The sequence below is a fragment of the Mustela erminea genome, chromosome 9, assembly GCF_009829155.1.
Source record: "Mustela erminea isolate mMusErm1 chromosome 9, mMusErm1.Pri, whole genome shotgun sequence".
In the NCBI taxonomy this organism is placed as follows: domain Eukaryota; kingdom Metazoa; phylum Chordata; class Mammalia; order Carnivora; family Mustelidae; genus Mustela; species Mustela erminea.
The window spans coordinates 99,525,562-99,597,650 of record NC_045622.1 but is presented as its reverse complement, the minus strand read 5'-3'; the positions used below and the strand labels follow the sequence as shown (position 1 = coordinate 99,597,650).

At 36.9% G+C, this 72,089-nt stretch overlaps 4 protein-coding genes across 4 annotated transcripts; 2 read left to right on the top strand and 2 right to left on the bottom strand.

Moving 5' to 3' along the window:
- Window positions 1-17,548: 17,548 nt before the first annotated feature.
- On the bottom strand, window positions 17,549-18,478 carry LOC116599106 (olfactory receptor 4C46-like). Its single transcript, XM_032358789.1, has one exon. The coding sequence runs from the start codon at window positions 18,476-18,478 to the stop codon at window positions 17,549-17,551; it is 930 nt and encodes a 309-aa protein (XP_032214680.1).
- A 13,873-nt stretch (window positions 18,479-32,351) lies between these two features.
- LOC116599164 (olfactory receptor 4C46-like) lies at window positions 32,352-33,281 on the bottom strand. Its single transcript, XM_032358878.1, has one exon. The coding sequence runs from the start codon at window positions 33,279-33,281 to the stop codon at window positions 32,352-32,354; it is 930 nt and encodes a 309-aa protein (XP_032214769.1).
- A 16,706-nt stretch (window positions 33,282-49,987) lies between these two features.
- LOC116599659 (olfactory receptor 4C46-like) lies at window positions 49,988-50,917 on the top strand. The gene has a single exon (XM_032359629.1). The coding sequence runs from the start codon at window positions 49,988-49,990 to the stop codon at window positions 50,915-50,917; it is 930 nt and encodes a 309-aa protein (XP_032215520.1).
- Window positions 50,918-53,484: 2,567 nt separating this feature from the next.
- LOC116599905 (olfactory receptor 4P4-like) lies at window positions 53,485-71,548 on the top strand. Its single transcript, XM_032359845.1, has 3 exons — window positions 53,485-53,508; window positions 67,224-67,279; window positions 70,572-71,548. Exon 3 carries the CDS (start codon window positions 70,586-70,588, stop codon window positions 71,546-71,548), a length of 963 nt encoding a protein of 320 aa, XP_032215736.1. The 5' UTR covers window positions 53,485-53,508; window positions 67,224-67,279; window positions 70,572-70,585.
- Window positions 71,549-72,089: the final 541 nt, after the last annotated feature.

Below are 72,089 nucleotides of genomic sequence, written 5' to 3'. Positions count from 1 at the left end.
TGGTTCCATTCACGAGATTGGGAAAATTTTAATGAAGGACTTGTTCCTCTATATCTTCTAGACTTCTTTCTTTCTCCTCCCCTTCAGGGATTCCAATAATTCTGACATTGGAACGCTTCATGGCATCATTTATTTCCCTGATTCTGTTTTCATGGTTTCTAAGCTGTTTGTTCCAGGCTTCCTCCTGATCCTTTCTCTCTATCTGTTTGTCTTCCAGATCACTAATTCTATCATCTGTCTCAGTTACCCTAGCTTTGAGAGAGTTTAGATTAGATTGGAACTCATTGAGAGCATTGTGAACCTCCTCCCTGGTAGCTTTAATCTCCGCCCTAACATTGTGAACATCCTGTCTGGTGGCTTTCAGTTCAGCCCTGATCAATCCCGTTTGGTCATCCATGGCTTTCTCCAACTTAGCTATTGCCTGGATAATTGTTAGCCTGAATTATCTTTCCGACATATTGTCTATGTTGATAGCCGTTAGCTCTGTTGCAGAAGGTCCATCCTCTGTATTTTTCTTCTGTTGGGCATTCCTCCTCCTAGTCATTTTGGTGGGAGATGACTGAACAGATGTAGCTGGATGTATCAACTGTGGTGCAGTCAAGGTGCACCTTGGAACACTTCTGAGCAATCAGAAAGAGAGACAAAATAAAAGAAAAAGAAAAGAAAAGAAAAAGAAGAGAGAGAGAGACAAGAAAGAAAGGGAAGATTAAAGAGAAGATTCAGCCCAGATGGGCCCCAAGGTAAGATTTATGAAGTAGGCAAACAAAAAGAGACAAAAAGACTGATACAAGTATATGACAAGAGAAAAAAAAAAAAAAATATATATATATATATATGCAAATAAAGGAAGAACCTCATCAAAAAGAACCCCAATTGTAAGATTTATATGCTATCAGGACAAACACAAAAACACAGAAACACTGGTGGAAGAAGATGGGAGAGTTCTTATAAATTCTCAGTGTGTGCGAGGAAGGTTGTTTTGATTCTTCCTGGATGTATCTTGATATCTTTGTTAAAGGACTCAACTTTCCTAAGATAAAGGGGATTAAAAATTGGTTTACCTACAGGGGTAGTATTGATTGGGGAAATGGGATTACTTTGAAGTTTAACTCTATATGAATATTAGAGTATAAAAATAAAAAGGAATAAACTAGACTAAACTAAACTAAAATTAAAAAAAAGGAATTCAAAAAATAAAAATACAAAAGAAAAACATAGGTGTATGTATCAAAAAGTTCAGGTTAGAAGGGTATTATGGAATTTGATGTACTGTACAGCTCACTGTGTTGGTAAATAGGTTAAAAAAATTACCTATGTGTTAAAAAAAAAAAATGTTCCAGAATAGTGGAATGAGTCAACAATACAAGTTTTCCTATGAAGTAGTGGTGGTTCTCTTGTTTTCTCTTTTTTTTTCCTTTCTTGGTTTGTTTTCTGGGGGAGGGGCCTGCCACGTGGGTTGTCAGTCAATGATATTTCCTGAGTTAAGTCCTCCCACCCCCCTCAAGGGGGTGGGCTCTGAGGAAACTGTTTTTTTTCAGGCTTTTGTTCTCTGGCGGTTTTTATGTTTGTTCACTTTTTTTTTTCCTCTCACCTTGACCGCCTTTGATGGTTTTTGTAGTTTTAGAGGAAAACAAACCGCACCCTGATCTCCCTCTCAGAGAGAAGCCTCAGTCTGGGTGCAGAGCCTAAATAAGTTTCCCCTTGGCTGCTGGCAGAGCAGGTTCCAAGTTGCAGACCCTGGGGGCGCAGGATCTTTTGCTTGTACCCAAAGCCAAGGCAGTGGCGGCTGTCTGGGAGCTTCTGACTGCCAAAGAGGTTCCAAGCAGCAATCACACACTGAGATTTTTCCTGATGGCCCGGGCTGGGAGTGCCTGCTCTTGCTGGGTCTAATAGTGCCCAGCTTGCGCGCCCCTCTTTCAAGGGCGGCTACGGGTTGCCTGCGCATCTCAGGCACTGAGAACAGGGCGCAGGTCCCAGAGCACCAGGCTGGGCTTTTGCGCACCTCTGTCAGGGGAGAGTTTGGGGCGCGGGGCTTAGGCTTTGAAACAATGGCACGGGTCAAAGAGCGCCGGCCCGGCCTTTGTAACTCTCTCAGGGGAGCATGAGGGGCATGCGCGCGTATCTCAGCCTTTGTAGCTGGGCTCGCGTGTTCTGCCCACCAGCTTGGCTCCCATCCCCTCACAGGAGCTAGAACCCACGCATTCTTGGGCGCGCTGGTGGCTTAGGAACCAAGACCTGCCTGGTTTCTCTGCCGCACTCTCTCTGCCTCAGTGCCAGGGAGGCTGTCCTGGGACCAGGGACTTAAGCCCCTGTCCCTAGCCGCCCCGATTCCCACAATTTCCCCCCGCAATCCTTTGCTCTTTTGGAGTGTTTTCAACCAGTCTCAAGTTAATGCTGGTCCCCAGACGCAGGGCACTCTCGCTCCTATTGGGGCATTACTTTCCAACTGGTCACCTCTGGTGGCTCCCTCCCCTTTTTGTTTATCTTCTGATATCAGTCCGCTGTTCCCACTCCGCTTTACCTGCCCACTGGCATCTTCTGCCCCTGTAGAGATCCAGACGTGTATAATTCTGATCTCAGGCTGATTTCATGGGCGAATGGAGTTCTTTGGTAGGTAATCAGCTCACTTTGGGGTACCGGCTAAAATGGTGCCTCCTCCTACTCCCCCGCCATCTTGTCCCAACCAAATTCTTTCTTTTTTAATGTTGTGGGACCTAATTTAGGGCCCTCATATTTCCATATGAGTTTTAAGGCAGTTTGGAAAAGTTTTGAATATGTTCCTGTAATTATGCTTGAGAAAGTGTGAATCTAGAAATGCCTTTGGGGAGAAGTCACCTCTTAATAATATTGAGACATCTGTCCACAAACAGTATTTCTTCTACTTATTAAGGTGTTTATATCCTCTTAACAAATGTCTCACTCTCAGAGTACATGTTTTCCTTACATCTTGCTATGTTTATTCTTAATTATTTTATAATTTTAAGACATTACAAATGGATATTTTTAAATCCAATTTCTATTTGTTAGTGAATAGTACAAACTATGAGATTGAATTATGTATATATTGATCTTATATCTTGAAATTATGCTAAACTCTCATTACAAAGTAGGAGAACTTAAATTGTCTGTATTCACAGCCAAATGATGTGTGTATGTGTGTGTTTTGTGTGTGTGTATGCATGTCAGCTACTGTATAAGTGTTATATACATTTGCCTCCAAGGTAGTATTAGGTAGTATTAAAGCAATTATAATTATTATGTTTATAAAAAAAGATTATTAGCTCAGTGATGTTATGTATAGCAATATAGGGCATGGATAAGAATTGGGGAAAATCATTAGCTATTATAATCTGAAATAATCTTGGTTCTGCCCTTAATTAGCATCTTGATCTTGTCAGGATCCTTAACATCTCTATGTTTTCGTTACATTATGTATAAAATAAGTATAAATCAATAGCAGGAATTATCTTACAGGTTTGTTGTGAGGATTAACTCAATAAATGTCTACAGAAACATTCAGAGTCACTAAATATTCAATATAATAAATATAGTTATTATTATTATTACCATTAACCTAAGTCTCTGTCACTGTTTCCTTGTCTCAAAAATTGATGGAATAATACCAACCACACAGGATGTTATCAGTATCCAATGGGATCTTGTGTACAGAACACTTGCTACTATGCCATAAATATAGCTATCAGTTATTGAAGTGTATATATATATATATGTATATATATATATATATTATATTGTTCTATATGGTATTACACATATGTATTTTATATATATACACACACACATATATAATTATAAACATTCAAATACTATTTTTATGGACCCTATAGAAAGTATGAGTCATAAGAGAATATTTTGAACAACTCTATGCTAAATTTAAAAAGATTGACAATGCCAGTTTTTGGTGATATTGTAGGGAAACAAACTCTCACACATTGCTGGAGGAAATATAACATAGCACTACCACTTTGAAAACACTTGACAATTTCTTAATAGGTCAAATTGCACTTAACATGGGGCTCATATATGGCTCAGTTGGTTAAGCCTCTGCCTTCAGCTCAGGTCTCACTCCTGGGATCGAGCCCACCTCAGGCTCCCAGCTCTGCAGGAAGCCTGCTTCTCCCTCTCCCACTCTCCCTGCTTGTGTTCTCTCTCTTGCTCTGTCTCTCTTTGTCAAATAAATAAATAAAATATTTTAAAAAAGTAAAATAAAATACACAACTGGCATAAAAACAGACACATAGACCAGTGGAACAGAATAGAGAGTCCAGATATGGACTCTCAACTCTATGGTCAAATAATCTTCTACAAAGCAGGGAAAAATATACAGTGGAAAAAAGACAGTCTCTTCAATAAATGGTGCTGGGAAAATTGGACAGCTATATGTAGAAGAATGAAACTTGACCATTCTCTTACACCACACACAAAGATAAACTCGAAATAGATAAAAGACCTCAATGTGAGACAGGAATCCATCAGAATCCTAGAGGAGAACATAGGCAGTAACCTCTTCAATATCAGCCACAGCAACTTCTTTCAAGATATGTCTCCAAAGGCAAAGGAAACAAAAGCAAAAATGAATTTTGCTGACTTCATCAAGATCAAAAGCTTCTGTACAGAAAGGAAATAGTCAACAAAACAAAGAGGCAGACCACTGAATGGGAGAAGATATTTACAAATGACAGTATAGACAAAAGGTTGATCTCCAGGATCTATAAAGAACTTCTCAAACTCAACACAGACAAAACAGATAATCATATCAAAAAATGGGCAGAAGTTATGAATAGACACTTCTTCAATGAACACATACAAATGGGTATCAGACACATGAAAAAATGTTCATCATCCCAAGACATCAGAGAGATTCAAATTAAAACCACATTGAGATATCACCTTACACCAGTTAGAAAGGCCAAAATTAGCAAGACAGGAAACAACATGTGTTGGAGAGGATGTGGAGAAAGGGGAACCCTCTTCCACTGTTGGTGGGAATGCAAGTTGGTGTAGCTAATTTGGAGAACAGTGTGGATATTCCTTAATAAATTAAAAATAGAGCTTCCCTATGACCCTGCAATTGCATTACTGGGTATTTATTCCAAAGATACAGATGTAGTGAAAAGAAAGGTCATCTGTACCCAATGTTTATAGCAGCAATGGCTACGGTTGCCAAACTGTGGAAAGTACCAAGATGCCCTTCAACGGACGAATGGATAAGGAAGATGTGGTCCATGTACACTATAAAGTATTATGCCTCCATCAGAAAGGATGAATATCCAACTTTTGTAGCAACACGGAAGGGACTGGAAGAGATTATGCTGAGTGAAATAAGTCAAGCAGAGAGAGTCAATTATCATATGGTTTCACTTATTTGTAGAGCATAACAAAAAACATGGAGGACATGGGGAGATGGAGAGGAGAAGGGAATTGAGGGAAATTGGAAGGGGAGATAAACCTTGAGAGACTGTGGACTCTGAAAAACAATCTGAGGGTTTTGGAGTGGTGGGGAGTGGGAGGTTGGGGGAGACTTGTGGTGGGTATTAAGGAGGGCACATGTTACATGTAGCACTATGTGTGGTGCAAAAACAATGAATTGTGTTACACTGAAAAGAAATAAAAAAAAATAAAATACACAACATGTAAGTCAGCAGTTCCACTCTTAGGTATCAATCTAAGAGAAATGATAATCTATGTCCTCAAGAAGGCTTAAACATTTATGTTCACATTTCATCATTCACTAGGGCCATTAACTGGAGAAAATTCCAATGCTATTGGCTAGAATAAGTATATAAAATATGGTAGAGCCATACAATGGCACACTATTCTTACTAAAGAGGAAGAAACTGCCAATAGTACAATGTGATAAACTTCTAAGCAGTATGGTAAAAGACAAATATAATATTTTCTTTTGGAAATTGTGAAGTATGTGACTTCACAATTGAATCAAGAGATAAACTGAGTTGTCCTTGAAATTCCATAATCTCTGACCAAAGCTCTGTGGATTCATTATGTACCATCAGTAGTGGTCAATGTGCATAAAACTTGGATAATCAGTTCTGCCCTGTACTCAGGAGTGACAATTCTCACAGTAAATGTAGTTGTTACCACTCACCTCAACTGGGTTCATACCCCATTTTTATTTATTTTTTTTTAAAAAATTAATTTTTTCAATTTCATTTCAGCATTCCAGAATTCATTTTTTATGCACCACACCCAGTGCTCCATGTAACAGGTGCCCTCCATAATATCCACCACCAAGCTCACCCAACTTCCCACTACCACCCCTCTAAAACCATCAGATTCTTTTTCAGAGTCCACAATCTCTCAAGGTTCATCTCCCCCTCCAATTTCCCCCAACTCCCTTATCCTCTCCATCTCTTCATGTCATCCATGTTATTTCTTATGCCCCACAAGTAAGAAAAACCATATTTCACTCAGCATAATCTCTTCTGGTCTCATCCATGTTGATTCAAAAGTTGGGTATTCATCCTTTCTAATGGAGGCATAATAATCCATAGTGTATATGGACCACATTTTCCTTATGCATTCCATTGAAGGGCATCTTGGTTCTTTTCACAGTTTGGCAACTGTGGTCAATGTTGCCATGAACATTGGGGTTCAGAAGGCCCTTCTTTTCGCTAAATCTGTATCTTTGGGGTAAATACCCAGTAGTGCAATTGCAGGGTCTTAGGGAAGCTCTATTTTTAATTTCATAAGGAATCTTCACAAGGAATCTGTTTTCCAAAGTGGCTGCACCAACTTGCATTCCCATCAACAGTATAAGAGGGTTCCCCCTTCGCCACATCCTGTCCAACACACGTTGTTTCCTGTCTTGTTAATTTGGCCATTCTTTTTTTTTTTTAATTTATTTTTTAAAATAAAAATATAACATATTTTTATCCCTAGGGGTACAGGTCTGTGTATCACCAGGTTTACACATTTCACAGCACTCATCATAGCACATACCCTCCCCAATGTCCATATCCCCACCACTCTCTCCCGTCGTCTCTCCCCCCAGCAACCCTCAATCTGTTTTTTGAGATTGAGTCTTTTATGGTTTGTCTCCCTCCCAATCCCATCTTGTTTAATTTTTTCCTTTTCCTTCCCCCTAACCCCCCAACATTGCATCTCCACTTCCTCATATCAGGGAGATCATATGATAGTTGTCTCTCTCTGATTGGCTTATTTCGCTAAGCATGATACCCTCTAGTTCCATCCACATCATCGCAAATGGCAAGATTTCATTTCTTTTGATGGCTGCATAGTATTCCATTGTGTATATATACCACATCTTCTTTATCCATTCATCTGTTGATGAACATCTAGGTTCTTTCCATAGTTTGGCTATTGTGGACATTGCAACTATAAACATTCGGGTGCACATGCCCCTTCAAAGCACCACGTTTCTATCTTTAGGATATATACCCAGTAGTGTAATTGCTGGGTCATAGGGTAGCTCTATTTTCAGGGTTTTTTTTTTTTAATTTATCTTTTAATTTAATTTCGGCATAACAGTATTCATTATTTTTTCATCACACCCAGTGCTCCAAGCAATCCATGCCCTCTATAATACCCACCACCTGGTACCCCAATCTCCCACCGACCCGCCAATTCAAACCCTTCAGATTGTTTTTCAGAGTCCATAGTCTCATGGTTCACCTCCCCTTCCAATTTCCCCCAACACCCTTCTCCTCTCTAACTCCACATGTCCTCCATGCTATTTGTTATGCTCCACAAATAAGTGAAACCATATGATAATTGACTCTCTCTGCTTGACTTATTTCACTCAGCATAATCTCTTCCAGTCCTGTCCATGTTGCTACAAAAGTTGGGTATTCAACTTTCTGATGGAGGCATAATACTCCATAGTGTATATGGACCACATCTTCCTTATCCATTCGTCCATTGAAGGACATCTTGGTTCTTTCCACAGTTTGGCGACCATGGCCATTGCTGTTATAAACATTGGGGTACAGATGGCCCTTCTTTTCACTACATCTGTATCTTTGAGGTAAATACCCAGTAGTGCAATGGCAGGGTCATAGGGAAGTTCTATTTTTAATTTCTTGAGAAATCTCCACACTGTTCTCCAAATTAGCTACACCAACTTGCATTCCCCCCAACAGTGTAAGAGGGGTCCCCTTTCTCCACATCCCCTCCAACACATGTTGTTTCCTGTCTTGCTAATTTTGGCCATTCTAAATGGTGTAAAGTGATATCTCAATGTGATTTTAATTTGAATCTCCCTGATGGCTAGTGATGATGAACATTTTTTCATGTGTCTGATACCCATTTGTATATCTTCATTAGAGAAGTCTCTGTTCATATCTTCTGCCCATTTTTTTATATGCTTGTCTGTTTTGTGTGTTGAGTTTGAGGAGTTCATTATAGATCCTGGATATCAACCTTTTGTCTGTACTGTCATTTGCAAATATCTTCTCCCATTCCGTGGGTTGCCTCTTTGTTTTTTTGACTATTTCCCTTGCTGTGCAGAAGCTTTTGATTTTGATGAAGTCCAGTTTTTTGAGGAACCTCCACACGGTTTTCCAGAGTGGTTGCACAAGCTTGCATTCCCACCAACAGTGCAGGAGGGTTCCCCTCTCTCTGCATCCTTGCCAGCATCTGACATTTCTTGTTAATTTTAGCCATTCTGACTGGTGTGAGGTAGTATCTCATTGTGATTTGGATTTGTATTTCCTTGTTGCCGAGTGATGTGGAGCATTTTTTCATGTGTCTGTTGGCCATCTGGATGTCTTCTTTGCAGAAATGTCTGTTCATGTTCTCTGCCCATTTCTTGATTCGATTATTTGTTCTTTGGGTGTTGAGTTTGCTAAGCTCTTTATAGATTTTGTATACTAGTCCTTTATCTGATATGTTCTTTGCAAATATCTTCTCCCCTTCTGTCAGTTGTCTTTTGGTTTTGTTCACTGTTACCTTTGCTGTGAAAAAGACTTTGATCTTGATGAAATCCCAATAGTTCATTTTTGCCCTTGCTTCTGTTGTTTTTGGTGATGTTCCTAGGAAGGAGTTGCTGCGGTTGAGGTCAAAGAGTTTACTGCCTGTGTTCTACGCAAGGATTTTGATGGATTCCTTTCTCACATTGAGGTCCTTCATCCATTTCGAGTCTATTTTTGTGTGTGGTGTAAGGAAATGGTCCAATTCCATTTTTCTGCATGTGGCTGTCCAATTTTCCCAGCACCATCTGTTGAACAGACTGACTTTTTTTTATTGGACATTCCTTCCTGCTTTGTTGAAGATTAGTTGACCATAGAGTTGAGGGTCTATTTCTGGGCTCTCTATTCTGTTCCATTGATCTCTGTGTCTGTTTTTGTGCCAGTACCATGCTGTCTTGATGATGACAGCTTTGTAATAGAGCTTGATGTCTGGAATTGTGATGCCACCAACTTTGGCTTTCTTTTTCAACATTCCTCTGACTCTTCGGGGACTTTTCTGGTTCCATGTAAATTTTAAGATTGTTTGTTCTATTTCTTTGAAAAAAATGGATGGTATTTTGATAAGGGTTGCAATAAATGTGTAGATTGCTTTAGGTAGAATAGACATTTTCACAATATTTGTTCTTCCAATCCAGAAGCACAGAACACTTTTCCATTTCTTTGTCTCTTCTTCAATTTCTTTCATGAGTACTTTATAGTTTTCTGAATACAGATTCTTTGCCTCTTTGGTTAGGTTTATTCCTAGGTATCTTATGGTTTGGGGTGCAATTGTAAATGGGACTGACTCCTTAATTTCTCTTTCTTCTGTCTTGTTAATGTGAAGAAATGCAACTGATTTCTGTGCATTGACTTTATATCCTGACACTTTACTGAATTCCTGCACAAGTTCTAGCAGTTTTGGAGTGGAGCCTTTTGGGTTTTCCACATATAGCATCATATCATCTGCAAAGAGTGATAGTTTGACTCCTTCTTTGCCAATTTGGATGCCTTTAATTTCTTTTTGTTGTCTGATTGCTGAGGCTAGGACTTCTAGCCTCTATGTTGAAAAGCAGTGGTGATAAGGAACATCCTTGCCGTGTTCCTGACCTTAGCGGAAAAGCTTTCAGTTTTTCTCCATTGAGAATGATATTTGCAGTGGGGTTTTCATAGATGGCTTTGATAATATTGAGGTATGTGCCCTCTATCCCTACACTTTGAAGAGTTTTAATCAGGAAGGGATGCTGTACTTTGTCAAATGCTTTTTCAGCATCTATTGAGAGTATCATATAGTTCTTGTTCTTTCTTTTATTAATATATTGTATCACATTGATTGATTTGTGGATGTTGAACCAACCTTGCAGCCCTGGAATAAATCTCACTTGGTCATGGTGAATAATCCTCTTAATGTACTGTTAGATCTTATTGGCCAATATTTTGGTGAGAATTTTTGCATCTGTGTTCATCAAGGATATTGGTCTGTAATTCTCCTTTTTGATGGGATCGTTGTCTTGTTTTGGGATCAAGGTGGTGCTGGCCTCATAAAATGAGTGTAGAAGTTTTCCTTACATTTCTATTTTTTTGGAACAGTTTCAGGAGAATAGGAATTAATTTTTCTTTAAATGTTTGGTAGAATTCCGCTGGGAAGCCATCTGGCCCTGGACTTTTGTTTGGAGATTTTTGATGACTGTTTCAATCTCCTTGCTGGTTATGGGTCTGTTCACGTTCTCTATTTCTTCCTGGTTCAGTTGTGGTAGTTTATATGTCTATAGAAATGTAACCATTTCTTCCAGATTGTCAAATTTGTTGGCATAGAGTTGCTCATAGTATGTTCTTATAATTGTATTTCTTTGGTGTTGGTTGTGATCTCTCCTCTTTCATTCATGATTTTATTTATTTGGGTCCTTTCTCTTTTCTTTTTGATAAGTCTGGCCAGGGGTTTGTCAATTTTATTAATTCTTTCAAAGAACCAGATCCTAGTTTCGTTGATTTGTTCTATTAGTTTTTTTAGTTTCTATTTTATTGATTTCTGCTCTGGTCTTTATGATTTCTCTTCTCCTGCTGGGTTTAGGCTTTCTTTGTTCTTCTTTCTCCAGCTCCTTTAGGTGTAGGGTTAGATTGTGTATTTGAGACCTTTCTTGTTTCTTGAGAAAGGCTTGTACCACTATATATTTTCCTCTCAGGACTGCCTTTGTTGTGTCCCACAGATTTTGAACCGTTGTGTTTTCATTATCATTTGTTCTCATAAATTCTTTCAATTTTTCTTTAATTTCCTGGTTGACCCATTAATCCTTTAGAAGGATGCTGTTTAGTATCCATGCATTTGGGTTCTTTCCAAATTTCCTCTTGTGATTGAGTTCTAGCTTCAGAGCATTGTGGTCTGAAAATATGCAGGGAATGATGCCAATCTTTTGATACCGGTTGAGTCCTGATTTATGACCCAGGATGTGGTGTATTTTGGAGAATGTTCCATGTGTACTAGATAAGAATGTGTATTCTGTTGCTTTGGGATGGAATGTTCTGAATATATCTGTGATGATTATGTGGTCCAGTGTGTCATTTAAGGCCTTTATTTCCTTGTTGATCTTTTGCTTAGATGATCTGTCCATTTCTGTGAGGGGAGTGTTAAAGTCCCCTACTATTATTATATTATTGTCAATGTATTTCTTTGATTTTGTTATTAATTGGTTTATATAGTTGGCTGCTCCCATGTTAGGGGCATAGATATTTAAAATTGTTAGGTCTTCTTGTTGGATAGACCCTTTGAGTATGATATAGTGTCCTTCCTCATCTCTTATTTTAGTCTTTGGCTTAAAATCTAATTGATCTAAGGATTGCCACCCCAGCTTCCTTCTGATGTCCATTAGTATGGTATATTGTTTTCCACCCCCTCACTTTAAATCTGGAGGTGTCTTTGGGTCTAAAATGAATTTCTTGTAGGCAGCATATTGATGGGTTTTGTTTTTTTATCCATTCTGATACCCTGTGTCTTTTGATTGGGGCATTTAGCCCATTAACATTCAGGGTAACTATTGAGAGATATGAATTTAGTGCCATTGTTTTGTTTGTAATGTGACTTTTACTGTATATTGTCTCCGTTTCTTTCTGATCTACTACTTTTAGGGTCTCACTTTGCTTTGAGGACCCCTTTCCATATTTCCTGTAGAACTGGTTTGGTGTTTGCAAATTATTTCAGTTTTTGTTTGTCCTGGAAGCTTTTTATCTCTCCTTCTATTTTCAATGATAGCCTAGCTGGATATAGTATTCTTGGCTGCATGTTTTTCTCATTTAGTGCTCTGAATATATCATGCCAGTTCTTTCTGACCTGCCAGGTCTCTGTGGATAGGTCCGCTGCCAATATAATGTTTTTACCCTTGTATGTTACAGACTTCTTTTCCTGGGCTGCTTTCAGCATTTTCTCTTTGTCACTAAGACTTGTAAATTTTACTCTCAGGTGATGAGGTGTCGATCTATTTTTATTGATTTTGAGGCATGTTCTTAGTATCTCCTGGATTTTGATGTTTGTTCCCTTTTCCATATTACAGAAATTCTATACAGTAATTCTCTCCAATATACCTTCTGCTCCCCTCTCTCTTTCTTCTTCTTCTGGAATCCCAATTATTCTAATGTTGTGTCGTCTTGTGGTGTCACTTATCTCTCGAATTCTCTCATCATGGTCCAGTATTTGCTTGTCTTTCTTTTTCTCAGCCTCTTTATTCTCTGTCATTTGTTCTTCTATGTCGCTAATTCTTTCTTCTGCCTCATTTATCCTAGCAGTAAGAGCTTCCCTTTTTTTTTTTTTTTTTTTTTTTCACATCATTAATAACTTTTTGTATTTCAACTTGGTTAGATTTTAGTTCTTTTATTTCTCCAGAAAGGTCTTTCATCTCTCTGTAGAGGGTTTCTCTAATATCTTCTATGGCTTTTTTGAACCCAGCTAAAACCTTGAGAATCATCATTCTGAACTCCAGATCTGTCATATTACCAAAGTCTGTATTGATTAGGTCCCCAGCCTTCAGTACTGCCTCTTGCTCTTTTTTTTTTTTTGTGGTGAGTTTTTCCGCCTTGTTATTTTGTCCAGATAAGATTTGCTTTCTCCTCCTCTGGAATTCTGCTGTTCTCCTTGGTGAGTGAAGTTGGTGTTGGCTGGGTTTCTTGTTGATCTTCTGGGGGAGGGGCCTGTTCTAGTGATTCTTAAGTGTCTTTGCCCCTTGCGGAATTGCACTGCCGTTACCAGGAGCTGGGCTAAGTAATCTGCTCAAATTTGCTTTTGGGAGCTTTTGTTCCCTGAGTGCTTTCTGTAGAGTTCTGGAGGACAGGAATGAAGATGGCGGTCTCCCAATCTCTGGCCCTGAGGAGCTGAGAGCTTGGGGTCCAGCTCCTCAGTGTGCCCTCAGAGAAAAGTGCCCAACCGCCCCCCATCTCCCTGGCCTCTGGTTCTGATTGGAGGAAAGCACTCAAATGCTCGCACATGGAGAAAAGCACCTGGTCACTTCTGTTTCCGTGGCCTCTGGCCATGCTCTGAGCTCACCCAGCCTGCGACCAGTTCTAGGTAATTCCGAGCTGAGAGCTCACTCCTTGGCTTTGTCACTGTGGCCGGCTTCCCTGCTGTAATACCTGCAAGCTCTGTGACACTCAGATGCCCCCAGTCCTTCTGTGACCCCACAGGACCTGGGGTTACACTGACCCCGTGTGGGCTTCCCTCTGGTTTAGCCTCTGGAGCAATGTCCCACCACGGAGCAGACTTTTAAAAGTCCTGCTTTTGAGCTCTGTTGCTCCACCACTTGCCAGGAGCTGGCCTCTCCCCCTGCATCTATCTTCCTGTCACTTTGGATTCACTTCTCCGCAGGTCCTGCCTTTCAGAAAGTGGTCGATTTTCTGTTTCTAGAATTGTTGCTCTTCTTCTCTTTGATTTCCTGTTGGATTTGCAGTTGTTTACAATGGTTAAATAAGCTATCTAGCTAATCTCCTGCTACCTGATGTCATCTCAGCCTGCTACTTCTCTGCCATCTTGACTCCTCCCCCAATTTTGGCCATTCTAATTGGGGTAAGGTGGTATCTCAATGTGGTTTTGATTTGAATCTCCCTGAGGCAGAAAGGTCTCCCCCTAAGATCACAGAATCTAGAAAGACCTCCAGACACCTTATTGTGAAAATGCTGAATCATAATTTTAGACAGGAGTTCTTGAAAACAGCTAGGGGGAAGAGATTCCTTACATACAGAGGAAAGCCCATCAGAATAACATCAGACCTGTCCACAGAAACATGGCAAGCAGGAAAGGGCTGGCAAGATGTATTCAGGGCACTAAATGAGAATAACAAGCAGCCAAGAATACTTTACCTGGCAAGACTGACATTCAAAATGCATGGGTAAGATGGGCAAGGTTTAAAAGAGTATGTGACCATCAAGCTGGCACTACAAGAAATATTAAGGGGGGAGTCCAATAAAAGAGGAAAAAAACCCAAGAATTTCATTAAAGAGAAATTTATGGGGACAATCTATAGAAACAAAGACTTCAAAGGTAACACGATTTCAATAAAAACATATCTCTGAATAATCACTCAAACCCTGAATGGCCTAAATGCACCCATAAAATAGCACAGATTTGTAGATTGGATAAAATTACAGGACCAATACATATGTTGTCTACAAGAGACCCATTTTCAACCTAAGAATACATCTGGAACAGATAAATTAGATTTTAAACTAAAGACTATAGTCAGAGTTAAAGAAATACACTATATCAATTCTTAAAGGGTCTATCCATCAAGAAGATCTAACAATTGTAAATATACCCCATTTTGAAACGTATTCCTTCTAGTTCTTCTTTCCTTAGTAGCTTCCCAGACTCTTTAGGGATGATTCTCTGTTTTCCATGTTTGCTCCCTTATCATGTGGGAACACATGTCTGTTATGTCACTACTTTCCACCCACAAAACTGGCATTCACATGTTTCTCTGAACTTTCAGGGTCAACTTGTAAAATGTGAGTCCTCAGGCCTAAAGAACAAAGGAAACAATATTCCAACAGACAATTCTGACTCCATTGCTCACTCCTCAGAAACTGTGGGTAATGACCCCATGCCCTTGGAATAATTGGACTTTATGTAAGAATATTTTTGTATGTAGAGTTTAACATAAGTTAACCAGAGCACTCTTTTTTGATATTAGAATTCATAGTGATGGATAGGACTCAACATCTTTAAGTCAGGTCAAACATGGCATAGATTCCAAACCTGTCATATTTTAATTGTGAGGTTTGGATCAATTGGCTTCAAGTCCATGAGCCTTCTTGAATTAATTAATCTGCGCATTTTGGATAAGAAAATGACTCAAAGGAGATGGGTTTTCTGTTTGTTTGTTTGTTTTTTGTTTTTGTTTGTTTTTTGTTTTCTTGTTTGTTTGTTTTTTAACAATTCACCCATTAGAAAGGCCAAAATGTAGGACACTATCACCAACAGATGCTAGTGAGGGTGTGGAACAACAAGAATTCTCATTTATTGCTGATGGGAAAGCAAAATGGTGCAGTCATTTGGGAAGACCATTTGTCAGCCTTTACAGAACTAAAACAATTAGCAATCCTATTCCTTGATTTTTTACACAAAGGAGTTGAAAATTTATGTCCACAAAAACACCTGCACACATTTAACAGCAGCTTTTTTCACAATGGTCTGTACACCTAGAAGCAGCCAAGACGTCCTTCAGAAAGTGAGGATAGATAAACCACAACATCACACAGAGGAGTATTATTCATTGACAATAGAAATGAGCTACAGACCATGAAAAGCTATGAAGACCCTTCCAATGTGTTCCCCATAGTACTTGGCATTCAGCTCCATCACAGATATGAGGCTTTTCTTGATCTTTCCTGTCACTAACTTTCTGGTTTCATGTCTTACTAACTAGACTTTTAGGAGTTCTGTGTCTGGCTTATAACAGTAGAAGCTCAATAATAATTATTGAATGAATAGATGAGCCAGTAGCCACAATGTAGTGAAACGATTAGATTTTTCTTTTTCATCCCCCTCCCGCTTATGTTATGCATCCTCTCCTAGGAATCCTCTCAGCCGACATATGCTTATTCATTCTGATGATTCCCCATCAATATTTTTGCCTTTTTTTGATATGATTTCGTCTAGGAAATTTTCCTGACCCCCTGTTCTTTGTTTTGTGTCCCTCAAACAATCTTTCATTTCCCCCTGTGCTACCACCACCTGCCCAAGTATAACATGGCCTTATCATTTTCTTTTTTTTTTAAAGCTTTTATTTATTGATTTGATAGAGATCACAAGTAGTCAAAGAGGCAGGCAGAGAGAGAGAGAGGAGGAAGCAGGTTCCCTGCTGAGCATAGAGCCCGATTCCCAGGACCCTGAGACCAAGACCTGAGCTGAAGGCAGAGACTTTAACCCACTGAGCCACCCAGGTGCCTCGGCGTTATCATTTTCTGTTCCCCTCTGGGTGTCTCAGTAGATCTAAAACTCTCTGAAGGCAAGACCCTAGGTCCTCTGTACTCACCTCTGAAGACCAGCAACCATCAGTGTGTCTGATACATTTGTTGGCTCAAGAAATTTCTATTGATGAATGAATGAGAGATATATGATCAAATATAAATGAATGGCATATATTTACCCTGAAGTTGTTTTGTGAGTAGATAGCAGCACATATTTTTTAAAACAACAATTCATAATGAAATGTTACCAAGAAGTAAATCATTAACAGAGAAAAATGACATGAACAACTCAAATTTATATGATGATGACATCTTGCTGAGAGCAGGGAGAGTATCAAGGTAAGCTATTTTCTCCAACACTAAGGATCGCAGTTTCAATTTTTTTCTTATTACACAGTTTAAGTAAGAGTTTAAAAAATTGTACTTTCTCAAAGAGATTTAGCTAGAATTGGCAGAGCCTAGACCAGTGAAAGATAAGAAATAAGCCCCTGGTCTCTAGTACTATTGCTTTTCTGTATATTTTCCTGACTATAACTCTCTTCCTTTATAACATTATTCACTCAATCAATACTTTTTATGCCCCAGACATTATGGTGCCTTGTTGAAAATATTTTGGACAGGTAGTCAAGTACTCTATGGAGTGCGACTTTATTTTATAAATAGAAATTCCTCTTAAATAATAGGATGTTCATTTATTTGAGTCATCATTTTTTTTTTCTGAACGTTTAGCAGCCTAAGATGGGTGACATGAGCATTAGAAAATGACATTCAGGCTACAAGGAAATTTGAAAACTTTGGAGAGCCCTTGTTACCCCTCAGAGGTTAAATGGCTCTTTGCTTTTATAATCCTATTGTCCTTTAATACCATAATTTTACAGGCAACATGTTACATCAACCTTGATGTATAAGGCTGATGTATAATTATAGATAGTGAATGTGTATATATGTGTGTGTGTGTGTGTGTGTGTGTGTGTGTGTGTGTCTGCGACTAGGTTTTTTCTTTCTTCCACACTTTCCTGTTCCACTCAGTGGAGAGTCTGTCATTCCCAGAAGCTTACTATTTTCTTTATACAGTAAGTATTCATTGTTAAGTCCATCCAAAATGTCCTTTTGGCCTTTGTTTCCATTGCATCAATGTTGAGCATCAGGCATATTTAATTCTCACTTGAAATAACTTTTCTACTACACAATTTCCTAATAGCATTTTTCATCTGGTCATTTCTCAGAGTATAGATTAAGGGGTTTAACATTGGTGTTATCATAGTGTAGAACACTGCGACTGCTTTATCGATAGATAAAGTAGCTGCAGGTCTCATGTACACAAATATGCAGGGCACAAAGAATAGGACAACCACTGTGATATGGGAGACGCAGGTGGAGAGGGCTTTGCGCCTTGCCTCCAAGCTGTGGTTCCTTAGGGAACGCAGAATGACCACATAGGAGACCATCAAGAGGAGAAAGTTTAACAGACAAATGAAACCACTGTTGGCAGCAACAAAGAGCCCAAGAGTGTGGGTATCAGTGCAGGCAAGATTGAGCAAGGGGTTCAGATCACACATAAAGTGATCTATGATATTAGGGCCACAGAAAGGTAAAGGGATGATAAAGAGGATCTGTATGGCTGCATGAAGAAAGCCTCCCACCCACACTACTCCCATTAGCAGGCCACAGATCTGCCGATTCATGATGGTTGTGTAGTGCAATGGCTTGCAGATGGCCACATACCGATCATAGGCCATCACTGTGAGTAGGATGACATCAGCACCTCCAATGAAATGTTCCCCAAAGACTTGGGTTATACATGCATTGAATGTGGTGGTCTTCTTTTCACGGAGTGAATCTATGATCAGTTTAGGGTTATTAACAGAAGAATAGCAGGCATCAATGAAAGAGAGATTGGCAAGGAAAAAGTACATGGGGGACCCCAATAATGGACTGGCGGTGATAGTGACCACAGTGAGCACATTTCCCACCAGAGAGACGATGTAGATGACCAAAAAGACAACAAATATGATTTTCTGCATCTTTGGATTTTCTGTGAGCCCCAGTAGAACAAACTCTGTCACATTGTTCCTTTTCTCCATTATGTCATTTTAGGATTAATTGCATTACCTTAAAAGAAAAAAAAAACAACTTTTGATTAATGTGACATTGAATTTATTAAGCTTCTTTATTTAGCAAATAAAAATTACATAGATTCTAGTGAATTGTGGAATCTCATGAAGTTTTTTGAGACAGAAAATAAGTTTTTGCTGATTACTAAAATTATCTCCCTGATGAAGTTTCTGTTGAGTATGGCCATGGGGAACTTTGTAAACAGAAAGGCAAGAGAACATGTGTGTACACTTCATCATCTGTGGTGAGTAACCCTAACATGAAGTAGTGGATCATACACATAATGGCAGCTGAGTATGAAAAGGGAGGGTAGTTTCTAATGTAAAAGTTATGAATGCAAGATTAAGGAATTTTTTCTCTTCCTATGAACAGGGGAAAAATGGCAGAAATTGAGACTCTCGATGGAAAAATGAAGTAGAATATGAGGAAGGGGAAATAAGGAATATAATGTTAATAAAGATCTACATGTGTCTGGGTGAAGTGGGGTGAAGTTCAAGAAGGGGACGGAAGCTTGAGAAAGAAACCCCATTTAGAATATTCTTTCTAATACTTAACAGAAGACTTACAGGTTATTGGTGGTGGATCTGTAGAGAAAGTATATAGAAGTGACCATAAATAAATCATAATGCTTTTGTTTAAATACATAATGTTATTATATATATATACATATATATATGGGTATATATATATATATATATGGATATGTATGTATTTATAACTGATTGCTATATTCATGGCATAGTAACAAGTGATCTGTACACAGGATCCCATTAAATACTAATAACATCCATTGTGGCTGGTATTATTCCATCCATTGTGAGATGAGAAAACAGTGTCAGAGACTTAGGTTAATGGTACTAATAACAATGACTATATTTATTAAATTGAATATTTAGTGGCTCTGAATGTGTTAGCAGACATTTGCTGATTTAATCCCCACCACAAACCTGTAAGGTAATTCCTGCTATTGTTTCCATACTTATTTTATAAATTATGCAATAGAAAGATAGAGAAGTTATAGATCCTGGGGAGCTCAAGATGCTAATTAAGGGCAGAACCAAGATTCCTTCAGGTTATAATAGTTAATGATTTTCTTTGAAGTTCTTAACCATGCTATATATTGTTATAATTAACAAAACTGAACTAGTAATCTCCTTTTTACATAACCATAATAGTTATAATTGCTTTATTACTACTTTGGAGGCAAGTGTATATAACACTTTTACATTAGCAGACACATGCACAGACACTTAGAACTTTTGTATAGGTAATCATTTGACTATCAATACAGAAAATTTTAGCTCTCCTACTTGGTAATGTGAGTTTAACATAATTTCAAGACAAAACATCAATACATACACATTTCAATATCATAGTTTGCACTAGTAACTAACAAATAGAAATTGGATTTTAAAAATCCATTTGTAATGTCTTAAAATTATAAAATAATTAAGAATGAATATCACTTATGGAGAGGGTAGTTGGGTTATGGACATTGGGGAGCGTATGTGCTATGGTGAGTGCTGTGAAAATGTATGCCTGATGGTTCACAGAACTGTACTTCTGGACTAATAGTAAATTATGTTAATAAAAATAATAATAGGGGCACCTGGGTGGCTCAGTGGGTTAAAGTCTCTGCCTTTGGCTGGGGTCATGATCTCAGTGTCCTGGGATCAAGCCCTATAAGGGGCTTTTTGCTCAGCAGGGAACCTGCTTCCCCTTCTCTCTCTGCCTGCCTCTCTGCCTACTTGTGATCTCTGTCTGTCAAATAAATAAATAAAATCTTTAAAAAATACTTTAGAAAAGAATAAATGTAGAAAGATAAAAGGCAAATGTACTCTGAAAGCAAAACATTTGTTAAGAGAATATAAACACCTTACTATATAGAAGAAATACTGTTTGTGACAGATGTCTCAACACTATTAAGAGGTGATTTCTCCCCAAAGGCATTTCCAGATTCCCATTTTCTGAAGCATAATTACAGGAACAAACTCAAAACTTTTCCAAACAGCTCTAAAATTCATATGGAAATACGAGGGCCCTAAATTAGGTCTCACAACATTAAAAGAGAAAGAATTTGGAGAACTTACATGATCTGGTTTCCAGCGATGTTACAGAACTGTTGTGTTCAAAATGATGTGGTATTTTCATAAAAATACCTGAGAAGACCAACAAAGCAGACTAGAGAGCCCAGTAGTAGACCCACACTTATATAACTGACTACTCTCAGCGAAAGTCTGGAATCAATTGAGCGGTGAAAAAATATTTTTGCAAAAAATGAGGGTAGAAATACTGGGCATCTTTACTGCACAAAACAAAACAGAAAGGATTTTTATCTGTATATCATACCAGTACAGATTAATTTAAAATGGATTTAGAGCTATTTGTGGAATGTAAAAGTTAAAAAATGTTGGTGTAAACTTAGGGAAAGATATTCATGGCCTTGAACTACAAGAAAATTTTTCTAAACATGTGGAACAAAGGTGGCCCACATAGGGACACCTTAGTGGTGAAGAAGTTGGTTGGTCATTGGAATCCAGGTTTGGGCTCAGGTGGTGACTTCAGGGTCCTGAGGTGGAGCACCCTTGCTGGACTTAGCACTCAGGGTACAGTCTGTTAGAGAATTTCTTTCTTTCTCCTTCTGCCATTCTACCATGCTCATTCTCTCTCTCCCCTTCTAAAATAAATAAATAGATCTAAAAAAAAAAAAAAAGTGCTCATAACACATGATGATTTGCACTTCACCAAAATTACAACTATGCAGCAGAACTAGTATACAAAGGAGGATAAGCTGAACAGTTGAGGATGTGAATTAACTGGTATTCTTCTCTAAGTGTTTTCCATGTGTGTGCACAGGAGAAGGTTAGAGATATGACCAGCTGTCTCCTGATGTGGATCTGTGCAGGCTAGCTCTGGAGTGTAGCTTGGTCAACACTGGACACAAACTGGTATAGATAGCTCTAAATCACTGGGTTATCATGTCCTTTAAGACGAAGTGCTAGAATCTCTCATTTCCTCAGCCCCAAAGGAAGCATAAACTAGAATAAAACATGTTCTTGCTCCAGTTGCTTACTGGTTATTTGAACTAATTATTCAACCTTTAGAACCTTCTGTGTTTTTTTTTTTTTTATTTCCAGCATAACAGTATTCATTATTTTTGCACCACACCCCGTGCTCCATGCAATCCGTGCCCTCTATAATACCCACCACCTGGTACCCCAACCTCCCACCCCCCGTCCCTTCAAAACCCTCATATTGTTTTTCAGAGTCCATAGTCTCTCATGGTTCACCTCCCCTTCCAATTTCCCCCAATTCCCTTCTCCACTCTAAGTCCCCATGTCCTCCATGCTATTTGTTATGCTCCACAAATAAGTGAAACATAGTAAAGCTAATAATATGTGTGTTGAAATATGCAGTATTATGACAAGATGTAATATAGTAAGCTTAATCCAACCAACAATCTCTCAGTGCATTTTTGTTATCCTTTGGTTAAGTAGATTGATCTGAAGCAGATTAAATATTATAAAATTTTATTTCCTGACCCTTCTTGCATGCAAAAACGTCACCTGCATGGGTTGACATGTGGAAGAGAGAGACTGACTGGCTTCGGTTCAGGCAGATGAGGCTGAGTGTAAATCACCTGTGACTAGTCAGTGAGCAGAGAAGGAATCAGATGGGAAACACATTAAAGGTTTTGCTGTACTTGGCTTCTTTCGTCTGATTTGTCCACATTACTTGTGCATTTCCTCCCTCCCAAATTTCGGAGAAGAGCTGCTTATATCTTTGTTTCTTTATTTTTTGGTCTACTGTTTTCCATCAGCTCATTCATCAGTGCTAACACCAAACGAATAAAATATCACAAATCATTAATTTCATTTATCTACCTGCCCTGCACACCAAAGATCTCTATAATTTCCTAAAAAAGGACTGAAACTTGTCATCTTTGGCTCCTTGTTCTGCTTCATCTCAGCTTTTCCTGTACTAACCTGGTGCTCTTATAGGCTGCAATTTCCCTCCTATTCTTCAGAAAGCTGGAGCACAGGGCAGTCACACTCTATAGCCTTTTGAGGCCTTCAGGGAAAAGGGACCAATTTTGTCCCATAGAGGCAACTGCAGAAAGTTTATACCCCAGAGCACCAAGCACATTAATGTGACAATGGTTTTGCAACTCTTGGGCCAAGACCTGTCTAGAAATATCTTTGGGATTATAATTACAAAAAAAAAAAAAATCAAAGACCTATTAATTTTCACATAGTCATATAAGTTTGTATTCTGTTCATCTGAACCAAATTGTCTTCAGGAATAGGCATAAAATAAAGAGATGATTCCTAGAACCAATATACTCATATTAGCTTTTGCAAGAATATAAAAACCCATTTTGCTTATTTTCCTTCTGAGCTATCATTAAGCAGCTAAATCATCTTTCGAAATTCTCAGGCTGCTTTCCTGAGGGATGAAGATCCACTTCTTGCACCACTAAGTCTTGGTGACTATTGGAAGCATTATAAACTGTAGAAAGATTAAGATATTTGAAAATATTTCCAGAGAATTCATCTGGATTTATTTGAATTCTGGGTTTGTAACTCTCTGCATTTGACTCTAGGTTTTGGTACTAGAGACAAATTGGCAGAGTGAGTATCTGAGAATGAAATGCTTCCTGATGCAGTCCCAAATCTAACCAGACAGCCACTCAGACCTTATGGTTAGTGAATTACCCTTGTCACCTTGGTTTGGGAAGGGTCCCAGCACACATGTGGTAGGCTAATTATGTGAGTTTTTAAAATATTTATTTCATATAGTTTCACTCTAAAGCATCTAACTTCTCTTGCAGCATATGAGAATTTGATTACTCTAAAGAAGTTTTAGCATACCTTAGTTTCAATGGCACATTTGCTATAAGCAAAATTCTGCCTTTTGTGGAGCAAAACAGTAGAGTTAAATAAAAAATCTCCAAGTAGGCAGTGAATTTCATTGTTTCTCCAACTCTTCAGTATAAGCATTCCTCTATATTTCTATTTTAAAAAGACTAGTTGGGGTGCCTGTGTGGCTCAGTTGCTTAAGTGTCTGGCTTAGGCTCAGGTCATGGTATCAGGGTCCTAGGATCGAGTCCCATATGGGCTCCCTGCTCTGATGAAAGCCTGCTTCTCCTTCTCCTTCTACTGCTTCCCTGCTTATTCTCCCTCTCTCTCTCTCTCTCTCTCTCTCTCTCTCTCTCTCTTTGTGTCAAGTAAATAAATGAAATCTTTTTTTAAAAGACCAGTAAATGCTTTAATATGTACAATAGCAAAGACTTCTAATATTTCAAATCATCTATATTCCTAAAACAGAATTTCTTCTGAGTCAAACATGGTACGTTTATAGCACTCTACATTCTGTTATAATTAGGGAACGTTTGAATGTGTGGGTGGAACCTTGTTTTAAATATGGCAGTTTCAGAATGACATTAAAATATAGATTGCTCTAGGCAGTATAGACATTTTAACAATGTTTATTCTTCTGATCCAAGAACATGGAATTGTCTTCCACCTTTATGTCTTTTCTTCAATTTATTTCATGAGTGTTCTATAGTTCCTAGAGTACAGATCCTTTACTTCTTTGGTTAGGTTTATTCCCAGTTATCTTATGGTTCTTGGTGTTATAGTCAATGGAATTGATTCTCTAATTTCCCTTTCTGTGTTTTCATTGTTAGTGTACAAGAAAGCAACTGATTTCTGTACATTGACTTTGTATCCTGCCACATTACTAGAATTTCTAGAATTCTAAAATCCTAGAATTGCTGTATGAGATCTAGTAGTTCGGGGTGGAGTCTTTTGGGTTTTCCATATCATGTCATCATGTCATCATTACATCTGTATCATGTCGTCTGTGAAGAGAGAGAGTTTGACTTCTTCATTGCCAATTTGGATAACTTTTATTTCTCTTTGTTGTCTGATTGCTGTGTGAACAAGAGTGGTGAGAGTGGGCACTCTTGCCATGTTCCTGATCTCAACAGGAAGGCTGTGAGCTTTTTCCCATTGAAGATGATATTTGCTGTGCGTTTTTCATAGATAGATTTTACAAAGTTCAGGAATGTTACTTCTATCCCTATATTTTGAAGCCTTTTAATCAGGAAAGGATGCTGGATTTTGTCAAATGCTTTTTCTGCATCAATTGAGAGGAACATGTGGTTCTTTTTTCATAGAGCTGGAGCAAATAATTCTAAAATTTGTATGGAATCAGAAGAGACCCCAAATTGCTAAGGAAATGTTGAAAAACAAAACTGGAAACATCCCGTTGCCTGATTTCAAGCTTTACTAAAAAGCTGTGATCACCAAGACAGCATGGTACTGGCATAAAACAGACACATAGACCTGTTCCACTAGAGAGCCCAGATATGGACCCTCAACTCTATGGTCAAATAGTCTTCAACAAAGCAGGAAAAAATATACAGTGGAAAAAGACAGTCTCTTCAATAAATGGTGCTGGGAAAACTGGACAGCTATATGTAGGAGAATGAAACTTGACCATTCTCTGCTCAAAATGGATAAAAGACCTCAATGTGAAACAGGAATCCATCAGAATCCTAGAGGAGAACATAGGCAGTAACCTGATATCAGCCACAGCAACTTCTTTCAAGATATGTCTCCAAAGACAAAGGAAACAAAAGCAAAAAATGAACTTTTAGGACTTCATCAAGATTAAAAGCTTCTGCACAGCAAAGGAAACAGTCAAAAAACAAAGAGGCAACCCATGGAATGGGAGAAGATATTTGCAAATGACAGTACAGACAAAAGGCTGATCTCCAGGATCTATAAAGAACTCCTCAAACTCAACACACACAAAACAGATAATCATGTCAAAAAATGGATGGAAGACATGAACAGACACTTCTCCAATGAAGGCTATCAGACACATGAAAAAATATTCAACATCACTAGCCATCAGGGAGATTCAAATTAAAACCGCATTGAGATACCACCTTACACCAGTTAGAATGGCCAAAATCAGCAAGACGAGAAACAACGTGCGTTGGAGAGGATGTAGAGAAAGTGAGACCCTTTTACACTGTTGGTGGAAATGCAAGTTGGTGTAGCTAATTTGGAGAACAGTGTGAAGATTCCTTAAGAAATTAAAAATAGAGCTTTTCTATGATCCTGCAATGCACTACTGGATATTTACCCCAAAGATACAGATGTAGTGAAAAGAAGGGCCATCTGCACCCCAGTGTTCATAGCAGCAATGGCTATAGTCACCAAACTGTGGAAAGAACCAAATGCCCTTCAATGAACAAATGGATAAGGAATATGTGGTCCATATACTCTATGGAGTATTATGCCTCCATCAGAAAAGATGAATACCCAACTTTTGTATCCACATGGATGGGACTGGAAGAGATTATGCTGAGTGAAATACGTCAAGCAGAGAGAGTCAATTATCATATGGTTTCACTTATTTGTGGTGCGTAAGAAATAACTTGGAGGACGTGGGGAGATGGATAGGAGAAGAGAGTTGGGGCAAATTTTAGAGGGAGATGAATCATGAGAGACTATGGATGCTGAAAAACAATCTGAGGGTTATGAAGGGGTGGGGGGTGGGAGGTTGGGGGAGCCTGGTGGTGGGTATTCAGGAGGGTATGTATTGCATGGAGCATGGGTGTGGTGCATAAACAATGAATTCTGTTGCACTGAAAAGAAATTAAATTTTTTAAAAAAAAGGTAAAAAAATAAAATATGGCAGGTTATTTTCCTTTATAAATAGCATAATCCAAAATGTACACATCACGCAGGAATCCTAAATACATATTTCAGAGCGAAAGAAGTCAATGTGAAGTGGCCCTTTTTGTATGATTCAACTAGAGTTCTTCCTCCACTTACAATGGAGTTATGTCCCAGTAAACCCATCATAAGTAGAAAATATCATTTTTAAGACTCTTAATTTTTTATTATTATAGATTTTATTATTTATTTGAAAGTGAGCAAGAGAGTATATGTGTTTGTGTGTGTGTGTGTGTGAGAGAGAGAGAGAGAGAGAGGCATCACAAGCAGGGTGGAGGACAAAGGGAGAGGGAGAAGCAGACTTCCCACTGAGTGGGGAGCCAGATGTGGAACTTGATCCCAGGACCCAGAGATCATGACCTAAGCTGAAGGCAGAGGCTTAATTGACTGAATCATTCAGGTGTCCCTGAAACTGTTTTGGGTTATACACATGCGATACAGGAACTACAGGCATTCTGGAGGTACTGTGCAAAGAAACATGAATAGCAGGAAAAAATAATGTGGAAGAAAAATCAAACAGTGTTTTACTTTCTTTCTTTTTTTTTTAATGTTTACAGATTAAATTTTATTCCTTCTTAGCATCATAAAACAGAACATATAAGTTTATATAATTAAGAGCTAATAATAGGTAATCTAACTTTTTTTTATGTTTTCAGTGTTCCAAGAGTCATTGTTTATGCACCACACACACCCAGTGCTCCATGAAATACATGCCCTCCTTAATACCCACCACCAGACTAACCCTTCCCTTCTAAAACCCTGTTTGTTTCTTAGATTCCATAGTCTCTCAAGATTCTTCTCCACTTCAATTTTCTCCAGTTCACTTCTCCGTTCCTTCTCCTAATGTTCTCCATGTCATTCCTTATGCTCCGTAAGTAAGCGAAACCATATGATAATTGACTTTCTCTGCTTGATGCATTTCACTCAGCCTAATCTCTTCCAGTCCCGTCCATGTTGATACAAAAGTTGGGTATCCATCCTTTCTGATGGGGGTGTAATATTCCATTGTTTATATGGTCATATTTTCTTTTTCCTTTTGTCTGTTGAAGACCAACTTCGTTCTTTCCACAGTGTGGTGATTGTGGCCATTGCTTATAGGAATATTGGGGTACAGTGTTTTTATAACAAAGAGAAATTGGACAAACTGCCTTCTCAGCAACTACTAATAAGGAAGTGAGTCTTTTTTTTTTTCTTTTTAAGATTATATTTTTATTTATTTGACAGAGAGAGAAACAGAGGGAACAAAAGCAGGATAAGTTGTAGAGGAAGAAGCAGTCTTCCTGCTGAGTAGGGAGGCTGATGTGGGGTTCGATCCCAGGACCCTGAGATCATGACCTGACCTGAAGGCAGACACTTAATGACTGAGCCATAATAGAGAAGCAGTTCTATTGCAAGATTTATGTTTGGAAAATACATCATAAAACATTTGTCAGTCTAAAGTTTGAAAGGGCATGTGCTTAAAATGACCCACTTTGTTACCAGAATAAAGATCATTTTCATGTGTAGAATGGGTAGATCAATAAATGGGCAGAACAATATCATGGAATCAGCAATCAGGTTAAAAGTCACAAATGACAGGGAGCCTGGGTTGCTCAGTGGCTTAAAGCCTCTGCCTTTGTCTCAGTTCATAATCCCAGGCTCCTGGAATCTAGCCCTGCATCAGGTTCTCTGCTCACCAGGGAGCCTGCTTCCTTTCATCTCTCTGCCTGCCTCTCTGCCTACTTGTGATCTCTGTCTGCCAAATAAATAAATAAAATCTTAAAAAAAAAAAAAGTCACAAATTACCAGTACACCTGAAGGCCTCTTCATACTTCTTTAAAATGACCACCTTTGGAAAGTAATCACTATCTTTATCTATAAAACAGATGAAGTTTATCTAGTGTTTGAATTTGTAGAAAATCAGTAATGCAGATTTTATTCTTCAGTGTCTGTTTTTCTCAGTATGTTCATGAGACTCATTCTTTATGATTTATCTATTTCCTGATTATTTTCATTGATCTGAGGTATCTCACTGCATGGATATGTGACAACTGACCCATTACTTCATTGCTAGACATTCAGGCATTTCATTTGCAAGGATATTGTGAGTACAGTTGCTTTGAATATTTTGAAACATGTTTTTTGTTGACTGCATATCATCTGTTGATACGTGCTTTTTACAAAAGATACACATAATACACATAACTCCTAGGACATGAAAAAATTGTAACTGAAAGCATGAAAAAAATAGAATAGTCAAAATGCAGTTGTATTTATTTTATTTTATTTTTATTTTTAAAAGATTTATTTTATTTACTTATTTGAAGGAGAGAGGGAGAGACCACAAGAAGGGAAGTGGCAGGTAGAGGAAAAGGCAGAATCAGGCTTCCCACAGAGCAGGGAGACCTATGGTAGGCTAGATCCCAGGACCCTGAGAACCTGAGCTAAAAGCAGACACTTAACCAACCACCTAAGCCACTCAGGCACCCAAAATGCAGTAGTGTTGGAAGTGGCCAGAATATATATATATACACACACATACATATATATATACACAAAATTATATTCATGTGTAATTTTGTTATTATATCTTTTATTTATATAAATATCTATATCTATATCTATCTATATAAATATGTATATTTGTAACTGTCCCTCAGAACAATGTATTACTTAAAATATAACCCATGGGTAATTTTACTAGTTACCAAGCATGTTTAGATCTAGCCTCAAGAAAAACACATACTTGGCAACAGGCCTCTGGGAGAGAGGACGATATAGGGCCTTGAAGCCGAGAGCTGGGGATGCCTGGCTCAAGGCAGAATGCTGCCTGCTTCATTTTTCTGTTATCTCCCCCCACCCACCCTGAGAACACCTGTGGCTAATTATATAAGTCCTTTGAATGTGTTTGCACAGTTACAAACTTTATACTGTTTGACCAGACATATTTTGCCTTCCTTGTTGTTTATCTACAAAACATACAATTAATGTTCAGCCTTCTTCAGCTCTTCTGTTGATTACTTTCTATATCTAACAAAAAAGGGACTGAGGAGTTGTTCGGGGCAACAGTCTATTCTACTATTGTCCCCTGCTCCCTTTCTCTTGCTGCTGACTTGTTTGTGATTCATTCTTCTTTCGTGGGCCGCCAGGAAGTGGCATATATTGATATAATATATATCATATATATAAACAGATATATAAAAACACTACACTCATCAGCTCTTGAGTAAGTATGAGTTATTTAAAATAATTCATCCTATTTAATGCCACAAGTATATTCTCAACAAGTGTCAAAATATCTGAGTCACTTAGAACAACATATTTAATGACAATGCAGATAAGGTATGAAACAACAGTAAAAGGATAACTTTCAGTTGCAAATGAATTATAATTTAGAAACATTTTAAATAAAAAGTGAAAAGAAATCATAATTGAAATTAGAGAATAATTATAAATAAAGTTAATACAAACACTATTTATCAACAAAGTATGCCAATGCTTAGAGGTAAATCCCTCTCATCCCCTCTACTTCTTCTTCCCGTAGTAACTGCCCAGTCTCTTCAGAGATGATTCTCTCTTTTCCATCTTTGCTACCTTATCATGTGGGAACACCTGTTTGTTATGTTACTCCTTCCCACCCAGAAAACTGGCATTCACATTTTTCTCTGAACGGTAAAGGGTTTACTTGTGACATATGAGTCCTTAGACTTGAAGAACAAAGGAAACAGTAATCTAACAGACAATTCTGATTCCGTTGCTCACACCTCAGTAACTGTGTGTAATGACCCAGTGTCCTCGGAATCATCTAACATTATGTAAGCATTTGTTGTATGTAGAATTCAGAGCACACTCTTTCCATCTTAGAATTCTCAGTGATAGATGGGGCTTCAGATCTTTATGTCAGGTCAAACATGCATGCCAACGATTCTGAACCTGTGATATTTTAATTGGGAGGTTTACATCAATTGGCTTCAAGTCCATGGGCCTTCTTGAATTACTTAATCTGCACGTTTTGGATAAGCAAATGACTCAAAGGAGGTTTTAATAATACATCTATTAGGATGGCCAAAATATGGGACATCATCACCAACACATGCTGGTGAGGATGTGGAACAAGAACTCTCATTGCTGATGGGAAAACAAAATGGTGCCGCCAGTTGGAAAGACACTTTGTCATTTTGTTACAGAACTTAAACAGTTTAGCAATCCCACTCCTTGGCATTTACCCAAAGGAATTAAAAACTTATGTCTACAAAAAAACCCTGCCCACACATGTTTAACAGCATCTTTATTCACAATTGTGCATACAACTGGAAGCAGCCAAGATGTCCTTCAATAGGTGAGGATAGGTAAATTGCAACATCAGACAGTGGATTATTACTTATTGCCAAGAGAAATGAGCTCCAGGCCATGAAAAGTTATGAAGATCCTTCCAATGTATTCCCCATGGTACCTGGCACTCAATCACAAAAATGAGACTCTTCTTGATCTTCCCTGTCACTAATTTCCTAGTTTCATGTCTTACTAATTAGACTTTTAGGAGCTCAGTGTCCAGCTTATAACCCGACACACAGAAGAAGCTAAATAATTAATTATTGAATGAATAGATGAGCCAATAGCCACAAGCATATTGAAATGATTGTGTTTTCTGCATACTCTTTTTCACCCTTGGTCTTTGTTATGCAACAAAGGGAATATTCTCAACCTAACTCATGTCTATCTCATGATTCCCTTTCCTCCTTTGTGCCCATTTTTGATGCTTTCATCTAGGAAATCTTCCTGACCCCCTGGTCTTTGTTGTGTGTCCCTCAAACATGCTTTCCTTGCTCCCCTGTGCTGCCACTACCTTCCCATTTATAACATAAATTCTCTCATATTCTGCTCACCTCTGTGTATCTCTCAGTAGATCTGAAGCTTTGATGACAAGAACTTTATTCTGCTCTATTCACCACTGAAGGCCCAGCAATCATCAATGTGTGTAATATTTTTCTGTCTAGAAATATCTATTGATTAATGAATAGGGAATAATACACACACACACACACACACACACACAGATATAAATGGAATATATTTTTCCTGAAGTTGTTTTGTGTATAGATGGAACTACATATTTTTAAAAACTTTTCATAATGAAATGTTACCTAGAAATAATCTAATTAGCATAAAAATGTCATGAACAGCTCGCATTCATATGATGATGAAATCTTGCTGAAAGCAGAGAAAATATCAATGTAAGATATTTGTTTTTTTCATTGAGAATCTCAGTTTCAATCTTTGTAAATACATAGTTTAATCAGGAGTTCAAAAAATTGTCATTTCTCAAAGAGATCTTGCTAGAAATCTCAGTCTGAATCAGATAAAAGTAGAAAAGAAAGTCCCTTGTCCCCACTCTTATTTCTTTGATCTAAATTTTCTTGATGTTATTTAACTTCCTTAATGCCATTATTCACTCATTCAATATTTATTGTGCCTGAGACATTGTGCTGACTTGTAGAAACTATTTTTAACAAACAGTCAAGTACTCTATGGAGTGTGACTTTAATAAGAATTCCTCTCAGATGATAAGATGTTCATTAATTTGGGTCATGATTCTTCCTAATTGGTTAGCAGCCTAAGACAGGTAATATGAACAATACAATATGACTCTGAAGTCTACAAGTGAACTTGGAAACTTGGGATAATCTTAGTTATCCCTCAGAGGTTAAAGGGCTCACTTTTACAATGCTATAGACATTTTAGACTCTAATTTTATAGAAAGCATGTTATCATCAATTCTGGTATATAATAATGAGTCGAATTCTTAATAAAATATGTTATATTTTATAGACAGCAAATATTCATAGTGAATATGAATATATATATGCCTATAGTACATGCTGTATCTATATATATACACATATATGTGTGTGTGTGTATATATATGAAAAACTGTGGTTAGTTTTTTTTTTTTTTTTTTCTTGCACACATTTCTGCTCCACTCAGTTCAGTAGTTAGCATTCACGGTAGTTTATTTACTCTTTATTTGGTAGGTATTCCTTTCTGAGAACTTCCAAAATGTCTTTTTGACCTTTGTTTTCATTGAATCAGTGCTGAGCTCCAGGCATATTTATTTCTCACGTGAAATAACTTTTCTACTGCACAATTTTCTAATGGCATTTTTCATCTGATCATTTCTTAAGGTATAGATTAACGGGTTTAACATTGGTGTTATCATAGTGTAGAACACTGAGACTGCTTTATCAATAGATAAAGTAGTCACAGGTCTCATGTACACAAAAATGCAAGGCACAAAGAATAGGATAACTACTGTGATGTGGGAGACGCAGGTGGAGAGGGCTTTGCGCCTTGCCTCCAAGCTGTGGTTCTTTAGGGAACGCAGAATGACCACATAGGAGATGATCAAGAGAAGGAAGAGGAAGACACAGAGAAAACCACTGTTGGCAGCAACGAAGAGGCCTAGAGTGTGGGTATCAGTGCAGGCAAGATTGAGCAAAGGGTTTAGATCACACATAAAGTGATCTATGACATTAGGGCCACAGAAGGGTAAAGGGATGATAAAGAGGATCTGTATGGCTCCATGAAGAAAACCTCCCACCCACACCACTCCCATTAACAGGCCACACACCCGCCGATTCATGATGGTTGTGTAGTGCAATGGCTTGCAGATGGCCACATAGCGGTCATAGGCCATTACAGTAAGTAGGATAATATCAGCACCTCCAAAGAAATGTTCCCCAAAGATTTGGATTATACATGCATTGAATGTGGTGGTCTTCTTTTCACGGAGTGAATCTATGATGAGTTTAGGGGTATTAACAGAAGAATAGCAGGCATCAATGAAAGAGAGATAGGCCAGGAAATAGTACATGGGAGACCCCAATAATGGGCTGGCAGAGATAGTTACCATGGTGAGCGTATTTCCTACCTCAGAGATGATGTAAATCACCAAAAAGATGACAAATATGATTTTCTGCATCTTCGGATTCTCTGTGAGCCCCAGTAGAACAAACTCCGTCACGTTGTTTCTATTCTCCATTATTTCATATCATGAATAATTGCATTACCTGAAAAAAATTCCTTTGGATTAATGTAACCTTGAATATATTAAGCTTTTTCATCTAGTAAGCAATACATACCTAGATTCTATGGAATTGTGGACTCTCATGTGGTTTTTTGAGATAGAAAATAAATTATGAGTTCTTTAAGATTACATAAATTATTTTCTAGTTGAAGTTTCTGTTCAGTATGCCCGTGGGGAACTTTGTAAACACACAGGTAGGAGGAGATCATTTGCGCCCACTTCATCATCTGAGGTGATTAGTCATGTAACAGGAAGTCATCAAATGAATACATACTGGCTGTTAAGTAAGAAAAGTGAGGTAGTTTATGATGTAAAAGCTATGAATGCAAGGTTAGGAATTTTCCCTTTATCCTAAGGAAATGGGAAACCATGAGAAGACAGTGAGAATATACATGGGAAAGTGAAGAGAAATTAGAGGAAGAGATAATAAGGGATAAAATTTTAATAAATATCTTCATGTGTCTTGGATGAAGTGGGGTGAAGTTCAGTAAGAGTTTGGAAGCCAGAGACAGAAACCCCAGTTAAGAGATTATTTATTATAGTTGGTATAGTATTAACAGAATGTTGTTTGTGGGTAAATAAAGTATACAAAATCTACTATAAAAATAATAGTGTTTATTTTTATATACAATAGTATTATATTTGCTAATGATATATATATAGAGAGAGAGAGAAAGAGAGAGAGAGAGAGCTTAAAATTGATATGTTCATGGTATAATAACAAGTGTTGTATATATGGGATCTCATTAAATACTGATAACATCCCATTTGTTTGGTATTATTCCATCCATTTTGAGATGAGGAATCAGTTTCAGACTATTAGTTTGATGGTAATAATAACAATAACAATATTTACTAAAATTGAGTATTTAGTGGCCTTCAGTGTTTTTGTAGATATTTGCTGATTTAATTCCCACCACGAATTGTAAGATAACTCCAGCTCTTGTTTTGACAATTATTTTATATGTTAAGTAATAGAAATATAGAGGAGGTAATGATCCTGCCAAGATCTAGATGGTATATTAAGAGCAAGAACTAAGGTTAGTTCAGATTATATTTCTTCATGGTTTTCCTCCAAATTATTACCCATGCCCTAAATTGTTATAATTAACAACATGGAACTAATTATCTTTTTTATATGACCACAATAATAATTGTTTATTACTAATTTGGAGGCAAGTGTCTATAACATGATTTCATTAAGACACACACACACACACACACACACAAAGACATGCCTGAACTCCCAATTATCAAGTAAAAAAATAAAAAAAAGTCAAATAAAAAAAGAAAAGGTGATACTATGTTTATTGAAAGCTCTTTTAATCTTGACTTCTTTCACAGACTAATTTCTTCCTACTATAATCTGCCTCCAAAGCTAACCATCTGTTTTTTGTTTTGTTTTCTTTTGTGTTTTTTGTTTGTTTATATTTTTAGTTTTCAGTCAAGTTTTCAAGCCATGTGTTAAATGTTGAAAAGGATTTCCACTGTGGCTAAGTGCTTTCATCTGAAAATCAAAAAGACAAGGTTAGGATTCTGGTTTTCCACTAGCATCTGCTTTAATCTGCAGTACCTTTCCAACACATGACATCCTTCTTTTCTAATCTAGAAAGCAAGATTAACCATTTCCATCCCAAAGTGTTTATGAGAATTGTTTAAGGAAAACTGTTTAAACACATCACCACCGTGTCATATGCACCGAGGACTTTCATCTATTTTGTAACTGTGTAGGCACCTAGGATATAGGAATTATCGATATTTTGAGTGATAATTAAGCAATCATTTAGTTGTGCAAGAAGTTCAGGAAGAATCCTCTCCAATTCTACTTTTAAAGAAGGCACACAGACTCAATTATCTGTAGCCTTTGTGACCAGAAAGAATTTTCCATTCGTGATCGGATAACACAGCTGATGTTATGTATCATTTATTATTCAGACTTATATCTCTTCTATGTGAGAAGTGTATTTCCATCGTGTTTTCACTCTCATGATTAGTCTAGATTATTAAACTAGCTGTCTCATTACAAGAGCATGGTGTTTGGTGACAAAGAGCAGGGTCCTACAATTGGCTTCAATTCCTTGAGTTACATTTTTTTTTTTTTTTTTTTTTGGTCAGCTTAGGTGAATGATACTTACCAACTATCTTTTCAAGAAATGGGGTGAGGATGGAATACTTGAATATTATATTTGAAGGGACTGAAACAATTATTAATATATATGGGAGCAACAATATTTAAGATGCATCAACAATACTGAACACTTACCTTACAGGCTTAGAAGATCTTAATGACGTTTGGAGGTGTTCAGAAATAATCCCAATTTCAAACTGACCTCCTCTCAGATAGGTAACTTTCAATATGAAAAATAAGACACACCCAGGAGGAGACTAGTCAAATAATTTAATACCAAATCAAGTTTTTAAGAACGCGTTTTAATCAATCAAAAGCTTCCCTTTTAGCCTAAAGCCTCGAGTAGTTTTTACAGAACGATTGAGATTTCAATTTAGAATGGATTATTTTGGAAAAAATATGGAGATGTCATCTACAGATGGCTCTGGCCCCATAGGGAAGAAGCAAGATGTATAGATAAACACGTTCAAATGGGTCATTCTGAGCATATGAATCTTGCTCTGCAAATGGAATCAACAAAAATCACATTTACCTTATAGTGCATGCATATTTAAAGAGTTTTCCACAGGTTCAAGGACCTTGTCATGGTGTTGTTACTTTTTCTCCCAGGAATTAATTATCTCCTCTGATAGAAAGAATTTGTCTTGGAAACCATGCTGACCGTGTCTCTCATGCTTGACAAACATCCAGCTGTGAATAGGGAATTGCATGCCTCGTACTTGGAATCCAAACACATAGGAATACCCTTTCTCTAAATGAACCTGAGCTTCTAAGAAAGCAGAAAGTTAGGCAGGTAGAAAAATGGTATATTTCCAGTGTGGTGACCTGTGATGTAGCTAACCTATTGAATCACATCAAAGAGAACTTTTGCCTCCTTAACAATTATATAACTTCTCTGGAACCTGCTTCAGATTGCTTAAGAGCTAGAGCAGTGAGGGCATGAAATCAATGGCTGGCATTTTAAGGTTCTTGACTCCAAAAGCTGTTTTTGTTTGTTTGTTTTCACAATCACTAGGAGACATGAAGTAAAAACTAACTCTAAGAAGCTCCCAGCTGGTTATCTTTGGGATTCATGGTTTGGTCAGCATAGAATACTAGGCACCATTAAAATTGTGGAGGCAGATCAAAACACAAGATGAGTCCCAATTGTTCTACAACTATGTCACTTAGTATTGTTGATTCCTTTGAGTAACTCTAGGAGACCTGTGGTGATGTATTGTTGTGGTTTTAATGTGTTTTCTCTGATGACTAATAATGTTGACATTTTTTTTCTTCTTATGATTAGCCATTTGTATACCTCCTTTTATACATTTTTCTTCAAGTAGTTTGCATAATTATTTAAACCTAAGGTGTTCTGGTTTCCTTATTAATTATTACTTCCTTATTATTTAGAACATAAGTTCTAAATGTTCTTTACATATAATGCAGGTGTTTGTCATATGTATGTTATGTATATCTTTAAAAATTTCACCTAACCCATTGATTGCCTTGTCATTTTTAAAAGGGTGTTACCTGATTCGCACTGTGTTTTAAAACTTTGACAAATTCCAATCTAAAATATATATATATACATATATATTTTTTTAATTTCTTCCCCATGTTCCAGTGTTAATTGTTTATGCACCACACTCAGTGCTCAATATAATACGTGCCCTTCATATTATCCACCACAGGCTCACCCCACGTCCCACCCCTTGCCCATTCAAAACCCTCAGATTGTTTTTCAGAGTCCACAGTCTCTCATAGTTCATCTCTTCCTAAAATTTGCCCCAACTTCATTCTCTCCATCTCCCCATGTCTTGCATGTTATGTCTTATGCTCCAGAAATAAACAAAGTCATATGATAACTGACTCGCTGCTTGACTTTTTTCACTCAGCATCATCTCTTCCAATCCTGTCCATGTTGATAAAAAAGTTGGGTATCCATCTTTTCTGATGGAGCCATAATACTCGATAGTATACATGGACCACATCTTCCTTATCCTTTCATATGTTGAAGGGCTTTTTGGTTCTTTTCACAGTTTGGCGACTGTGGCCATTGGTGCTATGATCATTGGGGTACAGGTAGCCCTTCTTTTCACTACATCTATATCTTTGGGGTAAATACCCAGTAGTGCAATTGCAGGGTCATACGGAAGCTCTATTTTTAATTTCTTAAGAAATCTCCACACTGTTTTGAAAGTGGTTGTACCAACTTGCATTCCTAACAACAGTGTAAGAGTTTTCCCCTTTCTCCACATCCTCTCTAACACACATTGTTTATTGACTTGTTAATTTTGGCCATTCTAACTGGTGTAAGGTGTTATCTCAATGTGGTTTTGATTTGAATCTCCCTGATGGCTAGTGATGATGAACATTTTTTTCATGTGTCTGATAGCCATTTGTATGTGTTCATTGGAGAAGTGTCTGTTCATGTCTTCTGCCCATTTTTTGATTATTATCTATTTTGTGTGCGTTGAGTTTGTGGAGTTATTATAGATCCTGAATATCAGCCCTTTGTCTGTATTGTCATTTGCGAATATATACTCCCATTCTGTAGGTTGCCTCTTTGTTTTGTTGACTGTTTCCTTTGCTGTGCAGAATCTTCTGATCTTGATGAAGTCCCCGAAATTCATTTTCATTTTTGTTTCCTTTGCCTTTGGAGACATATCTTGAAAGAAGTTGTTGTGGCCGATGTTGAAGAAGTTACTGCTTAAGATCTCCTCCAGGATTCTGATGGATTCCTGCCTCATGTTGAGGTCTTTTATCCAATTCCAGTTTATCTTTGTATATGGTGGAAGGGAATGGTTGAGTTTCATTCTTCCACACATAGCTGTCCAATATTCCCAGCACCATTTGTTAAAGAGACTGTCTTTTATCTACTGGATATTTTTAAGTTCTTTGTTTAAGATTTTTACCATAGAGCTGAGGGTCCATATCTGGGCTCTCTACTCTGTTCCACTGGTCTATGTGTCTGTTTTTATGCCGGTACCATGCTGTCTTGGTGATCACAGCTTTGTAATAAAGTTTGAAATCAGGCAAAGTGATTCCGCCAGTTTTGTTTTTCTTTTTCAACATTTCCTTAGCAATTTGGGATCTCTTCTGATTCCATACAAATTTTAGAACTGCTTGCTCCAGCTCTTTGAAAAATGCTGATGGAATTTTGATCAGAATGGCATTGAAAGTATAGATTGCTCTAGGCAGTATAGATATTTTAACAATGTTTATTCTTCCAATCCAAAAGCATGGAATGGTCTTCCATATTTTTCTGTCTTCTGTGATTTCTTTCAGGGGTGTTCTGTATTTTTTCGAGTACAGATCGTTTACCTCTTTGGTTAGGTTTATTCCCAGTTATCTTATGGTTCTTGGTGCTATAGTCAATGGAATTGATTCCCTAATTTCCCTTTCTGTATTTTCATTGTTAGTGTATAAGAAAGCAACTGATTTGTGTACAATGATTTGTATTCTACTGCATTACTGAATTGCTGAATGAGTTCTAGTAGTTTGGGGGTGGAGTCTTTTGTGTTTTCCGTATAAAGTATCATGTTATCTGAGAAGAGATAGAGTTTGACTTCTTCACTGTCAATTTGAATACAATTTATTTCTCTTTGTTGTCTGATTGCTGTTGGTAGGAATTCTAATACTATGTTGAACAAGAGTGGTGAGAGTGGGCATCCTTGTGTTCTTGATCTCAAAGGGAAGTCTTTCAGCTTTTTCCCATTGAGAATGATATTCACTGTAGGTTTTTCATAGATAGATTTTATGAAGTTGAGGAATATTTCCTCTATCCCTATACTTTGAAGTATTAAAATCAGTAACGGATGCTGGATTTTGTCAAATGCTTTTTCTGCATCAATTGAGAGGATAATCTTTTTAATGTAATGTTCCATTCTATTAGCTAGGATCTGGTTGAGAATCTTAGCATCCATACTCATCAGGGATATTGGTCTGAAATTCTCCTTTTTGGTGGGGTCTTTGCCTGGTTTGGGGATCATTGTAATGCTGGCTTCATGAAAAGAGTCTGGAAGTTTTCCTTCTGCTTCAATTTTTTGAAACAGGTTCAGGAGAATAGTTGTTATTTCTTCTTTGAAAGTTTGGTAGAATTCCACAGGGAATCCGTTAGGTCCTGGGCTCTTGTTTTTAGGGCAGTTTTTGATCACTGCTTTAATCTCGTTACTAGATATCCATCTATTCAGGTTGTCACTTTTTTCATGGTTCAGTTTCTGAAGTTTTTACTATTCCAGGAATGCATCCATTACATCTAGGTTGCTTAACTTATTGGCATATAACTGTTGATAATAATTTCTAATGATTTTTTATATTTTTTGGTGTTAGTTGTGATCTCTCCCTTTTCATCCAGGATTTTATTAATTTTGGCCTTCTCACTTTTCTTTTGGATTACTTGGCCAATGCTTTATTGATCTTATTGATTCTTTCAAAAACCAGCTTCTAGTTTCACTGATGCATTCTACTGTATCTCTTGTTTCTATCTCATTGATCTCTTCTCTGATCTTTATTATTTCCCTTCCTATGTGGGGAGTTGTCTTAATTTGTCATTGATTCTCCAGTCTTTAAGGTATAAAGACAGCTGGTGTATTCTGAATTTTTTTTTCTTTTTGAGGGAGGCTTAGAAGGCCATGTATTTCCCCCTAGGACCACCTTTGCTGTATCCCATAGGTTTTGGACCAAACTGTCTTCATTCTTATTGGTTTACATGAATTGTTTAAGTTCTTCTTTGATTTCCTGGTTGATCCAAGCATTCTTAAGCAAGGTGGCCTTTAGCTTCCAGGTGTTTGAATTCTTTCCAAACTTTTTCTTGTGGTTGAGCTCCAGTTTCAAAGCATTGTGGTCTGAGAATACACAGAGAATAATCTCAATCTTTTGGTATCAATTGAGCCCTGATTTACTACCCAGTATGTAGTCTATTCTGGAGAAGATCCTATGTGCAGTCAAGAAAAATGAGTATTCTGTTGTTTTAGGGTGAAATGTTCTGTACATATCTATGAGGTCCATCTGGTCCAATGTGTCATTCAATGCTCTTGTTTATTTATTGATTTTCTGCTTGGATGATCTATTACTGAGAGTGGTGTGTTAAGATCTCCTACCAATAATGTATTCATATCAATATGACTCTTTATCTTGATTAACAGTTTTCTTATGTAATTGGCTGCTCCCATATTGGGGCATAAATATTTACAATTGTTAGATCTTCCCGGTTGATAGACCATTTAAGAATTATGTAGTACCCTTCTGTATCTCTGATTACAGTCTTTAGTTTAAAATCTAATTTACCTGATATGAGAATCACTACCCCAGCCTTCTTTAGAGGCCCATTGGTATGAAAGATGTTTCTCCATCCCTTCACCTTCAGTCTGCATGAACCTACCTTAGGTCTCTTGTCGACAACATATGGACAGGTCCTGTCACTTTATTCAATCTGCAGCCCTGTCGTATTTCTTGGGCTCATTAAGTCCATTCATGTTGAGTGATTATTGAGGGATACATTGTTATTGACATTGTGTTACCTGTGAAGTCTTTGTTTCTATAGATTGTCTCCATAAATTTCTGTTCAATAATATTCTATAATATTTTTTTCCTCTTTTATAGAACCCTCACTTAATATTTCTTGTAGTGTAGGCTTGTTGGTCACATACTCTTTTAAGCCTATCCAATCTTGGAGCTCTTTATCTCTCCATGCATTTTGAATGTCAATCTTGCTGGGTAAAGTATTCTTGGATGCATGTTCTTCTCATTTAGTACCCTGAATACATCTTGCCAGCCCTTTCTGGCTTACCATGTTTCTGTGGACAGGTCTGATGTTATTCTAATGGGCTTTCCCCTGTATGTAAGGGATCTCTTCCTTCTGGCTGCTTTTAAGAGCTCCTGTCTAAAATTATGATTCATCATTTTCACAATCAGGTGTCTCGAGGTCTTTCTAGATTTTGTGATCTTGGGGGTAAATCTTTTACCTCTAGGACATGAACACCAGTTCCATTTGCCAGATTGGGAAAATTTTCATGGAGAATTTGTTCAACTATATCCTCTAGTCTTCTTTCTGTCTCCTTGCCATCAGGGATCCCAATAATTCTGACATTAGAACATTTCATGGCATCACTTATTTCCCTAATTCTGTTTTCATGGCTTCTAAACTGTTTGTTCCAGGCTTCCTCCTGACTCTTCTTATCAGTTTGTCCTCTATATTACTTATTCCATCTTCTGCCTCAGTTATCCTAGTTGTTAGAAAATTTAGATTAGATTGGAACTCATTGAGAGCATTGTAATATCATCCCTGGTGGCTTTTACTTCTTCCCTAACCAATTCCATTTTGTATTAGAGGCTTTTTCCAACCTAGCCATTGCCTGGATTATTGTTATCCTGAATTCCCTTTTCAACATACTATTTATGTCCATATCCAATAACTCTGATGGAGAGGGCACCGTCTATTTTTCCTCTTTTGGGCATTCCTCCTCCTAATTATTTTTGTGATACACAGCTGACAGGATATGTAGCTGAGTGTATCAACCATGGTGCAGGCAAGGTGCATCATGAATGCGTTTGACCACTTCCATCTTCTGGCCCTATAGAGATCCAGAAGTGTATAATTGTAATCTCAGGCTTATTTCATGGGTGATCAGAGTTCTTTGGTAGATAATCAACTCACTTCAGGGGACTGGTTGAAAGAGCGCCTCCTACTTCTCCTTCGTCTTGTCACCTCTCCTCACCTGGCCCTCAAACAGTCCCAGGTAAATGATGAGAAGACTCTAGGAGCAGCTATTCAAATTGTGCAAATGACTTTTGGTACTAGCCCCAAATGTCTGCGTGCCCGTGTCTACAAATTAATTTTTTAAAATCCAATTTCTATTTGTTATTTACGAGTACAAACTATGAAATTGAACTATGCATCTATTGACCTTATATCTTGAAATTATACTAAACTCACATTACAAATAGAACTAAAATCATCTGTACTCACATTCAAATGATGTGTGTGTGTGTGTGTGTGTGTGTGTTGTGTGTGTCTGAGTGCATGTCTGCTAATGTAATAGTGTTACATACACTTGCCTCCAAGGTAGTATTAAAACACTTATAATTATTATGGTTATATTAAAAAGAGATTAGTACTTCAAGGTTGTTAAGTATAACAATATAGGACATGTATAAAAATCCGGAGGGAAGGCAATAACTATTATAATATGAAACAATCTTGCTTTTGCCCTTAATTAACATCTTAATCTTGTCAGGAACCTTAACTTCTCTATGTTTCTATTACATTATGTATAAAGTAAGTATAAAATCAATAGCAGGAATTGTCTTACAGGTTTGCGGTGGGGATTAAATCAGCAAATATCTGCAAATCACTCAGAGCCACTAAATATTTCATTTATTAAATATAGTTCTTATTATTACCATCAACTTAAGTGTTTGACAGTGTCTCCTCATCTTAAAATGGATAGAATAATACCAATCACACAAGATGTTATCAGTATTCAATGGGATCCTGTGAACAGAGCACTTGCTACTATTCTGTGAATATAGCAATCAGTTAGTGGATTGTACACACACACACACACACACACATGCATATATAATTATATATTATATATATAACATATGCATAATATATATATATATACATATATATAGTCATATGCATTTAAATACTATTTTTATGGACTCTACAGAAAGTATGAGTCATAAGAGAATATTTTGAACAACTCTATGCTAAATTTAAAAAGACTGACAATGCCAGTTTTTAGTGATGTTGTAGGGAAACAGAAACTCACACATTGCTGGTGAAAATATAGCACTATCACTTTGAAAACACTTGACAATTTCTTGATATGTTAAAATACACATAACATGGGGTGCATGGGTGGCTCTGTTGGTTAAGCATCTGCCTTTTGCTCAGGTCTGACTCCTGGGATGAAGCCCTGCATCGGACTCCTGCTCTGTGGGAAGCCTGCTTCTCCCTCTACCACTCTTCATGATTATGTTCCTCTCTTTCTCTGTCTCTCTCTGTCAAATAAATCAATAAAATCTTTTGGAAAAATTAAAATAAAATACACTTAATGTATAAGTCAGCAATTCCACTCTTAGGTATCAATCGAAGAAAAATGATAATCTGTGTCCACAAGAAGGCTTGTACATGAGTGTTCACATTTCATCATTCACTAGGGCCATTAACTGGACAAAATTCCAATGCCCATCGGCTAGAATAAGTATACAAAATATGGTAGAGCCATACAGTGGCACATTATTCTTATTAAAGAAAAACAAACTGCCAATAATACAACGTGATAAACCTCTAAAACAGTATGGTAAGAGAAAAAGATAATATTTTCTTTTGGAAGTTGTGAAGTATGTGTCTTCACAAATGAATCAAGGGATAAACTGAGGTGTCCTTTCGATTCCTTAATCAGTGACCAAAACTCTGTGGATTCATTATATCCCAGCAGTAGTGGTTAATGCTCATAAGACGTGGATCATCAGTTCCATCCTGTACCCATGAGTGACAATTTTCAAAGTAAATGTAGCTGTTACCACTCACCTCAGCTGAGTTTATACCCCATTTTTAAACTTAGTCCTTCTACTTCTTCTTCCCTTAATAGCTTTCCAGTCGTTTCAGAGATGATTCTCTCTTTTCCATCTTTGCTACCTTATCATGTTATCATGTGGGAACATGAGTCTGTTACGTCACTCCTTACCACCCTCAAAACTGGCATTCACATGTTTCTCTGAACTGTAAAGAGTCTACTTGTAAAATGTGAGTCCTCAAGCCTAAAGAACAAAGGTAACAATATTCCAACAGACAACTCTGTCTCCATTGCTCACACCTCAGAAACTGTGTGTAATGTCCCAGTGCCCTTGGAATAATGGAACTTTATGTAAGAAATTTTTTTCTCTGTAGAATTCATCATAAGTTGACCAGAGCACACATTTTTGATCTTAGAATTCCCAGTGATGGATAGTACTCAATATCTTTATGTCAGGTCAAACATGGCATAGATTCTGAACCTGTCATATTTTAATTGTGAGGTTTGGACCAATTGGCTTCAAGTCCATGGGCCTTCTTGAATTAATTAATCTGCACATTTTGGATAAGAAAACGACTCAAAGGAGGTTTTGTTTTGTTTTGTTTTTTACTATTCACCCAATAGAAAGGCCAAAATATGGGACACTATCACCAACAGATGCTGGTGAGGATGTGGAATAACAAGAATTCTCATTTATTGCTGATAGAAAAACAAAATGGTGCAGTCATTTGGGAAGACCATTTGTCAGCTTTTACAGAACTAAAACAATTTAGCAATCCCACTCCTTGATTTTTACACAAAGGAGTTGAAAATTTATGTCCACAAAACAACCTGCACATGCAGTTTAACAGCAGCTTTATTCACAATTGTCCATACAACTGGAAGCAGCCAAGATATTCTTCGGTAAGTGAGGATAGACAAGCTGCAACATCACACAGTGGGGTATTATTCATTGCCAAGAGAAATGAGCTACAGGCCATGAAAAGGTATGAAGACCCTTCCAATGTGTTCCCCATGGTACTTGGCATTCAGCTCCATCACAGATATGAGAGACTTCTTGATCTTCCCAGTCACTAACTTTCTAGTTTCATGTCTGACTAACTATACTTTTAGGAGCTCAGTGTTCACCTTATAACCTGACACACAGTAGAAGCTCAATAATAATTAATGAATGAAAAGATGAGCCAGTAGCCACAACATATTGAAACAATTAGATTTTTCTTTCTCACACCCTGGCTTTTGTTATGCATCCTCTCCTAGGAATCCTCTCAGTCTAACACGTGCTTATTCACTCTGATGATTTCCCCCTCAATTTTTGTGTCCCTTTTTCACATGTTTTAATGTAGGAAATTTCCCTGACCCCCTGGTCTTTGTCATGTGTCTCTCAAACATGCTTTCATTGTCCCCTGTGCTGCCACTACCTGCCCATTTATAACATGGTCTTGTCATTTTCTGTTCCCCTCTGGGTGTCTCAGTAGATATGAAACTCTCTGAAGGCAAGACCCTAGTTCCTCTGTACTCACCTCTGAAGACCAGCAACCATGAACATGTCTGATACATTTGTTGGGCTCAATAAATTTCTATTGATGAATGAATGAATGAGAGATGTATTATCAAATATAAATGAATGGAATATATTCACCCTGAAGTTGTTTTGTGTGCAGAGAGCAGCACATATTTTTTTAAAACAACAATTCATAATGAAATGTTATCAAGAAGTAAATAATTAACAGAGAAAAATGACATGAGCAGCTCAAATTCAGACTTTTTCATAAATTATACTAGATGTGTTGGATATCCATATGAAAAAAAAAGAATCTAAACCACAGCCTCACCTCATACCTTACACAAAAATGAACTCAAAATGAGTGTGAGATCTACATGTTAAAGCTAAATCTATCGAAACTGCTAAATAAATATTTTTGATCTCAGGAGTAGAACAATATTTATTAGATACAAAATAATCATAAACCATGAGAAAAAAATTAAAATTGGTATTAGTCAAAGTTTTAAAACTCAGTGCTTATCAGGTAACACCACTTTTAAAAATGACAAGGCAATCAATGGGTTAGGTGAAATTTTTAAAGATATACATAACATACATATGACAAACACCTGTATTATATGTAAAGAACATTTAGAACTTATATTCTAAATAATAAGGAAGTAATAAATAATAAGGAAACCAGAACACCTTAGGTTTAAATAATTATGCAAACTACTTGAAGAAAAATGTATAAAAGGAGGTATACAAATGGCTAATCATAAGAAGAAAAAAAATGTCAACATTATTAGTCATCAGAGAAAACACATTAAAACCACAACAATACATCACCACAGGTCTCCTAGAGTTACTCAAAGGAATCAACAATACTAAGTGACATAGTTGTAGAACGATTGGGACTCATCTTGTGTTTTGATCTGCCTCCACAATTTTAATGGTGCCTAGTATTCTATGCTGACCAAACCATGAATCCCAAAGATAACCAGCTGGGAGCTTCTTAGAGTTAGTTTTTACTTCCTGTCTCCTAGTGACTGTGAAAACAAACAAACAAAAACAGCTTTTGGAGTCAAGAACCTTAAAATGCCAGCCATTGATTTCATGCCCTCACTGCTCTAGCTCTTAAGCAATCTGAAGCAGGTTCCAGAGAAGTTATATAATTGTTAAGGAGGCAAAAGTTCTCTTTGATGTGATTCAATAGGTTAGCTACATCACAGGTCACCACACTGGAAATATACCATTTTTCTACCTGCCTAACTTTCTGCTTTCTTAGAAGCTCAGGTTCATTTAGAGAAAGGGTATTCCTATGTGTTTGGATTCCAAGTACGAGGCATGCAATTCCCTATTCACAGCTGGATGTTTGTCAAGCATGAGAGACATGGTCAGCATGGTTTCCAAGACAAATTCTTTCTATCAGAGGAGATAATTAATTCCTGGGAGAAAAAGTAACAACACCATGACAAGGTCCTTGAACCTGTGGAAAACTCTTTAAATATGCATGCACTATAAGGTAAATGTGATTTTTGTTGATTCCATTTGCAGAGCAAGATTCATATGCTCAGAATGACCCATTTGAATGTGTTTATCTATACATTTTGCTTCTTCCCTATGGGGCCAGAGCCATCTGTAGATGACATCTCCATATTTTTTCCAAAATAATCCATTCTAAATTGAAATCTCAATTGTTCTGTAAAACTTCTTGAGGCTTTAGGCTAAAAGGGAAGCTTTTGATTGATAAAAACACGTTCTTAAAAACTTGATTTGGTATTAAATTATTTGACTAGTCTCCTACTGGGTGTGTCTTATTTTTCATATTGAAAGTTACCTATTTGAGAGGAAGTCAGTTTGAAGATGGGATTATTTCTGAACACCTCCAAACATCATTAAGATCTTCTAAGCCTGTAAGGTAAGTGTTCAGTATTGTTGATGCATCTTAAATATTGTTGCCTCCCATATATATTAATAATTGTTTCAGTCCCTTAAAATATAATATTCAAGTATTCCATCCTCACCCCATTTCTTGAAAAGATAGTTGGTAAATATCATTCACCTAAGCTGACAGAAAAAAAAAAAATGAAACTCAAGGAATTGAAGCCGATTGTAGGACCCTGCTCTTTGTCACCAAACACCATGCTTTTGCCATGAGACAGCTAGTTTAATAATCTAGACTAATCGTGAGAATGAAAACATAATGGAAATACACTTCTCACACAGAAGAGACATAAGTCTGAATAATAAATGACACACAGCATCAGTTGTGCTATCCAAGCATGAATGGAGAATTCTTTCTTCTAACAAAGACTATGGATAATTGAGTCTGTGTGCCTTCTTTAAAAATAACATTGGAGGGGCACCTGGGTGGCTCAGTGGGTTAAAGCCTCTGCCTTTGATTCAGTCCATGACCTCAGGGTCCTGGGATCCAGCCCAGCATTGGTCTCTCTGTTCAGCGAGGAGCCTGTTTCCCCCTCTCTTTCCTTCTCTGCCTGCCTCTCTGCCTACTTGTGATCTCTGTTTGTCAAATTAAAATATATATATATATATATATCTTTAAAATATTAAATAGTAATTTTTAAAAAAGTAAAATTGGAGAGTATTCTTCCAGAACTTCTTGCACAGTTAAATGACTAGATAATTACCTCTCAAAATGTCAATAATTCCTAAATGCTAGGTAAGTACACAGTTACAAAACAGATGAAAGTCCTCCGTGCATACAACATGGTGGTGATATGTTCAAGTAGGTTTCCTTAAACAATTCTCATGAAAATCTTTCATATGGATATGATTAATCTTGCTTTATAGATGAGGAAACAAGGATGTAATGTGCTCGAAAGGTATTCCAGATAAAAGAAGATATAAGTGGAAAAATAGGAATTCTAACCTCGTCTTTTTGATTTTCAAACCAAAGCACTTAACCAAAATGGAAACCCTTTTCAACTTTGAAGATATGGTTTGAAAGCTTGATTGAAAACTAAAAGAACAAAACAAAACAAAACAAAAAACAACCAAAAAAACCAACAAAACAAAACAAAAAACCAAAACCAAACCAAACCAAAACAAAAACAGATTGTTTGCTTTGGGGATGGATTATAGTGGGGAGAACTAAGTCTGAAGGAGAAGTCAAGATAAAAAGAGCTTTCAATGAACACAGTACCACATTTTTAAGCTTTTACTTGTTTTTTTAAATTTTTGATTTCTTTTTATTTGATAATTGGGAGTTCAAGCATTTCTGTGTGTGTGTGTGTGTGTGTGTGTGTGTGTGTCCTAATGAAATTGTGCTATAGACATGTGCCTTCAAAGTAGTAAAAAAGCAATTATAATTATTGTGGTCATATAAAAAGATTACTAGTTCAATGTTGTTAATTTTAACAATATAGCATTTGGGTAATATTTTGGAGGAAAACCATGAGGAAGTATAATCGGAACTAATCTTAGTTCTTGCTCTTAATTAGCATGTTGATCTTGGCAGGATTTTTACCTCCTCTATGTTTCTATTACTTAACATATAAAATAATTGTCAAAACAAGAGCTGGAATTATGTTACAGGTTTGTAGTGGGGGTTAAATCAACAAAAACCTGCAAAAAATCTGAAGCCCACTGAATACTCAATTTTAGTAAATATTGTTATTGTTATTATTATTACCATCAAACTAATTCTATGACACTTATTCCTCATCTCAAAATGGATGGAATAATATTAAACAAATAGGATGTTATCAGTATTTAATGAAATCCTATCTACACAACACTTGCTATTATACCATGAACATATTAATCAATTATTAAACTCTCACTGGCTTTATATAGAGAGAGATTTATATATATATTTAGCAAAAATAATACTATTGTATATAAAAATAAATATTACTAATTATTTTTATAGTAGTTTCTGTATACTTTACATACCCACAACCAACACCCTGTTAGTACTATGTCAACTATAATAAATAATCTCTTAACTGGGGTTTCTGTCTCTGGCTTCCAACCTCTTACTGAACCTCACCCCACTTCATCCAAGACACATGAAGACATTTATTAAAATTTTATCCCTTATTATGTCTTCCTTTAATTCTTCTTCACTTTTCCATATATATTCTCACTGTCTTCTCGTGGTTTCCCATTTCCTAAGTATAAAGGTTAAATTCCTAACCTTACATTCATAGCTTTTACATCATATACTACCTCCCTTTTCTTACTTAACTGCCAGTGTGTATTCAATTGGCTATTTCCTGTTATATGACTAATCACCTTAGATGACAAAGGGCGCACAAATGATCTCCTGCCTGCGTGTTTACAAAGTTCCCTATGGCCATACTCAACAGAAATTTCAAAGAGTAAATAATTTCCATAATCTTAAAGATTTCATAATTTATTTTCTATCTCAGAAAACTACATGAGAATCTACAATTCCATAGAATCTAGGTATGTATTGCTTACTAGATGAAAAAGCTTAATATATTCAAGGTTACATTAATCCAAAGGAATTTTTTTCAGGTAATGCAATTATTCATAATATGAAATAATGGAGTATAAAAACAATGTGACAGAGTTTGTTCTACTGGGGCTCACAGAGAATCCAAAGATGCAGAAAATCGTATTTGTTGTCTTTTTGGTGATTTACATCATCTCTGAGGTAGGAAATATACTCACCGTGGTCACTATCACTGCCAGCCCATTATTGGGGTCTCCCATGTACTATTTCCTGGCCTATCTCTCTTTCATTGATGCCTGCTATTCTTCTGTTAATACCCCTAAACTCATCATAGATTCACTCCGTGAGAAGAAGACCACCACATTCAATGCATGTATAATCCAAATCTTTGGAGAACATTTCTTTGCAGGTGCTGATATCATCCTACTTACTGTGATGGCCTATGACCGCTACGTGGCCATCTGCAAGCCATTGCACTACACGACCATCATGAATCGGCGGGTGTGTGGCCTGTTAATGGGAGTGGCGTGGGTGGGAGGTTTTCTTCATGGAGCCATACAGATCCTCTTTATCATCCCTTTACCCTTCTGTGGCCCTAATGTCATAGATCACTTTATGTGTGATCTGAACCCTTTGCTCAATCTTGCCTGCACTGATACCCACACCCTAGGGCTCTTTGTTGCTGCCAACAGTGGTTTCATCTGTGTCTTCCTCTTCCTTCTCTTGATCATCTCCTATGTGGTCATTCTGTACTCCCTAAGGAACCACAGCTTGGAGGCAAAGCGCAAAGCCCTCTCCACCTGTGTCTCCCACATCACAGTAGTTATCCTATTCTTTGTGCCTTGCATTTTTGTGTACATGAGACCAGCGATTACTTTATCTATTGATAAAACAGTCTCAGTGTTCTACACTATGATAACACCAATGTTAAACCCCTTAATCTATACCTTAAGAAATGATCAGATGAAAAATGCCATTAGGAAATTGTGTAGTAGAAAAGTTATTTCAAGTGAGAAATAAATATGCCTGGATCTCAGCACTGATTCAATGAAAACAAAGGTCAAAAGGACATTTTGGAAGTTCTCAGAAAGGATACCTACCAAATAAAAGAGTAAATAAACTACTATGAATGCTACCTTCTGAACTGAGTGGAGCAGAAATGTGTGCAAGAAAGAAAAAAATCTAACCATAGTCTTTACATATATACATATATATACACATACATATGTGTAGCACATAGTATATATATATTCATATTCACTATGAATATTCAGTATCTATATATTCACTCTCCATAAAATCTAACATATTTTATTAAGAATTTTGCTCAGTTTTATATACCAGTATTGATGATAGCATGCTTCCACTAAAATTAGAGTCTAAAATATCTATAACACTGCAAAAGTGAAGAGCCCTTTAATCTCTGAGAGGTAATGAAGTTCCCTCCAAGTTTTCAAATTCCCTTGTAGACTTCAGAGTCACGTAGTATTGTTCAAGTTACCCTTCATAGGCTGCTAACCCATTACAAAGAATCATGACTCAAATTAATGAACATCTTATTATCTGAGAGGGATTTCTATTAAATAAAGTCACACTCCATAGAGCACTTAACTATTTGTTAAAAATAGTTTCTACAAGTCAGCAAAATGTCTGGGGCACAATAAATATTGAATGATGAATAATGGCATGAAGGGAGTTGAATAACATCAAGAAAACTTTGACCAAGAAATAATTGTGGAGACAAGGGACTTTTTTTCCTACATTTATCTGATTCAGACTGAGATTTCTAGTGAGATCTCTCTGAGAAACCACAATTTTTTAAACTCTTCATTAAACTGTGCATTTACAAATATTGAAACTGATATTCTCAATGAAAGAGCAAATATCTTACATTGATCTTTTCCCTGCTTTTAGCAAGATTTCATCATCATATGAATGTAAGCTGATCATGACATTTTTCTCTGTTAATTAGATTATTTCTAGGTAACATTTCATTATGAAAAGTTTTAAAAAATAAGTGGTTCCATCTTTACACAAAACAACTTTAGGATAAATATATTCCATTTATATATCTGTGTGTGTGTATAATATTTCCCATTCGTTAATCAATAGATATTTCTGACACAAAAAATATATCAGATGCATTGATGGTTGCTGGGCCTTCAGTGGTGAATAGAGCAGAACAAAGGTCTTGCCATCGAAAGCTTCAGATCCACTGAGATACACCCAGAGGGGAATGGAATATGATAAGACCATGTTATAAATGGGAATGTAGTGACAGCACAGGGGGACAATGAAAGCATGTTTGAGGGACACACAGCAAAGATCAGGGGGTCAGGAAGATTTCCTAGATGAAAACATCAAAAATGGGCACAAAAGAGGAAGGGGAATCATGAGAGTGAATAGGCATGTGTTAGGATGATAATATTCCCTTTGTGGCATAACAAAGACCAAGGGTGAAAGACAGTATGCAGAAAACACAATCATTTCAATATGTTGTAGCTATTGGCTCATCTATTCATTCAGTAATTAATTATTGAGCTTCTTCTGTGTGTCGGTTTATAAGCTAGACACTAAGCTTCTAAAAGTCTAGTTAGTAAAACGTGAAACTAGAAAGAGATGGGGAAGATAAGAAGAGTCTCATATATGTGTTAGAGCTGCATGCCAAGTACCATGGGGGACACATTGGAAGGGTCTTCATACCTTTTCATGGCCTGGAGCTCATTGCTGTTGGCAATGAATAATATTCCACTGTCTGATATTGCAGTTTGTCTATCCTCAGCTACTGAAGGATGTCTTGGCTGCTTCCAGTTGTATTGACAATTGTGAATAAAGATGTTGTTAAACATGTGTGTGCAGGGTTTTTTGTTGACATAAGTTTTTAACTCGGTTGAATAAATTCCAAGGAGTGGGATTGCTAATTTTTTTAAGTTCTGTATAAAACTAACAAAGTGTCTTCCCAAGTGGTGGCACCATTTTGCTTTCTTATCAACAATAAATGAGAGTTCTTGTTCTATATCCTCACCAGCATCTGTTGGTGATGATGTCCCATATTTTGGCCTTCCTAATGGATGTATTCTTAAAAAACCTCCTTGAGTCATTTGCTTATCCAAAATGTGCAGATTAGGTAATTCAAGAAGGCTTGTGGAGTTGAAGCCAATTGGTGTAAACCTCACAATTAAAATATAACAGGTTCAGAATTGATGGCATGCATGTTCGACCTGACATAAAAATACAGAGCCCCATCTATCACTGTGAATTCAAAATCAAAAGAGTGTGCTCTGGTCAACTAGTAATGGATTCTACATACAACAAATGCTTATGTAAAGTTGGATGATTCCAAGGACACTGGGTCATTACCCAAAGTTACTGAGGTGTGAGCAATGGAATCAGAATTGTCTGTTAGAATACTGTTTCCTTTGTTATTCAAGTCTAAGGACTCACATGTCACTAGTAAACACTACTGTTCAGAGAAAAATGTGAATGCCAGCTTTCTGGGTGGGAAGGAGTGACATAACAGACAGGTGTTCCCACATGATAAGGTAGCAAAGACGGAAAAGAAAGAATCATCTCCAAAGAGACTGGACAGCTACTAAGGAAAGAAGTAGAGGGTAAGAGATTAAAAATGTTGAGTAAGGGGACCTAGGTGACTCAGTCATTAAGGGTTTGCCTTTGGCTCAAGTCATAATTCCAGAGTCCTGGGATCAAGCCCTGCATTGGACTCTGCTTGGCCAGAAGCCTGCTCCTTTCTCTCCTGCTTCCCCTGCTTGTGTTCCCTCTTGCTGTTTCTCTCTCTGACAACTAAATACATATTTTTTTAAATAAATAAAATAAAAAGGAAGATAAACAGCTGAGGTGAGTGGAAGCAGCAGAAGCTAATACATTTACCATGAGAATTTTCATTTCTGGGTACATAAAGGAACTAAGGATCCAAATTTTATGCACATTGACAACTACTGTTGGGATATAATGAATCTGCAGAGCTTTGGTCAGAGATCTAGGGAATCTCAAGGACACCTCAATTTTTCCCTTGATCCATTTATGATACCACAGGACATAACCAGGGGAGAAATAGACTTTTTAAAAACAATACTTTTAAAAGATGATACTATCTTCTTCCTTTACCATATTGTTTTAGAGGTTTATTACATTGTATTATTAGCAGTTTGTTCCTCTTTAGAAAGAAAAGTATCCCACTGTATGTGTCTACCACACTTGTATACTTATTCACTAGCTGATGGACATTTGGACATCCATGGATAGACATCCATGTAAGGACGATAGAGAATTATGCTCTGTGAACACTCACGTAGAAGACTTATGGTGGACATAAATTATCATTTCTCTTGGGTTGATACCTAAGAGTGGAATTGCTGAGTTATAAGATAAATGTATGCTAGCATTTTCAGAAACTGACGAAGTTTTTTCAAAAATGGTGCTGCTATGTTACATTTCCACAAGCAACGTATGAGCATTCCCATTTCTCCACAACCTCAACAATAACAGGCACTTCAGTCATTTTTTAAAAATATATTTAGTAAGAAAAAGCCATGGATGACAAAATGTAATTGATTAGGGCAGAACTGAATGCCACCAGGGATGATGTTCATAATGCTCTCAATGAGTTCCAATCTAATCTAAACTCTCTCAAAGCGAGGGTAACTGAGACAGAAGATAGAATTAGTGATCTGGAGGACAAACAGATAGAAAGGATCAGGAGGAAGCCTGGAACAAACAGCTTAGAAGCCATGAAAACAGAATCAGGGAAATTAATGATGCCATGGAATATTCCAACATCAAAATTATTGGAATCCCTGATAGGGAGGAGAAAGAAAGAAGTCTAGAAGATATAGTGGAACAAGTTATCCATGAAAATTTTCCCATTCTCGTGAATGGAACCAGCATTCATGTACTAGAGGCAGAATGGTCTCCCCAAAGATTACAGATTCTCAAAAGTCCTCGAGACACCTAATAGTAACAATGAGGAATTATAATTGTAGGGAGGCCCTCTTGAAGGCAGTTAGGACAAAGAGGATCCTTTCATAGAGAGGAAAGCTCATGATAATAATGTCAGACCTGTCTACAGAAACCTGGGAAGCCAGAAAGGGCTGGCAAGATATATCAGGGCACTAAATGAGAAGAACATGCAGCCAAGAATACTTTATCCAGAAAGACTGATGTTCAAAATGCATGGAACGATAAAGAGTTTCCAAGACAGGCAAGGCTTAAAAGAGTATGCGACCACCAAGCTGACACTGGAGGAAATATTAAGGGGGGGGGGGTTCTATAAAAGAGGAAAAATTCTAAGAATATAATTGAACAGAAATATAGAGACAATCTACAGAAAGAAAGACATCAAAGGTAACACGATGTCAATAAAAATGTATCTCTCAATAATCATTCTCAATGTGAACGACCTAAATGCACCCATAAAATGACACAGGGTTGCAGATTGGATAAAATGACAGGACTCATCCATATTTTGTCTACAAGAGACCCATTTGAAACCTAAGAATACAGCCAAACTGAAAGTAAAGGGATAGGAAGCATCTTTCATACCAAAGGGCTTCAAAAGAATGCCAGGGTAGTGATTCTCATATCAGATAAATTAGATTTTAAACTAAAGACTGTAGTCAGAGATACAGAAGGACACTACATAATCCTTAAAGGGTTCTTTCCGACAAGATCATTTAACAATTGTAAATATCTATGCCCCCAATATGGAAGCAGCCAATTACATAAGAAAACTGTTAATCAAGATAAAGAGTCATACTGATATGAATACATTAATAGTAGGAGATCTTAACACACCTCACTCAGTAATAGAAAGATCATCCAAGCAGAAAATCAATAAAGAAACAAGAACATTGAATGACACATTGGACCAGATGAACCTCATAGATATATACAGAACATTCCACCCTAAAACAACAGAATACTCATTCTTCTCAAATGCACATGGAACCTTCTCCAGAATATACCACATACTGGGTCACAAATCAGGACTCAACTGATACCAAAAGACTGAGATTATTCCCTGCATATTCTCAGATCACAATGCTTTGAAACTGGAGCTCAATCACAATGGTAAGTGTGGAAGGAACTCAAACACCTGGAAGCTAAAGACCACCTTGCTTAAGAATGCTTGGGTCAACCAGGAGATCAAAGAAGAACTGAAACAATTCATGGAAACCAATGAGAATGAAGACACTTCAGTTCAAAACCTATGGGATACAGCAAAGGCAGTCCTAAAGGGGGAATACATAGCCATCCAAGCCTCCCTTAAAAAAAAAAAAAAAATTGAAAAATCCAGAATATACCAGCTGTCTCTATACCTTAAAGAACTGGAGAATCAATAACAAATTAAACCAACTTTACACATAAGAAGGGAAATAATCAAGATTAGAACAGAGATCGATGCTTAGCGAAATAAGTCAAGCAGAGAAAGACAACTATCATATGATCTCCCTGATATGAGGAAGTGGTGATGCAACATGGGGGCTTAAGTGGGTAGGAGAAGAATCAATGAAACAAGATGGGATTGGGAGGGAGACAAACCATAAGTGACTCTTAATCTCACAAAACAAACTGAGGGTTGCTGGGGGGAGGGGGTTTGGGAGAAGGGGGTGGGATTATGGAAAAAAAAAAAAACAGAGATCAATGAGGTAGAAACTAGATATATAGTAGAACGTATCAATAGAAACTAGAAGCTGGTTTTTTGAATCAATAAGATCGATAAACCACTGGCCACACTAATCTAAAAGAAAGAGAATCCTCAAATTAATAAAACCATGAATGAAAAGGGAGAGATCACAACTAACACCAAGGAAGTAGAAACAGTCATTAGAGGTTATTATCAACAGTTATATTCCAATAAGTTAAGCAACCTAGATGAAATGGATGCATTCCTGGAAAACCAAAAACCCCCAAAATTGAACCAGGAAGAAATTGACAATCTGAATAGATTGATATCTAGTAATGAGATTGAAGCAATGATCAAAAACCTCCCAAAAAACAAGAGCCCAGGACCTGACGGATTCCCTGGGGAATTCTACCAAACTTTCAAAGAATAAATAACACCTATTCTCCTGAAGCTGTTTAAAAAAAAAATTGAAGCAGAAGGAAAACTTCCAGACTCTTTTTATGAAGTCAGCATGACCCTGATCCCCAAACCAGGCAAAGACCCTAGCAAAAAGGAGAATTTCTGACCAATCCACTGATGAATATGGATGCTCAGATTCTCAACAAGATCCTAGCAAATAGGATCCAATAGCACATTAAAACGATTATCCACCATGACTAGGTGGGATTCATCTGTGGGTTACAATGATGGTTCAACATTCACAAATCAATCAATGTGATAGAAAAAATCAATAAAAGAAGAGAGAAGAACCATATGGTCCTCTCGATTGATGAAGAAAAAGCATTTGACAAAATCCAGCATCTGTTCCTGATTAAAACGCTTCAAAGTATAGGGATAGAAGGAACATTCCTGAACTTCATAAAATCTATCTATGAAAAACCCACAGCAAATATCATCCTCAATGAGAAGAAGCTCATAGCCTTCCCAAAGAGATCAGAATCATGACAAGGATGCCCACTCTCACCACTCTTGTTTAACATACTATTGGAAGTCCTAGCAACAGCAATCAGACAACAAAGAGAAATAAAAGGCATCCAAATTGGCAATGAAGAAGTCAAACTCTCTCTCTTCGCAGATGACATGATGCTTTATATGAAAACCCAAAAGACTCCACCCCCAAACTACTAGATCTCATACAGCAATTTAGTAATGTGGCTGGATGCAAAGTCAATGTACAGAAATCAGTGGATTTCTTATACACTAACAATGAAAATACAGAAAGGGAAATTAGAGAGTCGATTCCATTGACTCTAGCACCAAGAACCATAAGATACCTGGGAATAAACCTAACCAAAGAGGTAAAGGATCTGTACTGGAGGAACTACAGAACACTCATGAAAGAAATCAAAGAAGACACAAAAAGATGGAAGACTATTCCATGCTCTTGGATCGGAAGACTAAACTTTGTTAAAATGTCTATACTGCTTAGAGCAATCTATATTCTAATGTCATCCCGATCAAAATTCCACTGGTATTTTTCAAAGAGCTGGATCAATAATCCTAAAATTTGTATGGAATCAGAAGAGACCCCGAATTGCTAAGGAAATGTTGAAAAACAAAAATTAAACTGGGGGCATCACGTTACCTAATTTCAAGCTTTACTACAAAGCTGTGATCACCAAGACAGCATGGTACTTGCATAAATACAGACACATAGACCAGTGGAAAGAGTAGAGAGCCCATATATGGACCTTCAACTCTATGGTCAAATAATCTTCGACAAAGCAGGAAATAATATCCAGTGGAAAAAGACAGACTCTTCAATAAAAGGTGCTGGGAAAATTGGACAGCTATATGTAGAAGAATGAAACTCAACCATTCTCTTACACCATACCCAAAGATAAAAATCAAATTGGATAAAAGACCTCAACGTGAGACAGGAATCCATCAGAATCCTAGAGGAGAACATAGGCATTAACCTCTTCGATATCAGCCACAGCAACTTCTTTCAAGATATGTCTCCAAAGACAAAGGAAACAAAAGTGAAATTGAACTTTTGGGACTTCTTCAAGATCAAAAGCTTCTGCACAGCAAAGGAAACAGTCAACAAAACAAAGAGGCAACCCACGGAATGGGAGAAGATATTCACAAATGACAGTATAGACAAAAGGTTGATACCCAGGATATATAAAGAACTTCTCAAACTCAACACACACAAAATAAATAATCATGTCAAAAAATGGGCAGAAGTTATGAACAGACACTTCTCCAATGAACACATACAAATGGCTATCAGACATATGAAAAAATGTTTATCATCACTAGCCATCAGGGAAATTCAAATTATAACCACATTGAGATACCACCTTACACTGGTTAGAATGGCCAAAATTAACAAGACAGGAAACAACATGTGTTGGAGAGGATGTGGAGAAAGGGGAACCCTCTTACACTGTTGGTGGGAATGTAAGTTGGTGCAGCCACTTTGAAGAACAGTGTGGAGATTCCTCAAGAAATTAAAAATAGAAATTCCAATGACCCTGCAATTGCACTACTGGTAATTTACCCCAAAGATACAGCTGTAGGGAAAAGAAGGGCCATCTGTACCCCAATGTTTATAACAGCAATGTCTACGGTCGCCAAACTATGGAAAGAAAGAACCAAGATGACCTTCAACGGATGAATGGATAAGGAAGATGTGGTCCATATACACTATGGAGTATGATGCCTCCATCAGAAAGGATGAATACCCAACTTTTGTAGCAACATAGACGGGACTGGAAGAAATTATGCTGAGTGAAATAAGTCAAGCAGAGAGAGTCAATTATCATATGGTTTCACTTATTTGTGGAGCATAACAAATAACATGGAGGACATAGGGAGATGGAGAGGAGAAGGGAGTTGAGGGAAACTGGAAGGGGAAGTGAACCATGAGAGACTATGGATTCTGAAAAAAAACCTAAGGGTATTAAAGGGACGGGGGGTGAGAGGTTGGGGGAGCCAGGTGGTGGGTATTAAGGAGGGTACGTTTTGCATGGAACACTGTGTTTGGTACAAAAACAATGAATTCTGGTAGGCTGAAAAGAAATAAATAAGTGGGGTGCCTGGGTGGCTCAGTGGGTTAGGCCGCTGCCTTCGGCTCAGGTCATGACCTCAGGGTCCTGGGATTGAGTCCCGCATCAGGATCTCTGCTCAGCAGGGAGCCTGCTTCCTCCTCTCTCTCTCTCTGTCTGCCTCTCTGCCTACTTGTGATCTCTCTCTGTCAAATAAATAAATAAAATCTTTTAAAAAAAAGAAATTAAAAAAAACAAATATTTAGCATTTATTTAGTATTATTTATTTATAGGGAATATTGGTAGCATTGTTACAGTTAGTTTTTTTTTTCAAGTTTTTATTTAGATTCCAATTAGTTAATGTACAGTGTAATATTAGTTTCAGGTGTAAAATTTAATGATCCAACACTGCTATTCAACACCTCCTGCTCTGGCTAATTTCAAGTGCAGTAACAATTAGATGGAAACAAATGTTCTATTGATGTAATAATGTATTTTGTGTTTGAACACAAGCAAAGGATTTACCTCTAAGCATTGGTGTATTTTTTTTTTTTGATAAGTAGTGTTTGTATTAACTTTATTTTTAATTCTCTAATTTCAATTTTGATTTCCTCTCACTTTTTATTAAAAATGTTTCTAAAGTAGCATATATTTGCAATTGAAAGTTACCCTCTTATTATTGTTTCATACCTTATCTGCATTGTCATTAGATACATTGCTCTGAATGACTCAGATATTTTGACACTTGTTGAGAATATACATGTGGTATAAAATAGGATGAATTATTTTAAAGATTTTATTTATTTATTTGACAGACAGAAATCATAAGTAAGCAGCGAGGCAGGCAAAGAGAGAGCGGGATGTAGTGTCCCCACTGAACAGACAGCCTGAAGCAGAGCTCGATCCCAGGACCCTTGGATCACGACCAGAGCCCAAGGCAGAGTCTTTAACCCACTGAGCCACACAGGTGCCCCTATTTTAAATAATTCATACTCAACAGCTGATGAGTGTAGTGTTTTTTGTTTGTTTTTGCTTTTGTTTTTTTGTTTGTTTTTCTATGTATCTGGCCACTTCCAACACTACTGTATTTTGGGTGCCTGGGTGGCTCAGTTGGTTAAGTGTCTGCCTTCAGCTCAGGTCATGTTCCCAGGTTCCTTGGATCCAGCCTGCCATAGGTCTCCCTTCTCTGCGGGAAGCCTGCAGAGGAAGGCTTCCTCTACCTGCCACTTCCTTTCTTGTGGTATCTCCCTCTCTCCTTCAAATAAGTAAATAAAATAAATCTTTTAAATTAAAAAACAAATGCAACTGCATTTTGGCTGTTCTATCTTTTTCATGCTCTCAGTTACAAGTTTTTCATGCCTTAGGAGTTACATGTATCTTTTGTAAAAAGCACGTATCAATAGACAATGTACAGTCAACAAAAGACATGTTTTAAAATATTCAAAGCAACTGTACTCACAATATCCTTGCAAACGAAATACCTGAATGTCTAGCAATGAAGGAATGGGTCAGTTGTCACATATCCATGCAGTGAGATACCCCAGATCAATGAAAATAATCAGGAAATAGATAAATCATAGAGTCTCATGAACATACTGAGAAAACAGACACAGAAGAGTAAAATCTGCATTACTGATTTTCTACAAATTCAACACTAGGTAAACTTCATCCATATAGATAAAGATAGTGATTACTTTCCAAAGGTGGTCATTTTAAAGAAATATAAAGAGGCCTTCAGGTGTACTGGTAATTTGTGACTTTTTTTTTTTTTTTAAAGATTTTATTTATTTATTTGGCAGACAGAGATCACAAGTAGGCAGAAAGGCAGGCAGAGAAATGAAAGGAAGCAGGTTCCCTGGTGAGCAGAGAACCTGATGCAGGGCTAGATTCCAGGAGCCTGGGATTATGACCTGAGACAAAGGCAGAGGCTTTAAACCACTGAGCCACCCAGGATCCCTGTCATTTGTGACTTTTAACCTGATTGCTGATTCCATGATATTGTTCTGCCCATTTATTGATCTACCCATTCTACACATGAAAATGATCTTTATTCTGGTAACAAAGTGGGTCATTTTAAGCACATGACCTTTCAAACTTTAGACTGACAAATGTCTTATGATGTATTTTCCAAACATAAATCTTGCAATAGATCTGCTTCTTTATTATGGGGTGCCTGGGTGGCTCAGTCATTGTGTCTGCCTTCAGGTCAGGTCATGATCCCAGGGTCCTGGAATAGAGCCCCATATCAGGCTCCCTACCCAGCAAGAAGTCTGCCTCTCCCTCTCCCATTCATCCTGCTTCTGTTCCTCTCTGTTTCTCTCTCGTCAAATTAAAAAAAAAAAAAATTAAGAAAAAAAATTTCACTTCCTTATTAGTAACTGCTGAGAAGACAGTTTGCCCAATTTCTCTTTGTTATAAAAGCGCTGTGTCTCAATGTTCCTAGCAGCAATGGCCACAGTCACCACACTGTGGAAAGAACCAAGAGGGCCTTCAATAGACAAATGGATAAAGAAGATATGGCCATATATACAATGGAATACTATGCCCCCATCAGAAAGGATGAATACCCAACTTTTCTATCAGCATGGATGGGGCTGGAGGAGATTATGCTAAGAGAAATAAGTCAAGCAGAGAAAGTCAATTATCATATGGTTTCACTTACTTAAGGAGCATAAGGAATAACATGGAGAACATTAGGAGAAGGAAAGGAAAAGTGAATTGGGGTAAATCGGAGGGGGAAATGAATCTTGAGAGACTGTGGACTCTGAGAAACAAACTGAGGGTTTTGGAAGGGGGTGGGGATGAGTTAGTCTGGTGGTGGGTATAAAGGAGGGTACATATTGCATGGAGAACTGGGTGTGGTGCATAAACAATGAATTTTGAAACACTGAAAAGAAATTGAAAAAATAAAGAAAAATTAAAATAAATAAAAATGGGGTATAAACTCAGCTGAGGAGAGTGGTAATAAATACATTTACTGTGAGAATTTCCACTCCTGAGTACAGGACGGAACTGATGATACAAGTTGTATACACATTGACCACTACTGCTGGGACAAAATGAATCCACAGAGCTTTGTCAGAGATTATGGAATCTCAAGGACACCTCAGTTTATGTCTTGATTCATTTGTGAAGTCACATACTTCACAATTTCGAAAAGAAAATATTATCTTCTTCTTTTGCCATACTGTTTAGAGGTTTACCACATTGTATTATTGGCAGTTTGTTCCTCTTTAGTAAGAATAGTGTGCCACTGTATGGCTCTACAATATATATATATTTTTTAACAGAATAGTTTCTTTTTTATTTTTTTAAAGATTTTATTTATTTATTTGACAGAGAGAGAGATCACAGTAGACAGAGAGGCAGGAAGAGAGAGAGAGAGGGAAGCAGGCTCCCCGCCAAGCAGAGAGCCCGATGCGGGACTTGATCCCAGGACCCTGAGATCATGACCTGAGCTGAAGACAGCGGCTTAACCCACTGAGCCACCCAGGCGCCCGGCTCTACCATATTTTGCATACTTATTCTAGCATTGGAATTTTGTCCAGTTAATAGCCCTAGTGAATGATGAAATGTGAACACTCACATACAAGCCTTCTTGTGGACATAAATTATCATTTCTCTTCGATTGATACCTAAGAGTGGAATTCCTGACTTACATGTTGTGTATTTTATTTTATTTTTTTGAAAGATTTTATTTATTTATTTGACAGAGTGAGACAGAGCAAGAGAGAAACACAAGCAGGGAGAGTGGGAGAGAGAGAAGCAGGCTGCTTGTGGAGCTGGGAGCCCGATGCGGGGCTCGATCCCAGGAATTAGAACTGAGCCAAAGCCAGACGCTTAACCAATGGGCCACCCATGAGACCCTTGTTAAGTGCATTTTGAAATATTAAGAAATTGTCAAGTGTTTTCAAAGTGGTAGTGCTACATTATATTTCCACCAGCAACATATGAGAGTTTCTGTTTCCCTACAACATCACCAAAAACTGGCATTGTCAGTCTTTTTAAATTTATCATAGAGTTGTTCAAAATATTCTCTCATGACTCATACTTTCTGTAGGGTCCATAAAAATAGTACTTTAATGTTTATAACTATATATGTGTATATATATATATATTATACATATATATACAATATAGAATAATATAATATATATATACACTTCAATAACTCATTGCTATATTTGCGGCATAGTAGTAAGTGCTCTGTCCACAAGATCCCACTGAATACTGATAACATCCTGTGTGGTTGGTATTACTCCACCCATTTTTGAGACGTGGAACTAGTGTCAGAGACTTAGGTTAATGATAATAATAACATTAACTATATTTATTAATTGAATATTTAGTGCCTTTGAAAGTTTTTGTAGATATTTGTTGATTTAATCCCCACCACAAACCTGTAAGATAATTCCTGCTATTGATTTTATACTTATTTTATACAAAATGTAATAGAGACGTTGAGAAGTTTAAGATCCTGCCAAGATCAAGAAGCTAATTAAGGGCAGAACCAAGATTATTTCAGATTATAATAGTTAATAATTTTCCTCCAGATTTTTATCCATACACTTTATTGCTATACATAACAACACTGAACTAGTAATCTCATTTATTATAACCATAATAATTATAATTGCTTTAATATTACCTTGGAGGTAAGTGTATATAACACTATTATATTAGCAGACATGCACACACACACACACACACACACACACAAAACACACTCACACACATCATTTGGCTCAGTACAGACAATTTAAGTTCTCCTGCTTTGTAATATGAGTTTAACACAATTTCAAGATATAAGCTCAATATATACATAGTTCAATTTCATAGTTTGTATTAGTAACTAAGAAATAGAAATTGGATTTTAAAAAATCCATTTGTAATGTCTTAAAATTGTAAAAAAAGTTAAGAATAAGTGTAGCAAGATGTAAAAACGTGTACTCTGAGAGTGAAGCATTTGTTAAGAGGATATAAACACCTTAATAAGTATAAGAAATACTGTTTGTGGACAGATGTCTCAACATTATTAAGAGGTGAATTCTCCACAAAGGCATTTCCAGATTCACACTTTCTCAAGCATAATTACAGAAACATATTCAGAACTTTTCCAAACTGCCTTTAAACTCATATGGAAATATGAAGGCCCCAAATTAGGTCCTACAACATTAAAAGATAAAGAATTTGGAGAACTTACATGATCTGATTTCCAACGATATTACCAAACTGCTGTGTTCAAATGATGTGGTATTTTCATAAAGATACCAGAGAAGAGCAACAAAGCCGACTAGAGAGCCCAGTAGTAGACCCACACAAATATGGTCCACTAATCTCAGCAAAAGTCTGCAGTCAATTGAGTGGTGAAAAATAGTTTTTGTAAAAAACAAGGGTGGAACATTCGGGTGCATGTGCCCCTTTGGATCACTACGTTTGTATCCTTGGGGTAAATACCCAATAGTGCAATTGCTGGGTCATAGGGCAGTTCTATTTTCAACATTTTGAGGAAGTGGTGATGCAACATGGGGGCTTAAGTGGGTAGGAGAAGAATAAATGAAACAAGATGGGATTGGGAGGGAGACAAACCATAAGTGACTCTTAATCTCACAAAACAAACTGAGGGTTGCTGGGGGGAGAGGGTTTGGGAGAAGGGGGTGGGTTTATGGACATTGGGGAGGGTATGTGCTTTGGTGAGTGCTGTGAAGTGTGTAAACCTGGTGATTCACAGACCTGTACCCCTGGGGATAAAAATATATGTTTATAAAAAATAAAAAATTAATTAAAAAAAATGAGGGTGGAAATATTGGGCATCTTTACTGCACAAAGCAAACAAAAAAAGGAAGCAGAAATAACTTTCATCTATATTTCACATCTGTGCAGTATTATTTAAAATAGAGCTACATGTGAAATGTAAAAGTTAAAAAATGTTTGTGTAAAACATAGAAGATCTTCATGACCTTGGATTACGAGAAAAATTTTGTAAACATGTCTAACAAAGGTATCCCAAATAGGGCCCCTTGGTGGTGGTGAAGTTGGTTGAGCATCAGAATCCAGGTTTAGGCTCAAGTGGTGACCTCTGGGTCCTGAGATAGAGCACCCTTGCTGGACTCAGCACTCAGGGTGCAGTCTGTTAGAGAATTTCTCTCTCTCTTCTTCTCCCTTTCCCCCATGCTCATTATTTCTCTCCACTTCTAAAATAAATAAATATATCTAAAAGAAGTGCTCATAAAAAATGATGATTTGCACTTCACCAAAATTACAACTATGTAGCAGAACTACTATACAAAGAGGGATGAACTAAACAGTGGAGGATGTGAATTAACTGGTGTCCTTCTCTAAGTGTTTTCCACGTGTATGCACAGGAGAAGCTTAGATGACCAGTTGTCTCCTGTGGTGGATCTGTGCAGGCTAGCTCTGAAGGACAGCTTGGTCAACACTGGACATTACGCTGGTGTAGACAAGCTCTAAATCACTGGGCTATCATGTCCTTTAAGACGAAGAGCTAGAATCCCTCATTTCCTTGGGGTTATTAAACATCTGCCCCAAAGGTGCAGGCAGATGAAGCTGAGTCTAAACCACCTCTGACTAGCCAGTGAGCCGAGAAGTTACCAGATGGGAAACACATTAAAGGCTTTGCTGTACTTGGCTTCTTTCCTCTGATTTTTCCACAATTTTTTTTGTATTTCTTCCCTCCCAAATTATGGAGAAGATTTGTTTCACTCTTTCCTTTTTCTTTTTCTTTTCCTTTTTCTTTTTCTTTTCCTTTTTCTTTCCTTTTCTTTCTTTCTTTCTTTCTTTCTCTTTCTTTCTTTCTTTCTTTCTTTCTTTCTTTCTTTCTTTCTTTCTTTCTTTCTTTTTCTTTCTTTCTTCTTTTTCTTTTGTCTACCATTTTCCAATATCTCATGCATCAAAGTTAACATCATATGAATTATAATATCACAAATCACTGATTTCTTTTATCTACCTGCCCTGCACACCAAAGATCTTGATAATTTCAAAAAAGAACAACAAAAACAAAAAGGACTCTTAGTGGTTTTCTTTGGTGCTCTTGTCCTACCACATTACTAATATTCTGAAAGCAAACCTGATACTATTATTACTACAATTTCCCTTCTATCCTTCAGAACTCTGGAAGAGCACACGGCAGTCACACTGTATCTTTGTGGGCCTTCAGGGAAAATGGGTCAATTTTTTTTTTCCCCCATATAGGCAACTGTGGATCATTTATACCCAAGAGTACCAAGCACATCTATGTGATGATGGCTTTGCAACACTTGGTCCAAGACCTGTCTAGAAATGCCTTTGGGGATATAATTACATAAAGATTTCAAAAACTTATTAATTCCTACATTGCCTCATGTTTGTATTCTGTTCTGCTGAACTAAATTGTCTTCAGGCATAAACATAAAATAAAGGGATGAATCCTAGGTCCTACATACTTGCATTAGCTTTACAGGCATATATATAATCCATTTTGCTTATTTTCTTCCTGAGCTACCATTAAGCAGCTAAATCAGGTTTTGTAATTCGCAGCCCACTTCCCGAGGGATGAAGATCTACTTCTTGCTTCAAAGAGTCTTACTGAATATTGGAAGTACACTTCCCTTGTAAATTGTAGAAGGTTTACGATTTGTTGAAATTTTCAAAATATTTGCAGAGAATTCATGTGGGTGTGTTTGAATTCCAGGTTTGTAACTCTCTGCAGTGGATTCCAGGTTTTGGTACTAGAGACAAACTGGCAGAGTGAGTATTTGAAAATGAAATGCTTCCTGATGCAGCCCCAAATCTAACCAGACAGTCACTCGTATCTTATGGTTAGTCAATTATTTTGTCACCTTGGTTTGTGAAGTTTCCCACCATACATGTGGAAGAATAATTGCATTATTCTTATTTCACTTCTATATAATTTCATTTGAAAGCATATAAAATCTTTTGAAGCATACGTGAGTTTAAATGGCACATTAGCTATAAGCAAAATTCTGCCTTTGTGGAGCAAAAGAGTAGCGTTAGATAACCGATCTTCAAGTAGGCAGTGAATTTCATTGTTTCCCCAACTCTTGAATAAAGGCTGTCTTCTGTACTCTGACTAAGAAATGGACAGTGTGTACTATAACAGAATTTCTTATATTTCAAAACATCTGCCTTCCTAAAACAGAGTAGTTTCATCTGAGTCAACCATGGTAAGTTATAGCACCTTACATTCTGTTACACTAAGGGAAAGTTTGAATGTGTAGTAGATACTTTTATCTAAATATGACAGGTTCTATTCATTCATAAACAGCAAAATACAAAGGTACACATAAGTTTTATTCAATGATATCAAAAGTAAGCATTTGCATACCTTTTTGTAGAGAAAAAATTGGAATAGAGATTAGCATTAAGGAACGGGTTAGGATAACCAATGGATTATGATAGTAACAGAATTTCAGTAACAGATTGTTCAAATTGGAGTTTATCATGATCATACTTGGTAAACCCATATTATGTATGCTCTTTTTTATTTTCTTTATTCTTCCCTTGATTCTGTGTGTGTGTGCATGACAATCTGTATCCTAAAATAGTCACTCAGAGAGGAAAGACTGTGAAAGAAAAATGATGGTTTTGAACCACACGTCACTGGCTATTTCATATTAGCTCATGTATTCCTCACTAAAATTCTGAATTTTGCATTGATATCTTAGTTGTGAAATGAGAAAAAGGAGACCTAAAAAGATGAATCCATTTGCTTAAGAATCACACTGCTCAGTTTATTTGAAATGCCTCAGCGCTTCTACATCTTTTTCTGTTTCTGCTGTTTCAACTTCTTGTTCAGTGGTTGCCTCAAGTTCTTTATTTACCAATTGTGCCTTTAGTTTTTCCATGGTTGGGGTCCTAAGTATCACTGTATTGCTTCATGAGAGTAAGTCTCCTCAATTGACTTTTCCCTCTTCCTTTATACCTCTCCTAACAGCACTGATCATAGGGTAACTTTCTTCAGAATACAGAATGGGGTTTTGTACTATTGGAGGTGAAATTCCAAAGATGATCTAGAATACAAGCAGGAATCCTGCTTGTATCCTCAGTTTTTGTAAAACTGAGGGCAATTTATTTCAAATGTTTTTGAATCAGCAAATCCTAGAATACATGTATTCTTTTCTGCTCAGAGAAGGACTCAAAAAAGTTCTTCCACACTGTCCTTCAAGGTTCTCCTCGTTAGTATAGTGGTGAGTATCCCCGCCTGTCACACTGTCCTTCATGACATCCCTCTCAGTGCTCTCCCATGAATGATAGCCCCAGACTGAGGGGCTGTTTTAGTAATTAGGTATATCTGAAATATCAATGTTGTTTCTACCTCATAAACAAAGATTACTATTCGTTGCAATAAGCAGAATATTGGTCACTGATTCTCACACCCTAAGTATTCCTTAGTTATAATTACCTGCTGAACACTCTGCGACATAATTGTTTTATTCTATTAAATAAATGAGGGCAGGGATCCTTGACCCTGAAAGCAAAGTAGGAACAAATTGAAAATTTGTCTATTTGTGAGGTTAACATTTTGAATAGTAATTTAAAAGAGAATTGATGTCTTATGGTACAGAGTATTCTGAAAATGCCATAGCTGTCACTTATTTGACATCTAAAATCTTTTTAAGGAATATCAATAACATAGATATTAAATCTGGGAGTTTCTACAAATAGTGGTTGCTAAATCATATTGTAACATTTTGTATTTTAACTAGACATCTGGGGGCCCAAATATATCTGTCACTTGAGAGTCAGACTACTGTAGAAAGTAGGCTACCTTTGTAAACCCACTAGAATCAGATACTCCCTCCTCAGTGAATAAAATAGCTCTTGGATGGTTTCTTTTTATCCCACATTCATTTTACACTGATTAAATGATGTCTTAAGATATACATTAGATACAAAGTTGTGAATTCCTTAATTTTTTATTTATTCCTTATTGCAACAAATATCATTGAGTTCTAACTCATCAGGAAGAGTGTCTTCAAGTTACTTTCAGTATCTTATTGGCATTTGAACTTTAGATTGTATCTCAATATGAAATTTTCTGACAAATCCATGACAAGGGAATAATTCAAAAATATATGGCAGTTCGACAATTTTATCTTTCCTTTATCAATTGCTATCACAAACTTTAATGACAGCATATAATTTTTGAAATATTTAACTCATGAAACATGAATACAGCAGATGAATGGGTTTCTTGACAATTTTATCTTTCCTTTATCAATTGCTATCACAAACATCAATGACAGCATGTGTTTTTGAAATTGCATTTAACTCATGAAATATAAATACAGCAAAGGAATGGGTTTCTTGAATATTTTTCAGGATTTCAGTCATTAATTGATATTCTCTCTTTTGCTGTATTGTTTTCTCCTGCTCTTTGCTTTTTACTGTGAGAGCAACTCCATTGATTTAACATCACCCATTGACAATAGCTGACCTGGTAGGACAGTATAGTATGCTCAACATGACTTATAATTCAATAGTTCAAACAAATGCACATTTCCTCAGGAATTATTCCCAGAAAAGTAAGGCCATTTCCTGAGATCATTTTAAAAGAAGGAAGATGATTTTATATGTAAGTTATAAAAATTAGGAAATATGGGGGGGAAAAAACTTTCCTTGTTTTAGACTTAATAATGTGATTAGTATTTCTTTATTGAAAGTATTTATAAGAACATTAATAAATATTCATAGGATTAAAGTATTAATAACATTAATAAAGTATTAAAAGTATTAGTCATACTAATTAAAACATAATAATAGCAATAACATGTGTTTTCAAAATAGTATTTAAATATTTAAATAATTACTAAGTAATATTGATAAAAACATAATTATTCTCATTATTGACATTATAACTATTTCATGATAGATTTACAAAAGACAGCATAATTAGAATAAGCAGCTCATTTCCATAAAATTATTCTAAACACTAATTATGAAAATATACATTTAAAAAAATTTATATATAGTATTGCTACAGTTAATATTAACTTAGAATTATCCTTTTTACTTTCAGAAATACAAGTCCTTATGGAAGCCTACACAAAAGCCAAATATATGAAAAACCAGAGAAACATCTCAGAATTCATACTTCTAGGACTTTCATATGACTGGAACATAGAAATATTTTGCTTCGTGCTCTTCTTATTCTGTTATGTTGCCCTGTTGGCAGGTAACCTTCTGATCCTTGTCTCCATTCGATGCAGTTCCCTTTTTCACCAACCCATGTACTACTTCCTCATCCACTTATCTTCTATGGACATCTGCTATACCTCTACAGTTACACCCAAGTTAATTGCTGATCTGTTAGTGCAAAGAAAAACCATCTCCTACAGTAATTGCATGTTACAGATCTTTACCATGCACTTTTTCGGAGGTACTGAGATCTTCATTCTTACTGCCATGGCCTTTGATCGCTATGCTGCCATCTGCAAACCCCTCCACTATGTGATTATCATGAACAGGAAAAGATGCCACCTCCTAGTCTTAGCTGCTTGGGCTGGTGGGGCCATCCATGCCTTACCTCTGTTTTCTACTGCAATTAGTTTGCCCTTCTGTGGTCCTAATGAAATCGATCACTACTTCTGTGATGTTTTTCCTTTGCTAAAGGTGGCCTGTACTGATACCTACATCACTGGTGTCCTTGTGGTTGCCTTTTCAGGTATGATTTCCTTAGTAACCTTTATTGTCTTATTTGTTTCTTATGGGATAATATTGTTCACTTTAAGAAATCTCTCAGCTGAGGGAAGACGCAAAGCCCTCTCCACCTGTTGGTCTCATGTCACTGTGGTCATCTTATTTTTTGGGCCTGCAATCTTTATCTACCTTAGACCACCTACTACTTTTCCTGAGGACAAAATATTTGCTCTATTTTACACCATCATCGCTCCTATGTTCAATCCCTTAATCTATACTCTGAGAAATTCAGAGATGAAAAAAGCAGTGAGAAAGGTTTGGTGCTCATCATTGCTTTCAACGGAAGCACACTCTTAATTTGAAGAAGTTCATTGGCTAATCGACTCTGAGAAAGAAAAGAGGAAGATGTGAATGAAGAAGGCAGGGACTAGATCGTGGGGGTTATGGACCATCACTGATATGAGAGAAATGAATGGATGCAATAGGACCAAAAGATTTAAGTGATCATTGAACAAGCACTGATGCTTGCCTACCAAAATTTATTGTGAAATGAGTTAATTTTGTGGGTATTAAGATGGTATAGGCAGGAGAATGTTCATTAAAAAAAATTGAGCCAAAGCAAATAAATCAATGATATATTATTAGTGAATTATAAAGGGAAATATCTTAATGATAGTTTTCTTAATACATTGCACTAACAGATGTTCCTTGTTAGTTCAGAAGTTGTAATGTTAAACAACAACAACAACAATAATGACAATAATAATAAACTGAAACAATTAATTTAAATTTCTGAATATTATTTCCAAATATTTAGAGTAGAATCTGTTTTATTTCTTTTAAGAATTTTTTTTTTTTTTTTTTTGAGAGAGAGAGAGCGCGCGCACATGAGTGAGCA

Bases quoted from the DNA above. Each gene is read 5' to 3' on its own strand.
- LOC116599106 (XM_032358789.1), bottom strand. From the start codon at position 18,478: ATGGAGAAAAGGAACAATGTGACAGAGTTTGTTCTACTGGGGCTCACA.
- LOC116599164 (XM_032358878.1), bottom strand. From the start codon at position 33,281: ATGGAGAATAGAAACAACGTGACGGAGTTTGTTCTACTGGGGCTCACA.
- LOC116599659 (XM_032359629.1), top strand. From the start codon at position 49,988: ATGGAGTATAAAAACAATGTGACAGAGTTTGTTCTACTGGGGCTCACA.
- LOC116599905 (XM_032359845.1), top strand. From the start codon at position 70,586: ATGGAAGCCTACACAAAAGCCAAATATATGAAAAACCAGAGAAACATC.